General features: G+C 38.5%; 3 protein-coding genes across 3 annotated transcripts in view; 1 reads left to right on the top strand and 2 right to left on the bottom strand.

The window, feature by feature from the left end:
• The window catches only part of mats (MOB kinase activator-like 1), an 18,000-nt gene extending 10,691 nt beyond the window's left edge, over nt 1-7,309 (bottom strand). Inside the window, exon 1 of the mRNA XM_065236049.1 lies at nt 7,002-7,309. Coding sequence (XP_065092121.1) covers nt 7,002-7,015 — 14 coding nt within the window. The 5' untranslated portion in view covers nt 7,016-7,309. The remainder of the gene's footprint in view (nt 1-7,001) is intronic.
• A 6,222-nt stretch (nt 7,310-13,531) lies between these two features.
• Nucleotides 13,532-18,278, top strand: LOC135712946 (FAST kinase domain-containing protein 4). Its single transcript, XM_065236046.1, has 6 exons — nt 13,532-13,694; nt 13,842-14,040; nt 14,102-14,277; nt 14,340-15,393; nt 17,882-17,951; nt 18,015-18,278. The coding sequence occupies exons 2-6, from the start codon at nt 13,842-13,844 to the stop codon at nt 18,226-18,228; spliced, it is 1,713 nt and encodes a 570-aa protein (XP_065092118.1). The 5' UTR covers nt 13,532-13,694; the 3' UTR covers nt 18,229-18,278.
• On the bottom strand, nt 18,273-35,205 carry LOC135712950 (IQ motif and ubiquitin-like domain-containing protein). The gene is made up of 8 exons (XM_065236050.1): nt 34,842-35,205; nt 34,623-34,768; nt 34,383-34,445; nt 30,026-30,293; nt 29,440-29,786; nt 29,197-29,360; nt 18,939-19,080; nt 18,273-18,879 (listed from the first exon to the last, which is right to left on the bottom strand). The coding sequence occupies exons 1-8, from the start codon at nt 34,907-34,909 to the stop codon at nt 18,335-18,337; spliced, it is 1,743 nt and encodes a 580-aa protein (XP_065092122.1). The 5' UTR covers nt 34,910-35,205; the 3' UTR covers nt 18,273-18,334.
• Between the last annotated feature and the right edge of the window lie 36,884 nt (nt 35,206-72,089).

Below are 72,089 nucleotides of genomic sequence, written 5' to 3'. Positions count from 1 at the left end.
ATAAAATTCTTTCTTCATTTGAAACCAAAGTTTTTGAAACTTAGGGAGTTTCTGTTGAAACAAAATTTGGACAATTTACGTTTATAGCTGCCCATTTGTCATTACAATGCGTAGGCCAGCAAAATAATTTTCTCAAGGGTGATCCGCAAAAACTTACCCGTCTTAGGTCTAAATTCTTCATTATTGGTGATTTGAGTGCAAAACACCGCTCATGGAATAATGCTCCAAGCAATTCCAATGGTAATATCAACCGATGGAAACTAACGATTTTAAATTGGCTCACTACTTGACTAGCCTATTGGTCCCAAGCAAATCGATTGACGTTCCCCATTCTAGTCAAAATTCTAGTACTACACAATGTTTGTTTAGATTCGCTATGAAAGTTTGACAGATAAAATGAGGGGTTCGTGGATTTTCCCATGTTTCGAGGGGTGCATCGATTAGCTTGGGACCGAAGATAGTACCAGAGCTGAGCCAAAAAGTTGAGCACGTTTCTTCGGGACCTACTAGCACAAACGAAGTGACAGACGGAGCGGCTCGAAAACTTTGGTGACTAACCTTCTATTGCAATTTTTCAGTGTACCACATAGCAACACTACTACTACTGGATTGTACCACATGGCAACACTACTATTGGATTGAACTAGCATTTTCACCAAATGTACTAGAATATTTTGGTTCTATCTCTTTCACTCTACTCAAAACTGAAATGCATAAAAAAATGACAAAATCATACGCACTCTTTGCACCCTGTCAAAGAATCATTGTACACAAAATCAACTTTGTACAAATCAAACCAAAAAAAACTAACCCATCTGGTGGATGATGGCACAAGCTTCCAAGAAAATTCTATTACAGTGAACCACATTATTTTAATGGATTTCTTCGCCAGTAAGTCGTCTGTCACTTCGTTTGTGCTACTAGTCTTAGAGTTACCTCTATGGTAATAACATAGAGGTCTTAGAGTTACCTCTATGGTAATAACATAGAGGTAACTCTAAGACTAGTAGGTCCCGAAGAAACGTGCTCAACTTTTTGGCTCAGCTCTGGTACCATAGAGGTAACTCTAAGACTACTGGGTCCCGAAGAAAATCATTATTATTTTTGGCTCACTCAGTACCAGAACAACGGTCCCAAGCAGTCCCAAGCTATTTCACTCACCCCTGCATGTTCTGCATGAATCCACACACCCCTGATGTTATCTGTCAAACTTTCATAGCGAATCAAAACAAACATAGTGTAGTAATAGAATTTCAACTAGAATAGGGTACGTTAATCGTTTGCTTGGGACCAATAGGCTACTAATAAAGTGGTGAGCTAATTTAAAATCGTTAGTTTCGTATTGATTGTTGCTGGTACTATCTTCGGTCCCAAGCTAATCGATGCACCCCTCGAAATATGGGAAAATCCACGAACCCCTCATTTTATCTGTCAAACTTTCATAGCGAAACAAAACAAACATTGTGTAGTACTAGAATTTTGACTAGAATGGGGAACGTCAATCGATTTGCTTGGGACCAATAGGCTAGTCAAGTAGTGAGCCAATTTAAAATCGTTAGTTTCCATCGGTTGGTAATATTCTGTTTGATGATTGTTCTGCAGGTTATTACACTATTCAATATCCAAACAGCTCGACATGCTTTTCTTCAGCAAGGAATCCCTCAACTATTGATTTGGTCTTAACTGATTCATGTCAACTTTGTAGCCAATTGGTTACCAATGCTGACTTCGGTTCTGATCCTAGGGGAAGGACAGCTCCAAGTATCGGCATCAATACCGATGGTGGAAATATTAAATATTTTAATATGTGTGATATTTGCGAATCTTATACTTAGTCTGACAGTTGTTTGATTGTGTTTGACTATGTTTGGTTTTAAGTGTACATTTGACATTCGTTTAATCAAAAATGGATTTCACACGAAAGGGAAGTAATTCCTTGATGATCTTGCTGGCCACCGCCACCGAGATCCACTCCTTGTTCTAATAAATTCGGTCGCACTTCCGTTCCCAGGAAATAGCCATTAATTTCCACGTCTGCGAATCAATGTACTGTCCTCCGATGAAACGGGAATCGACTGACTACGCCGTCCCTGTAAACGGAGTCCCAGAGTGATGGTTCCGTGGTCGTATTACTCTCGATTCGCCATGAGCCTGTAACCTGGAGAAATTTGCTGCTGGGGGAACGTCCAGTGTCGTTTTTATCATTAAAATCCGAAGCCGAAAACGATCAGAGCTATCAAAAACGAAAATCTAGGCAAAAATGATGACAAACAGAAAGCTGCAGTAAACATAAACAACAACGGTGAAACGTAATTGAATGTATGCGTTAAAGTTACACTGTTAATTTTTTTTTTGCTTTGTAGCTTTCCGCTTGACAGTTAATATCATTAATATTTATACTAAAATCTATAATAATTACCTTTTTGTGCAATTTTTACACCAAATATTACTTCAGATCAAGTTGTACTTCCCCTAGTTCTGATCACCTTCCAGTAACTTTTGAAATATCCCAAGAAATAATGTTTAATCCCAACAGCCAAGCATGGGAAAATTCATTCATTCGCGCGAGTGCCACAGAATCAAAATAGCCATCCTCACCTACAAACAGATTGCCGAACGAGTGTAAATTCTTCCAACCAAGTGACTCTGCAGGTCGACTCAGAACTGACAGCAGTAGAAGAAAAGAAGGATAAACTGAAAGGCAGCCGAAAAATGTTCTCTACCGAAGGAGAACCAGATTGAATGCGTAAGATCCGAATGCTAACGATTTAAATAGCCGAGTCAGATAGTTTTTGGCTCACTGATTTAAATCAGTTGAATTGGCCACAGCAGTTTTACGGTATTTGCTTGACGCCTATAAACATAGGCGTGTTACAGTATAACCAACAATCAATACGAAACTAACGATTTTAAATTGGCTCACCACTTTAGTAGCCTATTGGTCCCAAGCAAACGATTAACGTACCCTATTCTAGTTGAAATTCTATTACTACACTATGTTTGTTTTGATTCGCTATGAAAGTTTGACAGATAACATCAGGGGTGTGTGGATTCATGCAGAACATGCAGGGGTGAGTGAAATAGCTTGGGACTGCTTGGGACCGTTGTTCTGGTACTGAGTGAGCCAAAAATAATAATGATTTTCTTCGGGACCCAGTGGTCTTAGAGTTACCTCTATGGTATAACCGTTTTCTCCATATTAACAGCAATTTAAATGTGTCAATGTATGTTTAAAGCTAGAAAATAGAAAGTGATTCTTTCTGCAAAATTCTCATTCAGCTCACTCAGCAGAATGCAATCGTAAAAGGCTCAGCATGGCAAAAATAATAAAAGAGAAATCATCCATACTACTACACTCAGAATCATTCATGTTACGCTCAGCTGTCTGTTCTGCTCAATTCTGCGTTCATCGAAGAAAATAGAAGCAATGCGAATACGAACGAAATCAGTGCGGCTCGCACAAACTGCTGTTCGTTTCTGATGTTGTATACGTGTGAGTGAGTAGTGAATGCAAAATGAATCGATTTTTCCCATGATTGCCAACAGCTCTACTTTCAATTACCATAGAGCTGATGGGAAGCAATATCGAACATTTATGGAATATAGCTTTGATCCAAATATACCTTTGCAAACCAAAGATGAAATTAATTATGCTATTGAATCTCTGACTACTTCTATAGTTGAAGCAAGAGTTGCCTCAGTGCCAAAATGCGAGGTTAAATTCGATTCAATTATAATACCTAGACAACGATCTTCAGCTCTTGATCCGTCTTAAAACTGTCCGTAGAAGGCAATATCAAAACGATTACCTGCCCTGAGGAAAAAACTTTTGAAAATAATGTTTCTAAATTAGACCCAAGTTACAAACCCTTTTGGAAACTCACAACATTTTTGAAAAAAAAAAACCTCAAGCCTTTTCCAGCGCTCAGCCAGTAAAATTTTGATCAGCGTCACACTGAGTTTAATGTCAAATTTATTAAATTTTTAGCAAAATGAGCATAGTTTAATTTTTTAGCAGTGTATAGTAGGATCAGTTTACAGTAGACACGCATAGAGTAGTTATATCACAACATTTTAATGCACTCCAATAAGTTTTTCATTGAAAGTCTGAAATCAGCAGCGATTATTTCTCTTTCGGTTTTATGACGCAAATTTGAGAACAAGTTTTCATCTGAATACAAATCGACTGTGTTTCACGTATCTATAAGAAACTCAAAAACTTTTCTATCAGTTGTTTCAAGAAAATCCATGTTTCATCAAGTGAGTGCAGAGGTATTAACAAATATGCAATTTGTGCGAAAAAAAAATGAGTATGCCAACCCTGTCTGTACTAATGTACAATTTTCCCAGCTACAACTATGCTGAAGATGACTTTTGATTGTATTTCATAATAATTCATTACTGAAGATGCTTTTCTAGTAACATGCTCCATCAGCTCAGCAGGGCAACATTAGTGTATTTGGCGCGAAGAATAGGGCAAACAATCCAGGCTACTATGTCATAAGTGCAAGATGCAGTGTTGCCCTGAAAGCAGTCGATTAAGCTCCCGTAACCTCACTTTTTACCTGTGCACCAGCTTTCAAAACCAGATTTAATGCCATATTCAAACGAGAGTCGTTTGCAAAATGCACTTAATCTTAAAGTTACTCGATATGTCTTTGTAATAAGAATTTGCTATAATCAATTTCCCTTTTTTTTTGTTTCGTTTGTTACAACTTTCAATTAATGTTTCAACTTCGTTCTAGTATTGTATTTTGATATACTAAGTACTACCATTCTCAACCCTCTGCAGGGGTTTTTGGGGCTGAGAAAGGTAATAATAAAAAAATGAAACAGAAAAATATAACACGATTTTTTGAATCTGCCCCTAAACTCAAGCTAATATTGAATCCCGAGCAAGGCCGGGCACAATTAGCTAGTATCTTCTAAACATAATACATGGTATAGGTGCACGTTTTCCCTTGCAGGGGAGTATGACAACGGTATAAAAACGATACTTTTTAATTCATTTTGTAAATATTAAGAGGGCTAGAGAGGAGAACTAGGATTATTACATATAAAAATGGTTTTAACCATAGGGTGGTGATCTTGCCCCGTCATAACCTACAATAGCACATAAATTGTACATTATATTGGTTACGAGTAGGCATCTTCTTCTTCATTGGATTTATTACGTCCCCACTTGAACTACGCCGGTTCTCGTAAGCATTTCCACAGTTGATAATGGAAAGCGTCCTAAGCCTGTACAATTTGTGCCTTTTGACACTGATGCAAGTTTTATTTTATCATTATTGAAGAAGCAATAAAAAATTCAGCCCTGTTTAATTTTTTTTTCTTGATTTTTTTCCGTCGATCTTGTTTTCCGTGCTGAGCACCAATGGTACCGACGCCAGGGAGGCAGCTCCAACACCTGGACCCTACCTATCGATCCATCAACTCAAGAACCGGAAACCAACGGCTTTACTTCCCCGTGATCAGAGATGTTATGCCTCAAAACATCCCGGCGGCGCCGACTGGGGGTGAACCCAGGCCTGCTTGGGTGAGACGTAATCACGCGTACCACTTCAACACCGGCGCCGCTGTATTCAAAATCGTCACTCGCTCTGCATTTCCTAATTTTTCCTAAAATTACACAAATTCTTTTTTTTTTAATTATAAATTTATTAATTTATTAAATGAGTTGTTTAGCAGCCATTATTTTTTTGCCCCTTATTATTTATTTTTTAACCCCCCTCCAGCTATTCGAGCGATGTCGGACTACGTTCAGACTACAGAGTTATAACATGTTTTTATAATTGGGTTCTTTAAGGGTATTGAGGTAAAAGCATATTCGTAATCTGCATTAAAAATGGTACCCAAACGCAAAATTTCATCAATTTTGGTACACTGGTACTATTTTAAATAAGTACGATTACATTTGCAAAAAATAACCTTATTAGCGCCCCTCTGTGTCACTTTGTATGAGAGCGAGCTGTCAGTTTGTTAGTTTAGTGTCAAACAGTGAAGTTATTATTTTGCTTTAAATCTTGATTTAAAAATCGAGATAAAAGTGTGTGGGTTCGAAAAAAATATCGCTGTGCTCCGAAAACGAAGCTCTTTCAGATGATGTATAAAAAAGATACATTTTTCAAAATTAAAGAACCCAATTATCGACAAGATTTTTTTTATGTCATCAAGATAGGCTTATAACATGTGATTGCTGCTCAGTTTGGCCAGAATCTTATTGTGTAGCTATTACAATCTTACCCTATGCCAAGGGAAGTCGAGAAATGTTTCAACCCCGAAAAATACCGCACCGGGAATTGAACCCAGCTGCCTCCAACATGGTGGTATTGCTTTATAGCTGTGACATACCGACTGAACTGGCACAAACTTGACCGGTTTACACCAATTGACCACTTTGTCAAGCAGTTTTGGCGTGACTTTCTACCAGCGATTTCACAAAACTGGACCAAATAATTTATATTTTTTTATGAAACGCACAAATTTTCGCAACTTTTCTCGAGGTTCTAGAAGAAAAAATCTCAAAATAATGTTTTTTTCAAAGTTCGAGTGGTAGTAAGCGTCATTTTAAGTGCATTATGAACCATCACAAATGTAAACAGGACATGTAGATTTTGTCTATTTTTTGTTATCTTATTACCATATTTAATGTATTCCAATTTTTAGCGGCTTTACCATTCTACAAAATGTGCCTGCCAATATTTTACTGAATATCAAACACAATATTGGAGGAAACAAAAATACTTGGCAAAAATGCAACTTAATAAATAAAACAACTGTGATAAACAACTTTAGGTCAACTCAACACATTAAGAAAAATCTGGAAGCTGGGTTGCTCTACTTTCCATAAATATATTGGGCTAATTTTAACTGTGTCGTTCCATCCGAAGCCGAAATAATATAACTAGTTTGAACAAGAATTCAACATCTAAAACTATCGGTCTGCAGCCAAGACTAATAACGTTTACACTGTATAACAACTAAACATTAATACTTACAACAAGAAACTCATTTTGTATTCCGCGAATGGCAAATATGATAAGCCTGTTCTTTTTTCTCTCCTTTCTGTGTTCGGAACCACTGGACGACGCAGGAAGAAAGTCGCCGACAGAAAATTTCACTTCTCCCACGTTTAGTCCAGCACAACCGGAAAAGTAACACGCGTAACAGACGGATAACAAACAAATTTAACAAATAGTATACAAACAAGAGGCTTTTAATATAATATTGGATCGGAAAATTAAACAAAAGTTCGCACACAGAATAAAATGTGAAAATTTTAACTTTTCTGTTTGCTCTGTCTCTGGTGTCTTCTTTCCACGGATTCTTCTTTGTCAAATCGATGACATTTCTCCGAAAGGTTATTAGATAAAGGTAGGTCGTTGTGAAAAAACAACAGGCCCGAGAACAGGCCGGTCAATTATTACGCAAAGCAAATGTACACGCTATTTCAAAACCCCCCAAATTTGGGTAGAATCCGCCCAGATATGTCAAAACTGAACCTACCCAAAAATGGGTAAACTGTGTTGGGAGTGACAAGTTGACAAATGAACAACATCGATCAGATTCATGTCAATGTTGTTCATTTGTCAACTTGTCACTCCCAGCACAGTTTACCCATTTTTGGGTAGGTTCAGTTTTGACCGATCTGGGTGGATTCTACCCAAATTTGGGGAGTTTTGAAATAGCGTGTAAGGTGGGATCCGAGGTGGGATCTGGGCGTTTCAAATTCGGTTTCAAATCCAAATCTAGATAGGGCTGGAATTAGGGCTTCTCTCGTTGATTTCTCGGAATTCAAGACACGCCTACACAAATCTTTATGCCCAAAGTCTTGTTCTACTCGATGGTGATGTCGATTTGCCAGAGAGAGCCACGGATTCCGAGAAATCATCAAGAGAAGTCATTATTTACAAAAGCTATTACGCCCTAATTCCAATATATATCTACAGTACCAACATTTCAAAAGGGCAAAACTGACAAATGTAAATAAACTGAGTTTTGACGTAGGACTACGTCTGTGATTTCTATATGGGGGTAATAATTTTACCATCAATCGATCAGAAATATCTCTACGCATCTGTTTAACTAAAGACTTTGTCATTTCTTATAATATCACCATTGAAAATTGCACGAATAAAATTATCACCGATTGCCTTCGAAAAGCGATTTTCCTAACACAGATTTCAAAGTCGAATTCCATGCGGTCTTACTAAACGGTGTTTATTCAATCACTGCGTGGTGAGTGGTGGTGTTCTCCAGTACACAACTAAAGGCTGCCTGCAAGCAGTGAGTTGTAGCCCACATGAGCATCTATGGGAAGAAGAAGCCACATTGATCAGAATCAGTAGCTCTTCGTGATTCGCTATGGGCCATCTATGTCAAGCGCGTCATACTAAAGAGTATTAACAGAGAGAACCTCGCTAAAATTCCTATTCTTACAAAAAACACACGTTCCTGCTGCAGCTAACAAATAAGATATTTTATTTTATAAGACCTACGTCACCATTGCGTACAACCCCATAGGGCTGTCCCTTGTAGTTTTTGTTTTATCACACAAAAAACAAAAATTGTTGCTTTAAGAATAATGCATGATCAAATTAAAAGTTTCCCAAATTTCGTAGTTTCAACTATGAAATTTTACAAATGTAAAATAATTTTTTTGATTTAAAAGTGTTTCTTTCACTTTCGGCTTGTAATTTTAAAAGTCTATTTTTTAGAATAAAAGTTGTAAAATTGTCAAAAAATCTCTTCCTTGCGATGTGTTTGACAGTACTGGACCTGTGTTTCCCGCTTAATTGGACATGCAAAACAAACAAACAAAACAAAAGCAGCTGTGAGAATTAGCATGAGCAGCAGCAGTTTCTTGAACTTTTCCACATTTTCATCCACCGGTGCGCTTGTTTCTCTTCTGTAAGATACAAATAATAAGATGGAGACATTCGTGTTGACGCTATGAAGTGGAAGGATTGGAAGGATCCTCCAGCGGCGGGATTTGGAGGTAAGATGATGAAATTTTCGAAGAGTTTGCTTGGTTCCAATTTTCCTAATTGATGTGTTTTGATTTTCAGCAGCCTCGTCAGAATTGCCGGAAAGGAAGGCTACTCCCACCATCACCATCACCAGCTGTTCAGCCAACTGTATATTTGCGTAATACGCTTCCCATGCTTTGAAGTTCCATAATGCCGTGCCCTTTCAGTCAGCATCATATAATTAAACTAAAATATATTAAATTAAATATTTCTATGCTTTATTTCTATCAATGTAAAAAGCAATTGAATTAAAAAGAATTCATATTTGAAATGAAAAACATAAATCATTGCGATAAAACTGCCCATCTTTTAAATTAAATCCTTTCATAAGTCTTTTTAACAAAATAGGTTTTCATATTGACAGTTCTACAATTCGATTTGAAAATTTCAACTTTTAAAAGTAAAAAACGAGTTACTTTTGAATTAACAGTTAGCTGACTTTTGTTTTGAAAGCTAAAGACTTTCTACCAAAAAGAACCAACGGAAACTTTTAATTCTACCAATGGATTTTTCAATTTTACTAACGATAATTTTTTGTGTGTAGAAATGGACAGCAAATGATGCAACACTATGAACAATTTCACAAAAAAAAAACATGTTTTGTCCGAGGTTTTGTCACCCATTTACAAAAAGGCGTAACTAACTTTTGTAGTTTAAAGGGTGATACGGTCAAAATTTGGTCAAGGGAAAACGCGTGTAAATCGGTGAAATCGTTTATTTAAAAAATCAAATTAAATTTCTTTTTCAAGTTCAATTAGTATAAAATTCAGGAAAAATATTCAGTTAGGCTTCCGCTTTTCCAAATCCGAATTGCCGGGCCTTACGCTTGACCCCTGCCATCAGATTTTGTACAGCCACCTTGTCCACCTTCTTCGCCGCAGAAAGCCAGTTTGCCTTGAACTGCTGCTCGCCCTTAGCAGTTTTTTTGGTCTTCTTTAGGTTCCGCTTGACAATAGCCCAGTATTTCTCAATTGGGCGGAGCTCTGGCGTGTTGGGAGGGTTCTTGTCCTTGGGAACCACCTGCACGTTGTTGGCGGCGTACCACTCCATGGCCTTTTTACCGTAATGGCAAGATGCCAAATCCGGCCAAAACAGTACGGAACAACCGTGTTTCTTCAGGAAAGGCAGCAGACGTTTATTCAAACACTCTTTCACGTAAATTTCTTGGTTGACAGTCCCGGAAGCTATGAAAATGCTGCTTTACAAGCCACAGGTACAGATGGCTTGCCAAACCAGATATTTCTTTGCGAACTTTGACAGTTTCATGTGCTTGAAAACATCTGCTACCTTTCCCCTTCCTTTTGCCGTATAAGACTCCTGTCCCGGAAGCTGCTTGTAGTCGGCTTTGACGTAGGTTTCGTCGTCCATTACCACGCAGTAAAACTTCGTCAGCATCGTCGTGTACAGCCTCCGGGATCGCGCTTTGGCCGTCGTATTTTGTTTATCATCGCGATTTGGAGTCACTACCTTCTTGTAAGTCGATAGTCCGGCTCGTTTTTTGGCTCGATGCACGGTTGTAGACGATACACCCAGCTTATTTGCGGCATCTCGGAGAGAGAGGTTAGGGTTTCGCTTGAAACTACCGGCAACTCTCTTTGTCGTCTCAGCGGCTTCCGGTTTTCGATTTCCCCCCGATCCAGACTTCCTGGCTGTCGACAAACGTTCCCCAAACACTTTAATTACATTTGTAACGGTTGATTTGGCAACTTTTAGCGATTTTGCCAACTTTGCGTGCGAGTAGCTCGGATTTTCGCGATGCGCGAGCAAAATTTTGATACGCTGCTCTTCTTGCTTGGACGGCATTTTGACAACTGAAGAGTGAATTCCAAAATCAAAATAGGAGCAACATTCTACACACACACACCTTCAAAATGAGGGGTGTTCAGGTTTTTTAAATGCAAAATTGAAAGAAATACGTCAAGTTGATATTGACCAAATTTTGACCGTATCACCCTTTAGTATAGTGAAGTTAATTTCACCCCTCGGTTTGTTCACCATCAGTGAGGACGAAACTGCATCCAGGTTTGAATTGTTGCCTAATTTTTGATTTCCGTATTTTTGATGGTTTTCATGCGAATATTGCAGTATTTTTTATGTATAACATAGTCTCGTAGCCATAGCGTTTACAACGGTGAAAAATATCTCCCAGGGTACTCCACCTACATATTTCTAGTTGTAGTTGCTAAAATGCATTATTCTCAAATGAATATTACAAGATTGCCCACAACTCAAATTACCTTAAGATTAGAAACCCCAGAACCCGATTCGGATATGTTGTTTTCACGGTTCCAAATTAAAGATCATGAATCATGTCCATGAATCGTCACAAATGGAAAACCAGCTGCAGGGTCAATTCGCTGCTATCGACGTACAATAGATCCCGCTGATTTCTGATGGATGAAACAAACATAAAACCAACGCAATCAGCATCATTTCCTTGATCCTTTGTATGGCACCACTTAAGGCCCACGCACATTAGATCCGGTTTGGACGCGTTGCGGCAAAGTGACAGCTAAATCTATTGTCTGACTATCAAATTTACGTCAACGTAACGCAAACGGATCTAATGTGGGTGGCCCTTTAGGAGCAATTTCTTACTGAAAAGTACCCGCACACAAGTGGCCTCCGTTTGATCTAGCATGTTCAGTTTCTATGGTTTTTGCGAGGGGCAATTCACTGCTCTCGAGAATAAATCGAAAATACGCAAAAAAAAATGCAAAAAATACAAAATTCGGAAAAAAAATACCAAAATATTCGACGAATAATAAAAATACACGATCATTCGTCATTTGGACGAAAAAATCGAAAATATGTAAAATCAAAATGCTGAATTCGAACAAAATGCGTAAATTTATTATTTTGTATTTTAATTCGAGCTCGAATCACAAAACAATGCATTAATGAGTAGAGTTTCGCCCATTTTTAAGAAAAGTGTCTTAAATCATTTATTAAATAAAAAAAAAACATTTTGAGTAGTTGTGAGCCACAAATAAGTAACGTTTATTCATTAATGCGTAACAGATGCTTATTAATGCGTAATGAGCGAGGTAAGGGGCTGTTCATAAACTACGTAGACAATGATTACCGGTGCACGCAGAAAAAAACTATGGTCGAAACAAAAATATTTGAGGTAAATTTAAACGTAAACTCAGTTTGTTCTGGCCACAAACATAAATTAGGTTGATTTTAAACGTATTCCATGTTTGAAGTCATGTGAAATCAATGTTTAAAACAAAAATAATGTTACGTTTATTTCAAAAATATTCGTGTTGAAAATAAACGTATTTATTTTTGGTTGGTTTGACAGCTATGCGAGCAATAATAAATATGTTTATTTTAAACATGCTTCTCATGTTTAAAATAAACATACATATTTTGAAATTATTTTAGTAGTTGAGTGCAGGGTAAAGCAAAATAAAACGGTTTGCAAAGAAATTAAAAAAAAGATATCTTAATTCCTGCTCTTTTTCGGGTGCGATTAAGGGTGAGCTGTGGGTATTGGGGTCCTGGTCCGGGATGCGATGACCCGTCAAGGTGGGTGTCCGTGGGTTCCAGATCAGTGGAACCGGCACAAATGTGTGTTAATAACGTCGTTTTGCCGTTTCTGCCTCGATTTCTGCCACTGGTCCTCATACCGATTTCTTTCTATGTTCGATATCGGAGGAGAATCCGGAATGGATTCGGAATGGATGGCCGTTTTCTGTTGAGGTTGAGGCTGGGGCAACTTTTTACGAATGTAACAAGAAGGAAATAAAAAGGCATGACACGCTAAAAACTGTTTACCCAAGTCTTAAATTGTTGAAATAAACATGCTTTTGAATTTTATTCAAACATAAATATTTTAGTTTTAAACATGCTTTCAATTTACTTTGAATAATTCATATGTTTAGAGTACAAACATTTATATTTTTGTTTTAAATGAACAAAATTCGTATCCGTGTGGGAATCTTGGAAGAAGTTATAATGACGAGCACGTTTCAGGATGTGCTGGATGAAATTCAACCAGTCGCGCTGTTTAATGATAATCGGTGTTTAACTTTCCGTACAGGGCCGTCATGATGATCAAGTCTGCTCGTCGTCCCGGAAGAGTTCATACAGCAGTAACCTCGGCAGTAGAGGCGTCAAGGTGGCATACATACCTCAAATATTTTTGTTTAACGATAAATTTTTCTGCGTGCACAGTAGGAGGAATTTATGGTTGATTGTCAAATTTACTTTGACATGAGATTTTGACATCCAGATGCTTTTTAATTGGGTCATGGCCCAACTAACGAGCCCCCAACGAGCGAATCTCCACTGTAATTTTGTTGTAATGCTTTATTACCGATCACCTTACAAGCTTGGTAGAAACCCCTCGAAAAAACCCCTCGGTATTAATAGATCGGTAAAACATATTATATTCGAACCCGTTGAACCGTTCGGTAAATCAAAAGTCCTCGTTCCAAACAAATCAAAATAAAAGCAAGTGAAACACGCCCATCGTGTTTGACGTTTGTCAGCCTTTCTTCATCACATTTTAAGGCAATGAAGAGTAGTGAAAAATACATTTAAATTTGCTAAATCTTAGGAAATCGGCTAATTAATTTCTTTTACTTATCACGTAAATAAAGCTATTTACGTCCTTTGTAGTGGAAGCTGTTGTTTTATTAATTAATATAAATAGTGAGTATAAAATTTACATGGGTTTGACCATCAACTCAATATCCGTCCGGTTTGTCCGGGGTTATGTTACATAAATTCTGTAACTCTTCTACAGCCGGAATGTATTGGTATGTGTTGATAAATAAGGCATGAAATTCCCTTTTTCAGATGTTAAGCCTGCACAGATTCGGTCGAAACTTTGGATTTTGTATATTCAAACGAAATTTCAGCGCCCCAGTGGCTCCATTTGCCTCACACGTTACTCCGGACGAAGGAAAGATCGATGATACCCGAACGGCTGATACTTTGATTGTGGGTCGCGGCAAGAAGTTTGCAAAGGTGGCAAATACAGCTCAGGCTGCTAAAAGTTAGTGCTTCAAGGTGCGGTGTTGTATAAATGGAATAGTTAAGCAATACTTCATTTTTAGATCCAATAGTTGCAGCGGCTTTTGCATCCTTGCTTCAAGAAGATCGCAGCCAGGATGACTCAAAAGGTGGTGCTGTTTTCAATGAAATCAATGACAAAATTATCAATGCTGATTCCGTGAATGATTTACTTGCAATTCCCGGTCAGACAAAAGTTACGCGGAAGCAGGCTTTGAAGGTAGTTCGTATATAGTTAATTCATTGACTAAGTTGATTGAGTTTCTTGATTTTCTGTAATAGATTGTTTCAATTTTGGCGGAGTGGAGCTCAATACAGAAAGTGAAACTATCGGACTTTGAAAATGATAGCCGCTTTGTTCAACTGTGCAATGTTCTGGGCAGAACAAATAATCGAAACAGTGCGTCCAAGTCTCAATCCTCTGTGTCCCGTTCCGCCGTCAGTTTGTTACAAGTGGACGATTTACAAACCGTGCTGGGTGTGACGGCAAATGATGAAGCCGCAAAGCTGATAACGGGACTGACGATGCCGCAAATGATCAAGGTGATGTCGTCTTTGGCACAGAAGAAAAAACGAAGTACCCCATTGCTGCGGTCGCTTGCTTTCAACATAAGCAGTAATACAAATAAACTCAACCTCAAGGAATGTGGAGATTTATTGTACGCAATGGCAAGTCTCAATTTTCGTGATACGGTGCTTACGGCGCGAATTTGCGTTGATGTGGAATCGGAACTATCAGAAAACAAAGACAAACCAGCCCCTATTGGATCTATTCTGACTAGCTTGAGTTTGCTGAGGTACCGAGATACAACTATACTAGATTTACTTTCCGAATGGATAGTTGCTAATAGTGAAATCTGTAAACCATCGCATGTCAGTGCGTTGCTACTGTCTCTAGCAACGTTAAGCCACGATCCATCTAATATGGAATCCGTTAAAGCGAAACTAGTCAGCAGTCTATCAGAAAGTGATTTCATCAAGCCCACCGATTGGTTGAATACGGTTTGGTCACTAGCAGTATTGAACTGTGCTTCAAGCCAACATTTAGCATCGGTGATGAACACAAATTTCATCAGTAGTTTGGAAAATGAACGGAATGGCGAACTGTCTCCTGCGATCAAAATGAAACTTTTAAATCTGAATGCTTTCGCTACGCTTGTGGAACCAAAGGTGACGAGTGAATTGAACATGAATGACCCAAAGTTCTTTGTTCCAATCGACGCTTCGAAGGAAAAGCGGGTACTTATTGCGGGCATGCTGGACGCGCTCAAAAGTTTGCTGCCGTCGGAGAACCACGTCAAGATTAACCAGCGTACATCAATGGGTTTCGCCATTGGTATGTATTTCTTTAACTTTATCCTTGCCATGAACACAGTAACTCAATCAGTTGACATCTTTTTTGAACTTTATGCTGTTTATCCTGCATATGTTCATTGTCCTTAGGAAACTATTGTGTAGCGCTCAAAACAGCAGTTTTAACGAGTCTGGTACATTTGGCGTAAGGATATTTAGCATAACGGACACACTTGACATAATCGTTACGAATAGAAGATTCTTGAAACTAAAAGTTAATTAATAACCAAAGACTACTCCTTCTTTTAATTGCTGCTCATTCTTTCGCATAGAATTGTTATTTTTTTTAACCCGAATATGTAATAAAGAAGGCAGCATTATTTTCTTTGAATATTTCATATGGAAGAGTAGTACTAAATGCTTCCTTCTTTAAATATTCATGCATTGTGCGTGAGCGCTTAGAATATTATTACGTATGAGCGGTATGAGCTATGTCTAATATTGCTGCAGTAGAGTTTTCCTTCTTTCAAACATGATCAGTTATTCCGAGGTCTTTAATTACCATGGAAGAACGAGGATATTGTTAAAGAACAAGCAGCAATTAAAAGAAGGAATAATCATGGATTGTAAATGTCAATTATGTTAAAAGTTTCATAAATAATATTATGTCGAATCATAGCAATTATGCCAAGCGTCCATTATGCCAAATGTACCAGACGCGTTTTAAGGACACGATGGACGGAATTCTTTTCTCATACAAGTTTGTTTTGCCACTTCGTATTTTCTCGAACGCACTTTTTGGGATCTGTACATTCAGTCACCTCAGTATTATGTTAGTTAGTCACTATCATGGGTCAGTCAGTTCTGCGTGTTAATCAAAAGGAAGTGGCTCACTATTGTGGGTGATCCATAATACTGGGGTAACTATTATAAGTATAGTACTTATTGTATGAAATTTTCAATTAGAATGTAGGTAGCTCAGTGTTTGTTTGCTGCATAGAAGAGAGACAAGCACCGAGTTTACCGCTCACTTTAGAGCAAAATTATGAATACAAAGTTAGTATAATAATTTCTACAGGTGTACACACAGAGAAATGATTTTTATATTCAAATGGATATATTTTTGGCTCAGGGCCTAATATATTTTTGGTATTGATTCAAATATATTATTCGATTAGTTCAAAGAAAAATATTTTTGAATCAACAAACCGGTTGTAGAGTCAATAATCTGTTTGTTGATTCCAAAAACCATTTTGTTGATTCAAAAATATGTTTCGTTGAAATAGTGATACAATATGTTTGAATCAATAACAAAATACATTAGGCCATGAAACAAAAATCCATTTTTCTGCGTGTATATAGAATATGTTTACATAGGAATACAGGAAAAACATAAAACTTAAATAATAATGCTATCAATAATGATTTTGAGACTAATTAGGAAATGTAAACAAGGGGTCACCGCTCATTCCATAGTGGAAATATTTCCTTTTATAATAATTTTTAACATGATATATAATTTGTTATTTGTGGAGGCTTAAAATGTTGATTGCAAAGTCGCGTTTATTATGAAATTTTGGTCGTAATGACTTTTCATGTTTATGTTTAGAGTGAGCGGTAAACGAAACCCTCGATTGAGGTTGGGTCTCCATTCACCACACATATGGATGTAAACAAAAGTTACTTTTTTCGACAATAATTAGTGCAATAATGTGTAGAACGCTACTTATTTTGTAAACTTTTTCAGTAAATTTTGAAAAAAAGAGCTGGTAATGAAGGTCGAGCGATTGAAGGTACTTCTAGATGATAAGATTAGAGCCTCTGAAAACGCTAAGGACCTTGTCCTTAAATGATAATATTCAACAACCATCAAACTGTCCAACATTAGGTCAGCTGTTCAATATACTGTTTACATAGTAATTGGGTATTATCGGAGACAACAAATCAAGTAGACTGGCAACTTTGCCAGAATCCAAGCGACAGATACAGTAGCGCTACACTTGAGTGAAGGTGGAAGCAACGCATAGAAGAATGAGCAAATACACAAACCCTTCTTCTGAGGATTTAATCTTTGCTATCAAATTCGTTCGATGCATTTATCTTTGAGCGGCAGATGACGCGATTGTACCTGTCTCATAGCAATTGTATGAGAAAGTGGAAGAGTTGCCAGTCTTGTTGATTTGTTGTCTTCGGTATTATGGTCTCGTTTAACAAACCAGTATTAATAAAATTGATGCTTTTTTGCGTATTTCCAAAACTGGTTCGATTTACTTTGATATTTATTTCATCTTATTACTTACTTTTGTTAATTTTAATTGACGTAACAAAGGAAACCATCCTAGGAGGGGGGTGGGGTCAAATTTTATTTTCTTACTTTTAAATTAGGCAATTAGCAAACAGTTTTGATGTGTAAGGAAAATAAGTAATTGTAGTAGTAGAGGGGCCTATATTAATCCTCGGGGGCGCTGTATCCCTCCGCCGTAGTTACGCTGATGATAAATTATTGTTTTTTTTTTTTACATTTTCCACAGATGCCGAATGCGTTTTGGATTCAAAATGTTTACCATTAGCTATTGACAAGGAGCATCCTGGGGCAAAGAGGTAGGGTATATAATTACATTTTGGTGTTGAATATTACGTTTAATGATCTTTGGATTGTTTCAGGATTGCGCTACTTGTACATGATTACCACGACATGTGCCAAGGACCTCACCCATCCCTGAACGGCGTACACACACTGGCTTGTCGTCTGTTGGAAAAAAGTGGCTACTCCGTGCTATCGATCCCTTACAATGAGTTCAATACGAGCGATAAGTTACTAAAGCGAGTCGAGTATTTGCAAAGAATGTTCAAAGTCATTGTTAGTGGAAAACCTTAGTTGTACATAAAATTGGTTTCATAAGATCCAATTATATAGAATTCCATGAACAGAAAGGAAAATAAATCACACCCACAAACAATACGATTTGTTTTCAATTGCTTGTTTAAACATTGCTTCCGTTTAGTCCAACTTGCCACCAGTTTCCTGACTCGACAAATACTTGATCAATCTCTCGTAACTGTTTGAACGCCGATTTGGATAGCGCATGCTTATTCTTGATGTCCTTTATGATACTCTTTTCGTAGTAAAGTTCGAGGTTTACTATCTTCAAGTGGGCTCTAGCTTCACCTTCGGTTAGACATATGCAATTCCACGGTGCCCAATCTTTCGCAATATTCCACCGAGGAAGTCGCAGTTCAGCTCGATTAGTTTCATTAGAGATTGCCGAGTGACCGTGCCAGATGTTATTCACGATATGCTTGATGTCGTTGTCTTGAATAATGAATGCGAATGAAGACAGGGCTCCACGCTTTTTCTCATCTCGTCGGATAGAACGCAAGATTGAACGATAGATAGCTATGTCGACGGCTGGTCCTTGAAGGTCGGTACATCTTTCACATATACTGGCTGATGTTAAACGTGTATCCAATGGAAATTTTGATATCGGTCGCACTCGGCTACATTTTTTGCAGAGCCGTGAATTAGATTCTAAAAAATAATCAACATTTATATGGGCTAAAGTCAGGGTATTTAAAACATTAGAATACTCTTGCTATCTGTGTCTTCCGTTTTATCTGTTGAAATAATGTCCATCAAAAGGGTTAACTGACGTTTTCTTAGTAAATCCAATCCTGTTTCCTTCACATTACATATGAGCAATTGCCTTTCACGTTGTAGCAAAGTTTCCAGCTGCGAAGAAAGGATAAATATTAAAAATCTTTATTTATTCATGCCGACATGAAATCAATTCATCTTAAATTAGGTGCTCCAGTTAGTACTGTAGGCGCCAGGGCTACGGATTCGGTTAAAAACATTCCCCCTCCAACTCCGACTTTTCAAAAATATGTCTGTCGACTCCGACTCCGATTCGAATGAATGTGTTATGATGGAAAATGTTGGGTGATTTTCAGTAATTCAAGCATGAATTAAAATAGATGCATACAGTTATACGTTAGCAAGTAATGCTGGATAAACATTACTTTTAAGGTGATTCCTTGTAGAGTCCACAAATGGCCACCACGTAGGCTATACATGCACTTCCACTTCGAATTTTCAATTACACACATCTCGGAAATTGATGCCCCATTTTACCTGAAATTGCTACTTCATGTATGCTGCAGAACAGCAAACGTTGAGTAACAGTTCCATTGTAGTTCGTATCGTAGAAGCTCATAATTGTGCACTTAAAGTTTCGAAGTGGTTACGAGAATAAGGATCTCACAGCGAAACACCTTAAATGGATACACCGTGTGGTGCCCGTTTACCACGTAATGGAACAACATTAATTTTACAACGTACTAATCATTTTTCATAGGTATACAGTCTACACTGGCTTGACGAAATGGAAATGGAAATGGAAATAAAGTAAGGGACCGATTTTGACAACATACGATTTTTTGTTTAAAAGCTACTTTTTTATGGTGGATGTCGCGAACACCGCGAACAGAACAATACACAATTCACCAGCTTGAGCTTGAGCTTGAGCTTGATTGACCGTCCACGGTTGCTACTCTGTTACTGCCAGATCAGCTGTATTTACACAGAGAACCAATAGACGATGCTTGGGACTAGCAATCATCCTCAATGTGTAAAAACTGGTGATCTTAAATTAGGCAATACCAGCGCCGGCCGCGCCCGAACACAGGTCAAGAAAGGAATGGGAAGGATTGTGTTGACATGACACTCGCTTTGATGGAAGCCGAGAACACCTCTGCACTTCCACGAGTAATCACTGGGATGTTGGATAAGAGGGTTGGGTTTACAGCAGGGTTCGTTTTGGTAAACGATAAGCTGAATTGATGTCCTAACGATCATATAACGCGAAGGAGCTTGGGACTAAACCCACGGTCTTCTGCTCAATAAGCAAAAACGTTTGCCACTAGGCAGACGAGCACCTTTTTAATCACCGAGTTGCTGTTATTACCATGTAGTCATATTAACAAATAAAACGATTGACGAATCTTGAATGTGGATGGGCCTGAGATTAGACTCATGATGTTCTGCTCAGTAAGCAAAAACGGTTGCTCTAAGGCCACCGAGCCCCTCATATCACATAATACCGTTGCTCAAATTTGTGTATCCATTCAAACCCGGAACCAACGACAACAACGAGTTTCGCAAAATACACGATACACAAGCGATTTTACCATAGATCTCTTTGATATGTAAGGACCTGGGACCACGTTTTTCTGCTCAGTAAGCAGGTCACTGTAACCGACGATCTTGCAAATCCGAAAACTAAAAACTACGAAATAGTACTTAGGCCTTCATTAAGTTCCACTTTCACGCGACGTTCAATGACAGGGTCCTATCCAGGATTACATCTGAAAAATTCAAATCTGGCCAACGCCCACCCTAAACCTAAACCTGTTCTAATCCACCTGAAATGACTAACGAATAGAAGACTTTGACTACCCAGCCATGCAATAGTCTCATTCCGTGCCTTATGGCAACTTGGCAACCACCCAGGGGAGACTTGGTCCTGTACCCAATGCTTAACTTATCTCCATTCCGCTCAGCTACTCGCAATTTCTTGTGATATAGTGGGCGGAATATTATTATATGAGACAATTCAATGCAGACGTCTTTCCAAATTTGGCAGATCGATAGGTAATCGGTGAGTTACCACGATAGTTGCTATTCAACAACTCGACAACGTCCCATCGTCAACGTCTGCTATGAGAATTTCCCATTGCAAACGCCAACGAAATGACGTCATCGAGCTATCGATCAACTACCCTGGTTATCGCCTGGTACCTTATAGCACGATGCTAGGAGGCGTACCGGAAGAATCGATGAGCTACCTCTCCCCCAGAACAATACACAATTCACCAGACGAAAAACCCACACAAATTATATTGTACCACACATCACACAACCAACAGATATAAATACGACCAGCATCCCGGCCAAGTAATCAGTTCAAACCAAACTATTGTATCATCTACACGTGACATACACAACCGGCCAAAGTAGCAAAGCAATTTCATTTTCTCCCTCCGATCGAAGCCACCCTAACAGCCTTTGTCAAGGCTAGAGTTTAGAACTTTCTCACCGTAAACCAGAACCAGTGACCTACCCCAGATCATTCCATTCTACCGTTGCCAGGTGTGAGAGCTATCGAAGAGGATTCCGTGGCGCGGACATATTTTTGGTCTTTCGAACCGGATCGTTGAGATCATTCGAAGCGGAACCAGTGCAGTGGCACTAACGTTGCGCATTGTCATCCATTTGCCGTCGCTTTGTTGCGACCCCACAGCTACTGCTGTAGATTCAACACATTGTAGTTTCATTTTTATACCTGTGATCTTGACTTTTTTACCTAGGGGATGAGTACTTAAGGGGGTTAGATTTTGATAAGTTCTTTAGTGGGAATGACACTGATGAAGACTGCACATTGTAGTCGAAATACGTATCTGTCATGGATACCAAAATTAATTAAGTGGAATTAAATGGAAGATACCCTTTTTTCCTGTTTTATTTAAGTATTCCGCTAACAACCCAATTTCATTACTTCATAGTGTAAGCAACTTTTAAGGAGTGGTGGAGTGAATCATCATCGATATTGATCATTTCGCTTGGGTTGTGGTGGTGATCGGTGGCCTGCTTTTGTTACGTGGCGTTCCTAGTAGGCGAAATGACTTCGCTTCGGGAGCGGTCTAAGATATTGAGCGTCACGGTGGACGCTATCAAGACCATCGAAAGCTTCGTTAAAAACTATGATGCCGAGATCGATCAAAGCAAGTTCGGCTCAAGATTAATTAGACTTGATACCCTATATGACCGATTCATTGATGCATCTATTGTGGTGCAGTTAATGCAGAAACAAAAGCCTCTGTTCTGAGGAGTCGCAACGAAATGGAAGATACCTACTACACACTGCATGATTTTCTCACTGCACACAAATTAGACTGTCATGTTTCAGTATCCGCTACCCCCTCACCCATGTCTAATTCTGTAGTGCGCTTACCGAAGATCGATCTGCCGACCTTTGATGGTGAGATCGATGGCTGGATCCCTTTCTATGACACATATCGCAGTCTGATCCAAAACAATAAGGGTTTGGCTGCTGTGGATAAGTTCCATTATCTGATGGCTGCGTTGAAGGATCCAGTCAAGAAATTGCTCGACACGACTAGCGTCACGGGGGATAACTACAAGATCGCTTGGGATCTGTTTGTTAGTCGGTACGTCAATAAATGTCTGCTGATTAAAAATCACATCAGTTTGTTGTTCGCTATTGAACCTGTGAGGAAGGAATCTTCTGCCGCGATATTAGCCTGGGTTGACCAATTCGAACGTCACGTAAAGATTTTAACTCCCTGCTGGTACACATGTTGTGTAGTCGTTTGAATAAAAGCATCTAGAGGGAATGGGAGAGGTCAACAGGCAGCGATAAGGAGAAGCTTCCAACATACAGCAAACTGATTGTCTTCTTGAAAGATCAAGCTTGGATCTTATTGTCCCTGAACAGTGGTAGCTTGATACCCTCCCCTCCAAAAGACAAACCACGTCTCTCTGTTGCTCATACTGCAAAATAATCTCCATCAAAATCTTTCAGATGCATCGTGTGTAATCAACCACATCGGATTTACGACTGCGAGGTGTTCAAACGGATGCCAATCGAGCAAAAGCAAGACACCGTCCGCAAGAAGAAGCTCTGCTGGAATTTGTGTCGTCGAGTCATCTCAGCCGTGACTGCTCTTCCGAACCCTGTCGGAAATGCAACGAGAAACACCACACACTGTTGCATTCTTCCTCCCCCAACGATTGTTCCATCCAACCCCAAGTAAAACCACCACCTGGAAACCAACAACCCACCACCATCAACGGAAGCGAAGCCATGGTTTCGGTATCGTTGTCCACTCCAATTCCACCATCACCAACCACCTCGTCCGCCACCCACCAACCTCTCACCAACGCATTAGCTGCAGCAAGCTCTTCCACCACCACCTACTCGACTGTTCTGTTATCCACCGCCGTGGTAAAGGACCACGGTCCGTCGGGGAGATCTACATTTGTTCGGACCCTGCTGGACTCCTGTTCCGAGTCAAGCTTCATCACCGAAAGAATCGTTCAGCTTTTGGGATTGAACCGACGAAAGCAAGCTGCAATTATCGCTGGAATGGGTGGTTCTATCATAGAGGTAACTCTAAGACTAGAAGGTCCCGAAATAACGTGCTCAACCTTTTGGCTCAGCTCTGGTACTCTCTACGGTCCCAAGCTAATCGATTCACCCCTCGAAACATAGGAAAAACCACTAGCCCCTCATTTTATCTGTCAAACTTTCATAGCGAATCAAAACAAACATTGCGTAGTACTAGAATTTCAACTTGAATGGGGTACGTTAATCGTTTAATTGGGACCAATAGGCTAGTCAAGTAGTGAGCCAGTTTAAAATCGTTAGTTTCGTATTGATTGTTGGTTCTACTGTCAACAGTACCTACTGCACCGTGGCAGATTTCAGTTCTGTTAATTCTTCTACTCTAACACATTGACGTTCAGCATCCTCTCCAAGATCACCAAAGATCTGCCTTCTCGGGCAATCGACATTTCGCAATGGAACCTCCCTCCTGAGTTAGTCTTGGCAGATCCAGATTTCGCTTCGCCGCAAAGGATCGATAAGCCTGTTCTCCAACGTACCGTGCTCGGATGGGTAGTAAGTGGACCGGTCGCCATCGATATCGCTACCCAAGACTCTGCACCACCGATGACTTAGATCAACAACTGACTCGATTCTGGGAAGTCGAGAGTTGCCCCCGTAGGCTGTCTAAGGAGGAATTAGCTTGCAAGATGTACTTTTCCGAAACAACCACCCGCGACGAATCAGACCGATTCGTTGTACGCCTGCCGAAGAAAGAGCACGTTTTGAGTCAACTTGGTGACTCCGAGATCGGTGCCTTTCGCAGATATCAATGGATGCAACGTCGACTCAGCAAGAACCCCAATTTGAAAGCCCAGTATGTTGATTTCATGGCAGAATACATCGTACTTGGCCATATGATTTCCATAGCTCCGTTACAAGACAACACCCGCTCATTTTATCTTCCTCACTACGCCGTGTTCAAGCCGAGTAGCACCATCACTAAGTGCAGAGTCAAACGATGGCGATCACTCCTAATAATAGTGATACGGCATCTTGATATAGCTAAAGAAAAAAAAAATGGGGAATATATCACAATAGATCAGAAAAATGGTCGCAGTGATGAAAATACCCGACAAGGAAAAAAAAGTGCAGAGTGGTTTTCGATGGGTCCAGCAAGACTTCCACGGGAATCTCTCTCAATGACTGCCTCATGGTGGGGCCAACTGTGGACTTTGGAAGTGGAAACTGAGCTGGGAAGAGGCGCTGCCCAATTCACTATGCACCGTATGGAAATACTACAGACTTGGTCTGGCTGCTCAAGGGTTATTTTCCATCCCTCGTTTGGTCAAAGCTCCAGGCGCCGGAGACAACGTGCAACGTCATGAGTTTTGCGATGCATCCCAAAATGATTACGGAGCATGCATCTACTTGGGAAGTGTTGGAAGAAGTGGTGTCGTCACAACCCGTCTCCTAATCGCCAAATCCCGAGTAACTCCTATCCAAACCTTATCAATTCCCCGCCTAGAGCTCTGCTCTGCTGTCCTCCTCAGCCAACTGTTCCAAACCGTTATGTTGAGCCTCAACATCAATGCTAATGCTTATTTTTGGTCTGACTCTTCAATCACTCTCTACTGGCTGTACAACCCACCGTGCAACTACAACACTTTCGTGGCAAACCGTGTCGCGGAGGTGCAGCGACTCACTGAAGGAGGCACTTGGAATTACGTCGCCGGTCTGGAGAACCCGGCCGATCTCATCTCGAGGGGTGTCGATCCCTGCGAACTCGTCAACAACGCCCTATGGTGGAAGGGTCCATCATGGTTAACATCCAATCCACCGGAGTGGCCAAGTAAGTTTTCAGTCTAAGACGCCTGTGAATTTCCTCCCGGGGTCTCGAGGTGATGCTTCGTACGCTTGCAGCCGTCTCCCGACCGCACACTGTTCATCCACTACTCTTCACTAACGAGACTCACCCCAAATAAATCAAATAAATCATCTTGATCTTGACTTTTTTACCTAGGGATGAGTACTTAAGGGGGTTAGATTTTGATAAGTTCTTTAGTGGGAATGACACTGATAAAGACTGAACGTTGTAGTCGAAATACGTATCTGTCATGGATACCAAAATTAATTAAGTGGAATTAAATGGAAGATAACCTTTTTTGCTGTTTTATTTAAGCATTCCGCTAACAACCCAATTTCATTACTTCATATAAATCAATAAATCAATAAATCAATAAATCAATAAATCAATACATCAAAAAATCAAAAAATCAATAAATAAATAAATAAATAAATCAATAAATCAATAACTCAATAAATCAATAAATCAATAAATCAATAAATCAATAAATCAAATAAATCAAATAAATCAATAAATCAATGAATCAATAAATCAAACATTACAAGAAAGTGATTTTTGAGGCATTTTGCAAAGCAGATGGAATCTCTCTCCAGACCTATTCTTTCAATGTTTTCAAAAGATAACTGCCCAATCAATCTATGAGTACAGTTTTTGGTATAGTTTTAATGAAAAAATATTGTAAGCGAAACCAGTTTCATTTAAAAGTGTGTCGTTCGTCCATATCATAAATTTTGAATGAATTTCGAAGGACTTATGATTTGCAAAAAAAGAAAGTTAAACCATCTTCAGATTTCCATCTAGCATCTCGATGCTCTCAACTTAATTAACCCTAATCAAATGGCTTAAAACTTTCGATGAGGAAATTTATTAAAATAAATCTATATATTCTCCACGCTTATTGTGTGCTGCCTTGATTCAATCATCATTTGATTATTCGCTCTAGCATCTTGTTTTTGCAGCTTTAGCAAGGTTATAAATTCTAAAATTTTGGAAAAAACCCCGGGAATTTCACAAAAAAAAAACCAGGAATCGGGAATTTTCTGATCCCGAGAAATCCCAGGATTTCCCGGGCAAGACCCCCTAGCTAAGACTGACAGATGCATATAGGAATAAGATACACCGGGCAAGTTGAAACACGGGAGGAGGTTGAAACAGTAGGTGTATCTCTTAACGGAAGTGAATGATCACTGATATTATTTCTAATCTCAGTGGTACTACACAATGTCACTCAAAAATAATTACAGTGAATATTCACTTCCGCTAAGAGATACACTTACTGTTTGTATTTTCAATTCAAACTAGGCCTTAGGGCCAAAAACTGGAGCACTAGTGCCATAAGTGGATAAAAATTAACTATACATTTACAATCAAATACAATACATTTTATTGTTGGCAATTAACCATATTGTAATTATATTATATTGGTCAAATGATCAAATTGTCACCACAATAGGTTTACAATAAATTCTGTGTTTTAAAATTTTTGAACATTAAAAAAAAAACCAATAAAATTTACTGTAATGAGATCAAAAATGTTCGAGAAAAATATAATATATAATAGTTACGGTAACTAACAGCCAGCTCCCTCTTCCATTGTAAAGTCTCATTAACAAAAGATTTTATTGTACGTAGCAATAAGTTATACTGTATTTTTATTGTTTTATCAATAAAATTTGTGGTTACTCCCGGAAAAAAATAACCATACAATTACCATAAAATAAAATACAGTTACAAGTAAATCTATTGCCAACAATCGATCTTATTGTGTGTATATAGTACACGAAGTTTTAACATATTGTTATTACAATAGATGTACAATACGTCCCATATAGTAAGAGTTTTCAACAATAGAACAACAATACAATTAATGGTAAATGATTCAAGTTTGTTCGGGAAAAAAGTGATTTTTCGTATGGTTAAGATACATAACGACCCCCTTAATCTATTGTATATTCCCCCATTTACCATAGATTCTATTGTAGAAACAATACATTCTATTGTTATTTTATCGTTGTGGAGAATACGATTTATTGTAAATACCATAAACTCTATTGTATGGTTACAATACATTTAATTGTACCTCTACGGTTCTTTTTTTACGGGCTACTACATATTTTATTGCATTGTGACAATAGATTCTATTGTTTTTGTATGGTATTTTTTTTATTCGAATTACCCTACTTATCATATTTTGCTTTTATTTTATTTTTATTATTTGAAATAATTTGCAATTAATGCAGCTGCAATTTAAGATCGTACGATCAAAAATACGATTAAAAAACAGAATTAAGTGTATGTGAAAAGAAAAAAAAATCGTAATTTGGTTGACTTTCGTCGTCAATATAAAGCAAATATGGAATTGGAAGATGCATAAATGACGTAGCATTTTAGGATGATTAGCCATGTAGAAAAATACGCTACAACGGGGAGGGGGGACCAATGTGGGTGCTTCGTGCTGAAACGTAACAAACGTTAAGCGTTTGATGAAGCACAATCGTTGGACCGCCTCCCCCTTGTATCGCTTGTATTGAATTTGTCTACATGGTTGGATACCCATGCTACGTCATTTATGCATCTTCCCAATAAAGTGAACTTTAAATTTAGTCATCTTCAATAATAAAATAAATGTACTACAAAATGTGATACCCCTCAAGTAACCACCAGGTCCGTTAATAACCCGATAACTACCCTTTTTGCAATATACGGCTTAAATTTTTTTTATCAGCCCAAGTAACCCAAGTAACCATCAAGCCCACTAATGCGTAATCCGTAAATTATCTGTATATTGGCATTATATAAGATAACATAATTAAACATTTAAAGATATGTTAGCATATGAATGAACTCAATGATGGCGGGTCGGTTTTTATGTGATTCATATCCCCGCAGTGTAAAGATTAAAACGTTGGCACAAAGACAGTGCATTTGGTCCATCCAGCTTCGTTGGTTCATCATCGGTTTCGCTGGGCTTCTTCGGCATTTTTGGGGTTTGTTCTTCAAAATAGGTAGTTCTTGAAAAATATAAGCAAAATCGCCACCCAGCCAAACAACTTCAAAACGAGTGTAGAATCTGTGTGGTGCTGCTGTCCAAAAGTGTGCTGACGCGTTAGATTACTTCAACGCAATTAAATGCAACATTCTAGCTGTTTACAAATATTGAACAAATAATCGAATAAAAAGTCAGCTACCAACAAATAGAATATTCATGTTGTTCTGATTAATTTGTCCGCGGCTTACGGCAGTTTATAAAATTTATTGAAAAATTCGTTGATTGGAATGTAATAGAACCGTGCATATTAAAACTTCTTATATATTATTTTGACTACCCAGCAACTCAACATTCCGTCAGGTTGGGATCAGAAGTTGTGTCTCTTTGCTCTTTTTAAAACATAAGATTTTGAAAAGCTTTATTACGCATTCCGATAGTAGATACCAACCATAATTATTGGGACCACTTTTCAGCAATAGATGGCTGCCTCAACTACAGCTAATTGGTTTACTTTCAAAATATGTATTATTAATAATATGGGCAATCCCTGGAATGATTGATAATAATCTAGTTTTAAAAAGCCTACATTCTTTGCAATCACTGAGTGCAATCTTATCATCTGAGAGCTCATAATTGTGTAGGATGAATAAAAAAGAAAAAAAAATCAAAAGTTTAGCGCTATGGGTATTTTTTGAAATTGCTTTGCCCAATGACCTATGCGCAAGCATAGCCGGCAGGGACGTGCTGCTGTAGGAGTCGGTGTTTTGAAAGCAAAATGAAAGGAAAATGATAGAAGCTGCTGTGTTACGCATGTGCGTACAGCCAAATCAAGGCATCATCAGTGATTTAGACAATGGCTCGACCTACCTCATCTACTGCTGGATGCACCTCTTTGGCGATGACATCCGAAAGGCGATTAAGTAGTGTGATTCGCTCGTGGGCCCCTTGGGTCTCGTCTGCCAGTTTTCGGTAATAGTTAGTCAAATAGCGCGCTCGCTGATTGCTCAACGTATCCATTTGAATAATCAAGCCTGCAAAAGAACAAAGGAAAATGTATAATATCGAAGCGATTTTTCTCTCCCGAGTGGCGCTGTGTTCGAGCCCAATTACTGTTATAGCCGACCCATTTCACAGGGTCGCCCAATTTTTTCAAAATTTGTTCATTGCGAACTTTCTTCGCTTGCTGCTGCAGTATCTGTCGTTGTCTCTCGATGCCATTTAGTAGCTGAACTTCCTTGTCGAGCAGCATGTTCATCTCGGCGATTTTAGGGGCACCCGAGTATTTCTCACAAATCTGCTTTAATTCGTTTTCCTTCCACATCTGCACCTGAGCGTACAGTGCGTCAAAGTCTTGCTTTGTTTTTGGAAAGGTTTTTACTATGCATTCCTTTCGGTACTCGTCTTGGCGAACTTTCGTCCGCTTACTCTCCCGTCGTTTCTGTTCTTTTTGGAGGCGTCTGCAAAGATACAGTGTGGCAAACGTTAGTATTCCTGTTAAATGGAAAGTGGTGTGCAGCATGGTTTCGGTGGGTTCAGAGAATTATTAGAAATTAAATATGAAAAGTTGTACCTCCAAGATGTATGCATGGGAAAATAATGAGGATGTGACTGATTTGCTTGCACTTGGCATTGAGATTAGACCGGTAAACCATCGTTAAATGCCGTTGAATAGCTAAGCGCTACAAACAACACTCACCTCCATTCTGCAGCGCTTTCTTTTATTAGTCTCTGCCACATGTAACGCCGAAAATTGCGCTGGATAAGTGTTACCTTCCCTATTAGATCTATGCGCTTTGTCATCTCGTCGTAGCTTTCGTACTTTCCCGGTTCGATGACGCGGTCAGTGTATTTGGACACGTAGGAATGCTCGGTAGCATCACCGAAATTCACCGTAGCGCAATCACGCGGTGTGTCAATTTCGATGGCCTTCTCTTCTACGGTTTGTGTGTCGCGGCTCAGTATTCCTTGGTGGTAGGAAATGATGCAAAACAGAAGTATAATTTGTAGCTAATTGGTGTTGCACATGTTTTGACTGAAACAGTTAGAAATTCACGGTGGATTAAATACTCAATTGGTGTTGATGTGTTACTTTTTGCATTTTTTGTGAGATTTCTAAAGTAAAGTCTGCATTGTCATGAGAGCTAGCTTGCTACACACAAAAAGAAAAAAAAATCGATTTATTTTGCACATCTGCAAGACAATTCTTTAATTTTCAGAATAGACACATTTAAAATAAATTGATTGATTTATTTAGATATTTTGAGTATTTCCTCTGACCACTCTGTCTTAACCCTCCGGCGCTCATTGTCACCAAGAGCTGATACCTGTTTTGTTTTGGTGGTAAAATTTTCAATTGTTATTCGATTTTGATAAACTGGTTTCAAATGAAAGCTATATTTATCTACTTTCATTTGATTTAGCGGCGTCGGTGGTGTAGTACTAAGCGTGATTACCTCTCACTCCAGTAGGCCTGGGTTCAATCTCAGTCGGCGCCACCGGGATGTTCTGAGGCATAACATCTCTGATGACGAAGTAAAGGGAAGTAAAGCCGTTGGTCCCCGGTTCATGAGTTGATCGGTCGATAGGTAGGGTCCAGGTGTGGGAGCTACCTCCCTGGCGTCGGTTGCATTGGTGCTCAGCACGGAAAACAAGATCGACGGAAAACAAATCAAGGAAAAAAATACTTTCATTTAATTTGGTGTGGACCAGATTGGACCTGAGCGGCAACCTTGAGTCGGTTTAAATAAAAAAAAGCCAATTTCTACACGCAAACCAAAAATCTATTACAATGAATGTTAGTTCCGTTTCCTATCATCCTCTGTTCATGAACATCGCAATGAATGTTAGAAATTGACCATGCAGGCGATGTAATGGTTTTTTGCCTTTTTTATTTTGTGTTCTATCTACGCTTTCGACTATACCAGTAAGCTTGTAGAACGACGCACATTGTAGAACATTGTAGAACCACGCACACACTTGCCTCGAATCTCTCCAGCAGAAAAAGCATACGAAGTCGAGTATGCGAGACAATGAGTGCTTCATGTTTGCTTTTAGGCTATCCACATTCAGAAGCATGGAGAGAGCAGTGGAGAAAGCACAAGTCTGATAATCGAAACGTTCGTGGTTCGAGTCCAGTCGGCAGTCTGTTTCCTATTTTTTTCGACATAACTAATTTACCTCACTAATACACTCTACATGTTTCGATCTCCAATTTTCTTGCATTGGACCGCAGCTAGGTATATCGCATCCTCGGTTCATGCGGTCTCCACTAACACCCTCTGATGGTGAATCCCACATAATTGTAAGAGAATCTTACATCCCTTACAACATCTTAATGTTGGGTGTATCTATGATTTTTTAAACATGTTTTAGTGGTCCTAATAAACATCCTAAATAATATTAATAAAAATGAGTATACTTTAACTATTCCCTTATGGGCGCTAGAGGGTTAATAAACTCTATTAAATAAAGGGACAGGGAAAAGTCAGTTTGCAATAGTTTGCTTAAGCACTCCGTTGCTCAAACTGGCCTAATAAACCTATGATAAGTGAGTCAGAGTTTGACCGTAGCGGTTTTCTAATGGGCCCTGTCTTAAATGTCACAGGCGTAGAGTAAATTGTAAACAAACGCATTGGAGACTCCATACAAAAATCAAACATGGCTGAATCTCGAATTTGAAACCACCTTTTTAAACTCACCTCGGGTTTTAAATCCGACCAATTTGTAAATCCAACCTCTTAAAATGTTCGTTTTGGTTTGAAAACAAACATATAGGGGGAATGGATGTAATGTCGGCCTAAATGTCCCTAATTTGGGCCCATACATAGTGATCAAAAACACCCATTAGTACCACCCAAATGACGGGTTCATCTAGATAAAAATTAATAAATAGCAGATTTTTAGCGATGGGCCCAGTCTTAGATCCATAGGCCCACATTAGAGCCATTTCCCCTACAAATTTGAAGTTCGTACGTTAACGTTTAGAGATTGCTCATCGGCCCTAAAAGAATGGTAGTGTAAGCAACCACCCATGCCATGGCGAGCTCGCAGCCTTGGTGTACGCTCCATAGGTATCACCATGGTATAAACCATGAAAAGATACACATATGCTGAACGTCAACATATAACAGTATGTTACATAGACACTCTTCCAAGAAATTGTAAGCGTATAAATGAAGGCTCTCTTCAAAAATAGGTTGAAATTAGCGTAAAACGTTAAAACATTGAAAGTAGGCGTTCCGGAAGTAGCAATCTGATCCGAAATCTTCTTTGTTTGTTAGGAGAAATTCCATGGCAACTAAAAGTGCTTTGGAAACAAGTGAAAATATAGCTACATATAAATATAGCTTACCTATATGAATTCATTCTTGTAACGAACTTTGAAGCAGATGGACTAGCAGCAATAACAGCAGTAGCAGCAACAGTAGCAGTGGCAACAATATAGGTAGCGATAAACCAGCTGGCAACTACTAATACTGTGGAATTTTTTAGAGCCTTGGGGATTGATATCAGCTTCTTGGATGAACCAGTATGTTAATGGAGTAATAAATAGGAATACCAAAAAGGAGAAGAAATTGTTACTCGGCTTCGAGTGGTAAACGACCACGAAGAGAGAGCAATTAAATTGATGCAGAATTATAACATAAATGTGGCAAAAAAGAAAATGTCTTTCAAAACCTGCTGTTAAATGTGCAAGATTTGCGGAAGAAACTTCCAAATTAACAAAAGACAACACTACATAACTTTATTAATAAGCAAATTAAATGAATTGGATTGCCTTCATTACTTTGCTTTAATCCACTTTTGAAATAACGACCAATTACAATATTCGTGCATTTTGTGGTCGAATTGTTTATGTACACCGATGAATATAATTTGTACCAACAAACTGAACGCAACTGAACAACTGGGGTTGCCTAACCTTGGTCTGCACAGTATGAAATGGGATGCAACCGTTACCCCTGATATTTCCCGGCGCCAAATAAGTTTTCAACTGGTTTATTAGGTTCTATAATGTATTTTGGGGAGAATCGGGCAAAACGGACCATTTTGTATAGGTTCACTGTTAGAGTAACTATTGAACCTCATTAATTTAGTTTTTAGTAAACCACTAACCAGTGGTCAAACTTAACTTGCTCTCCGAATACACAATAGGTCCAGGTTAAAATAGACCATTTGGTGTAGTTTAATTTTTTCACTGCTGTCGGTGTGGATGTTTAAACGTCATCTGGAACAAGCAGGGGTGTTCCAAAGTCGTGCTTAGACATTCTGGGACACCCTATATTAGACAGTTTTATAGCTCTATCTAGAAATCAATGGTAATGGTGCATGGTCGTTCCTAGTTTGTGGAATGATTTGTCTGGTTAATTCGGATAACGAACGGTACTCAGTCAATTAGATAGAACGCAGAGCGGCAAAATTGTTCTGACGACGTAAAACATATGTTCAGACTGTTTTTTTCTTGATTTGTTTTCCGTGCTGAGCACCAATGCTATCGACGCCAAGGAGGCAGCTCCCACACGTGGACCCTACCTATCGAGGCATCAGCTTATGAACTGGATACCAACGGTTTTACTTCCCGAAGGAAGGCGTGATCAGAGATGTTATGCCTCAGAATATCCCGGCGGTGTCGACTGGGATTGAACCCAGGCCTGCTGGGGTGAGAGGTAATCACGCTTACCGGCGCTGCTATGTTCAGACTGTATTTTAATTTATTTGGATTGTAATATACTGCTTTGCTAGGGAATATGTACTATCGATTTTTTTTTCATTGAATACAATTGGCGCAGAAGAGTTTACTGACCCTTCAGCTGAAAATTGCTTAAGTAAAGTCTTAAAAAAAACACAATTGGCATATAATCCAGAATGCCTGTATTAATATTAATTTAAACTGAAACTGATGTTTTAATGAAAGACGACATTATAATAGTTTCTAGTTCACCAGAACCATAAAAAATAAATAAATTGTTTCTAGGAGAATTGCAAATTTTTGTAACGAATTTTGGATTATGTCACCTACAGTATGCATTACTATACTAAATTAGTGGCATTACCTTCAAATTTGATTCTCTCCAAAGGCGGACCAGTTTGGGTGAAGGCGTCATGATATTCGGTTTCTGAAATGAAAGTAAAGTGATTACTTTTTCCCACAATAGCTCTCAGTCGCAAAACTATCACCACAGAATGGGGCATATGGGCAACAACCAAAGTGTTCCAAAATGAAAGAAAATTGTGGGAAGCAAAATGCGAGAGACCAGACGTAGAAGCGAAGCAAATAGACAAAGAAATTTTACTTGTGATTTTATCTACATAACCACCGATGAAAGGCTTGATGATGGCTTGATTTTCGATTTCAACCACAAGGTCACGGCTCACCTTTCCCTCCGTGGTTCCATCAGCCGGTATGCAAACCGTAATTATATCCGGTAGACTGAAATTGCTGAAATACAGGGACAATAGTAATTAATAAATCTTGCACGTTATTAGCGTTGATTATTGAGGCGGGTGCATACTTGTAGTAGACCTGAGGTTCCAGGCGGATATTTTCCTCTCTTGCACTTTCGGCTAGCTCAAGATCCATGTTTACGATGCCGTAGTTGTTGTCACAGACATCGAACAAGCGTTGAACGTCTTCCAAGATTCTCTCACCACTGCTTTGCTTGAGTATCAGAAATTTTGGTTGAATTTGAAACTTTTTCGAAATGTCTTTCTTGACTTCTTCGATCGTGTAAATGTTTGGATATGCATGGGTTACTATTTGAGATTTGAGTATGCGAAATTTGACGGTAACGTCTTTCAGCACAAGCAGGTCATCATCATCGACTTCTTCTCCGTCCAGCTCAGTGGACGTAGTATCCGCCAATTTTGCTTTGGGCGGTCTGGACATCTCTGCTGTTAATGAATTAAAATGAGAGTGTTACTTATTGTAATTATTCAAACCAATTAGCGAATTCGCACTCGAGCGCTTGCCGCCGCAATCGCATTTGATACCGCAAAACTTGTTCTAATATCGATTCTCGGGCTTTGATTACCATCGTACGGCATACATAGCAACAGTTGCGCTGACGGATAGACATGGCATGGCAACTTGATATGAGGTACGTATTTCAATGCGCACCTCCTCTGCGGCGGCAACAGGTGTTTTGACCGACTATACTCCGGACAACCTAGTATTGGCGGAAAGGAGTGTTTCCGATGCAGATGCAGAAAGTTGTTCTACACTTCTTTTATTTATTTTTTATTGATAAAAGGGTCAACGCACTTTGGGCCATTTTTCTAGAATGGAAATCAAGGATTTGGCGCGTCATCTATGATATTATTGCTTTAAATTGAGGTGTACTTTCAACAAAGCTTTAAAAATTTGTTTGAAATTATTTGAGTAATATCAAACAGAACATTTCTATTAAAATGTTTTACTTACAGTAGCATTTATTATTAGTGACAATATTCATAGCCGTTTACTGAAAAAAAAGTAAATAATATCTACTTTCTATTGGTGCTCTCAACAGGTCAATTCGAGAAAATGGCCGAAACATGAACATTATAGTGGCCATTTTCAGGTCAATCCTGGGATTCCAAACGCTTAAGCATTGATAGCTGTTTATGGTGTCATACACGCTTATTCTGGTCAACTCAAAATTGAGTCGAATGTACACATCTCAGCGGCAAGTAGGGCTACTCAAATTTGAGTAGCCTTATGTTGACTCACTTTTGAGTAAACGACGTTCTCACGTAGACTGATTCAAATCCACTCAGCGATATTTTCAGTTGCGGGGGGATTTTTGTGTTGATTTTATTCAAGGAAATGAAAATTGTCTTCTCGGGATCCATTCTACCGGAGCAGAAAATGGTTCAACACCATTGACCTAAGCAATTCCTTCTTGCCGGAAGGAATTTCTGCTGGTTTTGAGTGAAACATTCACCCGTTTTCTAGGCCGTTTCCTCCCACATGGTTGACATTTTTCCAATTCCAGGATTTTGCTGACTGAGTGGCTTTTACTCAGTTTGACATTTCTCGTTTACTCAGTTTTTGACAACTCGATACATCGGACGAAAGTGAGTACGATCGACTCACACGGTGAGTAAGCTGAATTTAGCGTGTAAGCAATGAATGCCGCAAGGACTTGGTAAATCGCCAAAACATAAAGGGGAACGAGACACGGCAATGAAGATGAAGATATAGATATATGCGATTTGTTTGCAGATTTCTTTCAAGAAATTTATACAACATATTCGGAAGCAGATCGTGATCGCGCGTATTTTGAGTTCTACCAAGCGACATAAGCGTCAGTCAAGTCAATGCACATGACATTTTGAATGCTTTAAAACATCTAGATGCATCCAAAGGCTCTGGACCTGATGAAGTTCCTCCTTTGTTTATGAAAACTTTAGCAACTGAGCTTACCGCGCCATTATTTTGGCTTTATAATATGTCACTGGAATCCGGAAACTTTCCAATAATATAGAAAAGCTCATTTCTTCTTGTTTCCTTTATTTAACGTCAGTCTCTGTTCCGCAATCTAGTGCCAATCACCGACGGACATCGATTGCCATCCATTGACGGCAATCGAATGTGCAGGAAGGCAGCTTCCATACCTGCGTAGGATATCGCACCCATTCACAACACACATGGGCCGGGACCAATGGCTTTAATTCCTTTCCGAAGGAAGACGTGACCAGAGATTTTTATGCCTCAGAAAAATCCCACCGACCTCGGCTGGGATTGAACCCAGACCCATTGGGGTGAGAAAGCAGTCACGCTTACCACTACACCACCGGCGTGGCAAAAGCTCATTTCTAGTGCCTATTTTTAAGTCTGGTAAAAAATGTGACGTACGTAATTATCGTGGTATAGAGTCGGTGTATAATGAGTCACGCCAAGAGAAAAACAGTTGAACTCGCAACACGGTTTTTGAAAGATTCCCTTTATTTTAACTTGGCAACAGAGGACTTCTGCATCAACTTCAAATGACTTTTAGCTAGGAAAAAAATTAACGGCTGTAGTAAATCATTATATCAGGGATTTTGACGAGTTATCTTACAGAAAAATAGTAGAAATTGTCATTACTGATCATTACAAAACGTATCGCATGACAAATGTAATGCTCACTGCGTGTAAATATATGGTCATTTCTTCGATTATATTTTATATTTATTTGCAATACCTTTCGTGGACTTTTCATAGCATCGTAATGCTTGTTTACTTTGCACGATAGGTAGCCGGTTTGACAGTTCAATAGGTAGACTTGGCTTCACTCTTGGCGTGACTCATTATACACCGACTCTATCGTGGTATAGCCATTATCTCTTGCATCCAGAAGCATTTTGAGGCGATTATAATTGAAAAATTGTTTGCCCAAATCAAAAAAAAATTACAACTGTGCAGCACGGCTTTTTAAAGGTCGTTCGACAACCAATAATTTACTCGGATTTATTAATTATTCTCTGGAAGCAATGGATAACGGAAATCATGTTGAAGTTTTGTACACAGACTTCAGCAAAACCGTGTTGACATACCCATGCTTCTTTTTAAACTTCTAAAGATGGGAATGCTGCCTAAACTCCTCAAATGGCTTGAATCATATCTAACCAACCGCGATCAACTAGTAAGATTCAAGAAAAAAAAAATCAATCACTATTCAAGCCACATCAGGAGTTCCACAAGGTTCTCATTAAGGACCCCCTTTTTATTCATTCTATTTGTAAACGACATATCCTACATTCTTAAAAAACTAAAAGTTTTAATTTACGTTGACGATGTGAAACTTTTTCTATAAATTAAAAATACTGAAGACATCAACACATTCAAAAATGAAATACAGATGATTCACACTTGGTACAACAAAAGCCTGCTACAAATTAATATAAAACAATGTAACTCGATTACCTTTAGTAGAAAACGAAACATATTAGGTATTACTACAATTTCTTTAGGAACCCAAAATGTTCGAAAGTGTGATAGAGTTAGGTACTTAGGACTCTTACATTCATTGATCATTATAACAAAATTATAAACAGAGCCAACAATATGCTTTCAAAACAACTTTCATGACCCGTATACGATAAAAACTTTGTACATCGCTTATGTCAGGTCAATACTAGAATATTGCAGCATAGTTTGGTCTCCTTTTTCAACCACACATTAAGAAAGAAACTTTTATATACCATCACGTCATTTACGACATCGACATCTATTTGCTACAAGCTATCATCGTATGAACTATGCCAAATTTGGGCCAATCAACCAAATTATGTCTTGCGATTCTATTGACTTTACCATGTTTAAAACTAAATTAAAGCAATATTTCTGCACATATTTACTAAGACAAAACTGAGTGAGTTTATGTGAATTAGCGTTTAAGATAATCTATGTAACAAAAACGGTCTACGAACAAACGCCTTGCTTGGAGACCATTCAGAAATGATGTACCATATTTTGATCAATTTTAGAACCCCCTCCCCACTTGTAGCGTGTTTAGCTATACCTAATACATGGCCGGTCACAACTTATGAAACCTCGCCCTCCCTCCCTGAAATGCTATGTTTATGCTATGTTGCATTTATGCATATTCCCTTAGAGAGGACCTAACGTGATATATTTATGAAGAGCTTTTGAGTGTGTTGATTTATTTCCTTTTACTTCCGTTATAATTGCTTACCTTTTGACAGATACGCGTATTTCATCAACTACTTGCAAACTTCATCAGTGCCAAGTAGTCAACACCACTGGATCCTTCGTCAATGTATACCACTTTTGCAAAAGCTCATATTTTGGGGTTGTGAATCAAACTGCAGGGCATGTGCAATGGTGGAAACGTACATCAAACTTAAGACTGGATCCATCTGGATCCATTTCTCTCCAGGTACGGGTCAATGTTTGTCTGACGCTTGCTGTACTCGGGTGGCGTTTAGAACAGGCCTTGGCCTTCATGACGCGCCATATTGAGTAATCCAGCGGATTAAGATCGGGGCTGGATGGCGGCCACATATCCTTCGCCCAGAACGGAAGATGTTCCTGCAACCACTTCTGAGTGTGGTTCGAAGTGTGGCATGGAGCTCCATCTTGTTGAAATACAACAATTGGCTTCGGGCCGTACTGTTCTTCGATCCACGGAAGAACATACTTACTTAAAATCCCGATGTAGACCTCCGTGTTGACCTTGTCGCCTTCTGGAATGAACGCCGGGTCCTTTTTTTTTGCCATCGGAAGCCACCAATCCAAACACCATAACGCTAGCAGGATGCTTGGTCAGATACACGTTCTTGCGCTCGTCGGCCACGTCTTTTACCGGAAGAGAACTAATATACCGGTAGGTTTTGGAATTTGATGCGGGATCGACGGTAAATATGCTCTCGTCGGTGAACAGGATTATCGGATTTTTTCGCTTAAGGAAGTTCAAGATTTTCTTGCATCGTTCGACTCGTAGCTCCCGAATGCGGTTGGTAATCATGTGAGTTTTTTTCCGTGCCCTTGACTTCACCCCGCAATCTTCCTTTCCGATCTTCCGTGCCGTAAAGTCACTGATCCCGTGTTCCTTTGCCATTTTCCTTATTGAACGCACTGGATTCACCCGAATCTTCCTTTTGATAGCAGTGATAACCCTCGGAACCCGAGCTGACCTCGGACGACCTGTGGCCACCTTCGCGCATAGTTGCCCTTTCTTTTCTCGGTCTAAAACCCTTTTGACGGTCCACCGGGACACTCCCACGGCCATTGAAATGTCTTTTTGCGACATTTGCGCGTGGGACAAATCACGAATACGCTGCCACTTCGTCATGGTGCAACTGTCAAACTAAGTAAATCATTTTCTTTTAAGGGCCACGCACATGAGAGCCGTTTGCGTTGCGTTGACGTAAATTTGACAGTTAGACAATAGATTAGGCTGTCACTTTGCCGCAACGCGTCCAATCCGTATCTAATGTGCGTGGGCCTTTGTACACAGCCTACTACGGTATGAGCTATAGGTTACGTGCATGCAAAGAAAACCAAGACATTGTATGCACAGGTGAAACGGGAACCTTATTTGTACGATGGTGCAAACATTATCACGAAAACGGTAAGCACGATTCCCTGCCATAATGCGCCTTTGAATTTCTCTGCTGGTGTGCTTAATTTGGACTAAATAAATAAAATTCGCAACAACACGAAGTTGACTATCTACAAAACGCTGATTAGACCGGTAGTTCTCTACGACACCTAGACATTGAGTAAGCTCGTGGAGGACCAACGTGTCCTTGGTGTTTTTGAATGGAATGTGTTGCGTAGCATCTACGGTTCAGTGCAGATGGAAGACGGAAAGAAGACGAGACGAATAAACCGCGAATTGCATCATATTGCACGTCATAAGAATGTCACACGACAGCTCAGTGAAAATGGCTCTCTTGCGGAACCTTCATAGGCTGTGAGGCTGGCGATTTGCCGCCATAGTCGATTGGAGACGGCGGACAATACATAAAACCTGGGCGGAGTGATTTTTTTAAATGTTGGCAGCGCTAAAATAATCGATTCATCGTCATCAGTTGGCAGCAAACGCTGACAAACGGCATTTTGGGTAAAGCCCAATCCACAGTGGGCCAGGAATGATATCTAGCAGGAAAAAAATAACCGTCTGGGATTGCATCCAATTGAGTTGAAGTCTTGAGCAAAGTTTCTTGGAAATATAATAAATATTTATGGGAAACTAACTCTTTTAATTCACTCGCTAGAGAATTGCTGTTTTGGGCAAAGTTGTAGAACGTAAAATTTCATGAAAAAAATGCAGAAAACAAGAAAGCTGTACATCTTTAAACAACTGAGATATGCGATGTTTTGTTAAATTTGTCAGAAATTCACGTTTTTAGTAATAAGTGTAATAAATTCGTTCAAGTTAGTTTTATCAATTTACGTCGATCGGTTCTGGTCAACCTATTTTTTTTTACAAAGCAATACTTTTATTTTTAGAGTACTTAATATAAATATCATACAAAATAAAAAAAATATCTGAAAATTAATCTCCGCTTTCTTGTTCTTCTTCTACGTTTTCTTTAATCTCCGGGATAATCTCGTCGATTGCCATTACTTCTTCGTCGAGTACCTCAATCGCATCAATTGAGGTAGCTCCGGCCACCACACGAACTTGTTTCCAAACTGCTATCACTTCGTGCTTCTCTTCGTCCTTTCGTTCTTCGACCAATTGTTGCTTCTCAGACTGCTTTCGAGGTTTCCGCTTTGGGTAGGAATTCATCCGGTACTTCTCCGTCTTGTAAACAAAACACACGGTCTTATTGCCTTGATAGAAAATGTTCCCCTTCCGATTGAGGAAATACAGTGACAGATGGGTTTTCTTTTTCATATCCATGTAAATACCACGTACTTCAGTGTTAATATCAATGTCCAGTTCTGCTGGAAATTGTTCACGGACGACACGCTTTACTTTACCGTATTTCCCCAGCACCAATGCTAGATCTTTGTCGCTTCAGGTGGTAGATCTTAAACTCGCACATATTGGACGTATTCCTCCGCATTTGACATGCGTATGTACGTCGACTGCCTTTCCATCATCATAATGGAAAGTTAATTGCTCTTGGTTATGCAGCAATGTATGGAGCATCGATTCTTCGGTCTTCAATTTTATAAACAGGGATGCCTTCTCAGCTTTTATGTTTAAAGCTTCCATGTGGACAGGATCCGCGTCCAGCGCTTTAGCGAAATTAAAATTTTCGCCCAACGACGGTCTTCCAGGACCATTTCCAAAGCTAATGTTGATGGTATTTTTATAAAAAAAAAATCTGAATTTTACTGATGATATAGACCCCTTTTACCAATGTCACTTCACGGTGAAGTGACAACTTTTACTCACGGTGAAGTTATTCCCATTTGATTTACACGGCAATCACTACACCGTGAGTGACAAGTCACTTCACTTCGTTTTCACCGTGAAGTGATACTCGTAATAATGGTCATAAAATCCATACATGCAAACGTTCATGCATGTAAAATTCCTTTTTACGTAAACTAGCAACTTGTACGAAATGTTGCTTACAAAGATGGATGGTTGCATACAATATTTGGAATATTTCATGAAATGTCTCATAACTTTACACGATCTTAAATGTAATGTTGTATGATATATGATGCTCCATTTATGTGCATCATAGTAAGGGGCCGTCCATAAACTACGTAGACAGTTTAGGGGAGGCAATTATCCACGGTCCATACAAATTTTAAAATTTTTGTATGGTCGATTCTCTACGCAGGGGGAGGGAGAGGGTCAAGAATCCCAAAAAACTGTCTACGTAGTTTATGAACAGGCCCTAACATAAATTAACCGAACTGAGACATAATTTTCTGAATGAATTTTCTCAAAAAAGTGCAAGGGTACACAAAACGTCTTCAAAATGTTCGAAATATCTTACAGATACATTGAGGTATATCTGAGATATTTTAATTTAAATCAAACAATATATTTTATTTAAACAATCATATTATGTACATTAATGTGAGTCAAGTTTATATGGTGGATAATAACGCTTTGATCCCCGCTGTTCTTTTGATGTGTATTGAGGACAACCAAATTTGAACGAATTTGACGAATTTGCAACTGTGGCTGAACTTGGGAAACGGGTCAAAACTATTCATTTGCATGTCAAAAAAATGCACAATGTTTTTCTAAATCTGGATCTGAGATTAAGAGAGCAATGCAAAACAACTTTGTCAAAGATTGTAAATCGATTCAGTCTCTGTGCCAAAAGTTATTATTGTTATACATTAGTAAGTACTAGTACACCTCGCATACATACAAGCTTATATTCACGGCTGTAGGTACACAGCAAAAAATAAATTTTAAAATTACATCCAAGAGGATGCACTTCCATCATGTCAAAAATTTCATGTAATTTTTATGGCCACAAAAATAAACAAATGCAGTAAAAGCAGCGTAATGTCAGTTCATGCACTGTATCAATGATAATTTTGTCCTTTTTGGCAAGTTATATTACACCATTTTTTTTGCACGATTGAAGTGCAACCACTTTGATGTGATATCAAAAGTAATTTTTGCTGTGTATTCGTGGAGCATTTGGCATTAAGTAAAATGTTAGTAACTTTTTGCACGGAAGTCGTTCTGCATAGTTTTTTTTCCGATCATAGTACCAGTTTTTAAAGGTTTTAATTGTTGACAAGCAAATAAATAGTTTTGTTCCGTTTCCCATACATTTTTCTATACAATATATGCAGTTCTCCGGCCGTTCCATATCCAGATTCCAGATTCGTTCAAATTTTTCACAATCTTGCTATAAAGCTATTCTAGGATTAATTAAGTCAATCTCTAAAATATATACTATTATATACGCTTTGAACAACATTTGCAAATTTATTTATCTTTATTTATACATAACTGTAACTGAAGAAGAAGTTTTAAATTTGCAGATTCTTCAATTCTTAATCTAGTTATACGTTGTGCAAAAAATCATGAATATCGTGAAATGACAATATTATTCTTTAAAAGTATAAAACCACTTACTTATAAACAACGAACTTCATGTTCTTCGCCCAGCAGTTTTGCATCCGTAAATTATACGTGCCATTTAGTGATGTTGCATTCAAGCGTGAAAGGTGACGATTAGATCGTTAATCTTCGCGTGTTAGCTGTTTTTATTGAAGCATAAAACGGAACTTACAAATTACATACCTTGTAGTGTAATGCTCATACTCACACTTGCTGTTCCATCTTTCGCCGCACTGTCTTCCATTGTGGGCATAATGTAATTAAAACTTGTTATAAATAAAATCGTCGCTCACTACCATGTATTAAGTTTCGCACGCTATTTTTTGCTTAATTTATCTATTACTATCATGCACCTGTTGGCAAGTGGGTATAATATTATATAGCGAAAGTTTTTTGCCCCTCTCGTGTTTCCGAGAATGCCATGGATTTCGCAACAGGTAAGTAACCCTTTCTGATCACCACATGGCGGCAAATGGACCAACCAACAAAAAATGTGATCGAACATGGAAACCATTGACCGAAGCATCATTATCCGGAGATAGTCGTAAGAATTTGCAGCCCGTGATAAATGATTTTTAATTTTTAATTATTTAACGGCGTTTAAAAATATTCTTGTATAAACGTGTTCAACCTACTACTTACAAATTGCACGGGTAACGGGGTGTTTCAAGACTGGCGAGGCAGTGCTTATGCGGATAAATCGAGTAATAACGAATTGTGCTCTAGTTTCTCGGTTTCTTTGTGGGTGCGTGGGATTTGTACAAGTGGTATAATGCGCCCAGTGGATAAAAAAGAATCATTTTGCCTTAGTTTTACATTTGAGCCGCCCATGTTTTCACGATAATGGTAGCTAGGAATAACACGTATATTTTAAAGTGGAAGGATCATTAAATGTGTAAATGCTCTATATGTCAATGATATATACACAGCAAATGAATCGAACTCATATTTGAGTTCAGTTCACTCAAGTTCGCAAAAGCGTAGATCTACTCATATATGAGTGACATTTACTCATATTTGAGTAAAAAATCACTCATTCTATGAGTAGCCTACGTTTTTGTGAGTTTGAGTAAACGTGACTCAAATATGAGTCAGATTCATTTGCCGTATATGCTGCTTAGCGCTTGTTAATCATTTCGGTCAACTATTATGTACCGAGTGATCTGTAACTCCTGAAGATGATGAAGTGTAAAATTTTACCGGATGCTTGGTAATTGTTATCGAACACTTTTATGTAGCTCGGTTGCTCGAATTTGGCTTGCTATTTGGAAGTAAAATATTTCAAGATACGCTTCATACGGAAAAAATATCAAGTTTTTCTTTTGCGAACCCCCTTTCAAAAGTTTGAAATTTCACAAAGAGGGATATTAAAAAAAACTTTCCATATTTATTGTTCGAGTATCACTAATTCATTTGGGTATGGATACTCGCTTTTCTAGATTTTATTATATTGTAGAATATCACTTTGTTCTTTTACAGAATTTTTACATAAATTGGTACTAGACCGGTACGGCATAACAGGTCCTTGAAATTGGATCAGCCGGTTTCAGTTGTTGAAAACGGATTTTATCGAACCCATTCCTAATCTTGTTTGGCAACTCACTAGGTAAGCCGCCTTCAATCTGATCGATCCCCCTTGTTCGCTGCGCAAATCTTCGTCTTGTTCCAGTCGGGTCGCTACCAAGAACCATTTTCATTGGGTCGTTATCCATCATTGTTACGATGTGCCCAGCCCACCGTAGTTACCCGATTTTTGCATTCGATCTAAATTTCTTAACTAATAAACCTGCTGCAATGCTACTTAATGATTCAATACTTTTTTACAGTGATTCAACAATTTCCGAGCTAAAAATAATTTCTAATTCCAACAACTCTACTTTCAATTACCATAGAGCTTATTGGGAGCAATATCGAACATTTATTGAATATAGCTTTGATCCAAACATGATGTTAATTATGCTCTTGAATCTCTGACTTCTTCTATAGTTGAAGCAAGAGCTGCCTCAGTACCAAAATGCAAGGTTAAATTCGATTCAATTATAATAGACGACGATCTTCAGCGCTTGATCCATCTTAAAAATGTCCGTAGGAGGCATTATAAAAGAACAAGCGATCCTGCTTTGAAAGTTATCTGGCGGGATTTTCAAAAACAAATTAAAAACGATTCTCTGTCCTTAGGAATAACATTTTTGAAAATAGTGTTTCGAAATTAGACTAGAGTTCTAAACCCTTTTGGAAACTCACAAAATTTTAAAAAAAAACCTCAAAAGCCTATTCCAGCGCTTTTGATCGCAAATTCGGAAAAAAGCTCAGAAACTGGCTAAGCAATCCGAGAGTTCCCATAATTTCAGTTTGGGTCTTACTATTGAGAATCCGGTTGCTCGGGATTATCTGAATATTTTCTCTCGTGAAAATATTTTTATTATTCCTGGGGGACTGATTTGAACGAAGTAAGATCTATAACTAAAAAGTTTCATAATATGAAAGCTCCAGGTGATGATGGAATTTTCTATATCCTCATCAAAAAACTTCCCTCCCTTGTCTTTTTTGGTAAAATTATTTAACAAATGTTTCCATTTGGCATACTTTCCTGATAAATGGAAAAATTCAAAAGTTATTCCAGTTTTGAAGCCGGATAAAAATCCAGCTGAAGCTTCTAGCCTACCGTCCAATAAGTTTGTTTTCTTCAATAAGTAAACTTTTTGAAAAGATAATTTTAAATCAGTACGAACTCAATTTTTGCAGATGAGCAGTTTGGATTTCGCCACAAAAAAATCTTGCCGAATTCTCTTAATAGAAGGGGCTTAAAATTTGCATCAAAAAGCATGATATCGTCTGGTAGGCTCAGATTATGTGATTGATTTGTTTTTCCTAATACATACACAGCAAAAAAATAATTTTGATATCACGTCAAAGTGGATGCACTACAATCATGTCGAAAATATGGTGTAATATTACTTGCTAAAAAGGACAAAATTATCATTAATACAATGCATGAACTGACATTACGCTGCTTTTACTGCATTTGTTTATTTATGTGGTCATAAAAATTACATGAAATTTTCGACATGATTGTAGTGCATCCACTTTGATGTGATATCAAAATTATTTTTTTGCTGTGTATTTCATTTCCGCACCGGTATCATCTCCAAGAACATCGAGCTTAAATTTCCACAGAATTGTTCTAAACTGGCTTCCAAGCTTCCAACCCATCGGACCTTTTAAGGACCACAAATGACTGATAAAAAGTTAACTAAAGAGTTAGAGCTTGTCCAAGATTGGCTTGTACTACATGGACATCGACAGAGCACCTCACAAACAGAACTCTCAAATTGCTTCCGAATTTCAACCTATCGAACTTTTTCACTGACAGTGTTCGGAAAATCATTCTCAAATCTCATTAATTGAGCCTCCTTGCAAGAGTAAACTCGCGTTCGAATGTGGCAAACAAAATTCACGCTTGAGATTCTCATGCATATTCACTCACTCACACTCACAACGCCGAAAAATCATTCTAGCTTTAAACTCATAAAATCCTCTCAAAAGTCAATTGATAGCATGCTTATGCATGTTGTGTTAGTTTTTCAACACATGATGCACAAACAATAGTAGTAACAATTAATAGCGGCAAAATATACAGAAATGAATTTTTGAACCTGAAAACTCATCGATGATTTTTGCGACGTTGATTTTTGGAAGGCAAAACTCATAGGCGCATAAACTCATGCATGAGATTTGAGTTTTTGAGTTTTTCCGAACACTGACTGATAACGAGTTAAGAATTGAATTTAATAATTACTATTCTTTTGCTGTGACATCAAAACTACATTTCGTAATCCTACGTCAAATCGATGGTCGTGTCTTGGATACAACCTTTTACTTTTTTCTCATTTCTATCTTTCTTGAATTGTTGTCGTAACAACAACAGATTGGTATGCATTGTCTTAGCAACCACATATTATTTTTGTTCAGCATTGTTCAAAATTGTTTTAAATTTCTCGTCAATTCTATAATTTGAAACTGTCAAAATAAAACTGCAACACAATCAGCGCAACGCACATTTCTAAACGATGTTTGTAATCATCAAGTTCCATAAACTTTACTGTTCTCTATGAAGTTCTCCGTTTTTTGTTTGTGAAGCTCTTCAAAACATCTTTAATACATCCAAAGAAATTAGAAACAGAGTTCCATTCGTGTTTCAAACTCGCTCAGAAATAAAACAGAATAGTCGAGCAGTTGCAAATCTGGTGCAAAATAGTGCTCGAATAATGAAACTGCAACTCAGCATTGCGAGAGGTGCGTTTCTGTTCTAGTTTCAAATTGAAACAGTCCTTATAAAATACAACAGCATTGCAATCGGCCTAAGTGAAGTTTTATAATCTTCCATTGTGATTCCCAATCAAATTTAAAAAAACTTGCGGGACCTTTAAACCTTCATAAATCCTTACCATTTTTTACAAAGACTCATATTTTGGGATTAACAATCAAACTGGAGTGTGGCCTACAAGAAATCAAATTTTTGTTTTCAAAATTAAGCGCCCCATTAACCTTTTCTCGACATAAACTGCTTTCAATTCGACAGAGTCAAGCTATGAAACTTACATTTCCGATGAACTGTTTTTAAATTGAGTCAAAGAGAATCACACCAGCTCACAAAACGTTTGGCTTTAGGCGGTGTTCTTTCGGTTAGACGTCAGAACAATTTGGTTGAACTTCAGAATCAGAATCGTTTCAGTTTGGTCATTGCTTCCGAAGTAGATATTTCACCTTGCTGTCTAAGAGGCTACGTTCGTTCCTTCAGACCAATAGTAAAAGTCATAATTTGGCGTAAGAAAATGCTCAATTTTATTGATGAATCAATCCTTTTTATGCTAAACCTAACATCATTTACTAATTAATTTTACATAATTCTGTTCGTTATTTTTCCCTCTCTTTTGTTTTATTCAAAGCGAATCGGTTCTATCTTGACGGAAGTCAATATATTTATATATGTCGCAGTTTTCCTCCAAGCGTCACCGACGTACATATTCTAAAAATTACAGTACACTGTAAAAAAATCTTAGAATGTAAGTCGTACATGGTCTCCCCACTTCTGGGCTTATGAAATATAAAGTTTGTCATTCGTTACGTTTTTTATAAGTCTGATCGGGGAAATGCAGGTAATGTCGGCCTAAGGGTCCCTAAGTTGGGCCCATACATACATTCAGCAAACGACTAAATTTTCAATAGCAACCAAAAATATCCATTAGTAACGTCCCAATAACGAGTTCATCTAGATAAAATTGATAAATAGCAGATTTTTAGCGATGGGCCCAATCTTAGATCCATAGGCCAACATTAGAGACATTTCCCCTATATGATAATGTTTCTCTTTCTAGATAGGCATAGTATCTGTGTAATGTATTGAATGTTAGCTTTGCATGTGCCGGATTTTACCAATTCAACCTTACTCTCTCGCTATACAATGTTCTCTTCTAGAGCCACCTACTCTTCTATAATTTACGCATCATATCGATTATCGATCATACTATTCAATTTTGTCAATCGTTAAACATATCTTAACGTGTTGGTGGATTCGTGATTGCGGTGCAGTTATATGCATGCAATATGACCCCTACAATTGAACGACACACCCCGCGGTAGGTACGGTTTTTGTTTGTTTACATGATGCGAAAGAACGCGCGAAAGGCACTTATGTGGTGTTTATATATACGCTGGTTCACTAGCACTAGTGTAGTAGAACTGTACTAAAAAGTAACCAGCATTATTTGTGTCAGCATCTACCACCATGAGATATCAGGAACAACTGAAATTCGTGCTAGTTGGTTGAGCTGGTGGAGCTGACCTAAGTGTGAACAGCCCATTAGCACCTTCAAGAAGTGCAATGCATCGGGCATAGTGGATTTTCTCTGGTTATGAACATTTGGTTAACTGCGCTACATTGGATATGAGTTGAGTAATTAATTTTCCTGTGGCACTTTGAAATGATATTGATTTACTGTACGGAATCATTATGGTTAATTTCCTATTTCGGATCGATGCTGGAATTTGGGGTCGTTGCGATATCGGGAGGAACTCGGCACGGCTCTGCAATGATTGTGACGTCGCACTTTGTTTCCATTGTCGATTGCCACAACAGTTGCTGTACAGTGTCGCAATGATTGAGAATTATTTGGGTTACATCTATTACTGTTGGCCTGCCATCGTCTTTTTGTATACTGGGCAATTGAAGCCTCCCGTCATATGAGCGTTTCCGTCCTCTTTTTTTGCAGAGCTGCTTCGTGCATACGCTTGTGATGTGACCCTTCTCACGACATTTTCTGCACAGCTCAGCCCATATACTTACAGCATCTCTCCAGCTGCTTGGTAACCCGAGAGGCAGCCTTCCGCGAACATATTGACCATCAAACTATGATTAGGGCTCCAACAGTTTGTTAGTTGCGGGCGTCGAAAGTCGTATCTACACTATTTGCGTGCAATCGAAGGCTTCTTCATCCGGATTGTCATTGGTACATCTCCCAGGACGCATTGTACCTATAGCGCACTCCTTCTTAGCTCGTCTTCTTTTGTGAACTCATCGAGATTTCTGCACATGATCACTGTCTCCTGGGATGGAGCTCTTACGTTCGCCTCCTCGTCTAGTGGTTTTTCGACAAGTTCATTTAAGGCCTCCTTCTGACTGAAGGATGTTTTCTATGGTCGAAGGGCATGTTGCCTTTCTGGGTGCGACTGGTTTTCACTAGGGTTGTCATTACCGAGTACACCGCTAAAAAACTGGTAATGGACAATGGACAATGGAACACATAATCAGAAAATATGCAATAATGGTTGAACCCTCGGTAATCAGTGATTGGTTCAAAAAAGCATAAAAATCAGTGAACATTTAAAAATTAGAAAGTTTTTTTTCCGGATTTGTACAGACTTTGTTAGGAATTTATGTTTTAAAAGTTATGCAAAAAAAAAAAAAAAACGATTCCTGATCGATTTTAAGTTGAAAGTTTTAAAGTTAAAATCGATCAATGACGAAATGGGAGCAAATTTCTGTGAATATAACAAATTGCCATGAAAAATGTGTTTTTTTTAGAAAGAAATATATTCTAATAATACTAAAGAAAAACTAATTTACTTAAAATGGGATTTCATCAAACGTTTTCATTCATCATACTATTATCACCGAAGAGCTGATGTGATAGCTCATACAAGCTACATTTAAATTTTTGCCAAGGCACCATATTTAGTACGTTAAACACCACCGGTACCTACTCAATCCAATCGCGTCCGAGCAAGGACATGAATATACAAAGAATTTATATTGCGTTGGTTTGGGTCTTACCTCGTTTGACAGATCTGATCGCCCGTTTGACAATTCGAATTGCTCGTTTGAAAAATCGAATTGTGGACAAACGAAATGCTACTGTGGCATGTCGGTTCGTCGGTGCTATTATGTTCATGGCTAGAACTATGCTGGTCATGGTTGGACTAAACAATCATCATGGTTGTACCCATTTTATGAAGTACAAGTGAACGTGTACATTCTTGAACTGAACATTGCAATTTTCCATTGTTTTATGATAACTGCGACATTTCACACTTAATTAAAGTTTTCAACAAAACATTAGTGTTTACGTGTCGAAAACTAACATGTCAATATTTTTTTTAAAAAGCTTGCTCGATGTTTAAGATTATATCCTGCAATCAGCGAATCCAAACACATAAAGCAACCAACGATACAGACAAAACTGTTGCTACGACTACCATGACATACTCGCCCTGTAACATAGCTTTGTTGCAATATACATGGATGAGGACATAGCTTGATCTGAATCGAGAAAAGACATAGTCGGCGTCGGTGGTGTAGGGGTATGCGTGACTGCTTTCTCACCCCAATAGGTCTGGGTTCAATCCCAGCCGAGGTCGGTGGGATTTTTCTGAGGCATTAAAAATCTCTGGTCACGTCTTCCTTCGGAAGGGAAGTAAAGCCGTTGTTTCCTACGCATGTGTGTTTGAATGGGTGCGATATCCTATGCAGGTGTGGTAGCTGCCTTCCTGCACATTCGGTTGCCGTCAATGGATGGCAATCGATGTTCGTCGGTGATTGGCACTAGATTGCGGAACAGAGATCGACGTTAAATTAAGGAATGAAGATAAGATAAGATAAGAGAAAATACAAAAAACAAATTCTGATTATCACACGTGTATCATCTTCGGCTTTACTTCGTGAAGCAGCTTACCAACAATTTGCTCGTTTCTTTCTACCTCCCCGAGTGAGCTGTGTCGCACAGGCTACGTGTCATGAAAAGAAGGAAGAAGATTATATCATTATTGCTTTCCACTTCTGACATAGCTTATTATTCGTTTCGTTTATCGCTTGTCATTTTGTCATTTGGAGATATTTTTGATTTCTCGCCTACAATACAAGCTCGACTTAGAAAATAATCAGAAAGATCATGCCGTTTTTTTTTAAATTGCTAACCTAACTGAATGTTACGACCGATACGTGATTGTATTTTCTTTTTATATTATTTTTATGTTATAAGCTACTGCCTAGTCCTTGACATAATCGTCATGGTAATAAAAAAAATAGAAAATTTAATTTTCTTTATGGATTTAGTAGGATGAATAGGTGTTGGTGCTGTAAGGATTTCGGTACACTTTGAGTAATGTATTCCTCACTTATGATATAGCCTACTGCCTTGCAGCCAACATAGGAAACAACTAGGTCCAACCATGATCATGCATGGGTTCAATCATAATAATACTTAGTTAATCGAATTTTGTTAACTACGGTAAGTGTGCCAGTTTTTGGCCCTAGTGGTCCTCTAATTGGCTCTATCTTAAATTTCACAATATTCATTCTTTTCAAAATTTATTTCGGTACACAGTTAGAACATGATTTTTTCCATATATCTATGGAAATAAAACCATGAAACAAATATCATAATCAAACTTTTTTATTTTTTTTTGCATACATGCTCTACTTACTTGATGTTTACAAATTTAAGTAAGTGATGAATTAGACTACGGCTAAAAATCACGATAATAAAGAAAAAAACTTAAAGCAGTATAATACCAACAATCAATACGAAACTAACGATTTTAAATTGGCTCACCACTTTAGTAGCCTATTGATCCCAAGCAAACGATTAACGTACCCTATTCTAGTTGAAATTCTATTACTACACTATGTTTGTTTTAATTCGCTATGAAAGTTTAACAGATAACATCAGAGGTGTGTGGATTCATGCAGAACATGCAGGGGTGAGTGAAATAGCTTGGGACTGCTTGGGACCGTTGTTCTGGTACTGAGTGAGCCAAAAATAATAATGATTTTCTTCGGGACCCAGTGGTCTTAGAGTTACCTCTATGATAATACTGCACGAAAGTTTGAAAAATGAGCCATGATGGAGAGCTAATGTTTTGAAAGTGAACTTTTTTGTTGAAAACTGCCCATGTCGTGGAAACGATACTCGTCAGCTTTACGTCGTTCTGTAAGGAAAAAAAAACTTCAAGTGGATGCCATCTACACTGATCTTAAAGCTACGTTTGATAGAGTTGTGCACAACGTTCAGCTAGCAAAGCTTGAAAAAATCGGATGTTATGATTCCTTCTGCAGCTGGCTTAGATTGTTCCTCGTGCAACGTGAAGTTACTGCATAGGAAACTACTCATTGTACTGTTTCTCAAACAGATCAGGAGTTCCGTAGGGTAGCACTTAGGGACCACTGCTCTCCTCTTTATTTGTGAACGATGTACGTTTATTCTACTACGTGGAGGTAAATTGTTTTTCGCCGATGACTTGAAGATTTATCTAGTCGTAGCCCCGCTGATTGTTTAGAACTACAAAACCTTCTGGGAATCTTTAATGATTGGTGTGAACGTAATGTTATGGCCCTGTGCGTCTCAAAGTGCTGCGTAAATAGTTTCCGTCGAACTTGGACTGCCGTTTTGTTTGCTTATAACGTTGCTGGGACTGCACTTCAACGTGCCGATCACGTTAAAGATCTCGGTGTCATGTTGAATGAAAAGCTCACGTACACTCGCAACTTCTCAACCACGATCCACAAAGCAAATCGTCAGCTTGGATTCATGTTCAAGATCTCTAAAGTGGACCCTCCGCGATTGCTTTTATTGACCATAATCGTATTGTCAATACATTCAATATTGACGTCAATACATCGGTATTGACAATATTTCTGTATTCACATCATCAATATTATTGTCAATAATTCCCCTTTCGCGTCAATATATTGATACGTGTGGGGTTCGCTTAAGGAATTCCGTGATCCTATGTTTTAAAAGTCCTTTACTGTTCATTGGTACGCTCACTACTGGAAATCGCGTGTGTTGTCTGGAATCCCTACTATAAGCAGTATGTAGTGCACGATTCGAAGCTGTGCAACGAAAATTCGTCAGATACGCACTGCGATATCTTCCTTGGAGTGATCCGATGAATTTACCATCGTATGCTGACCGCTGTCGTTTGCTGGGTTTGGATACTCTTGCTGAGCGACGAAGCGTATTCCGTCCGTCTTCGTTGCTAAAGCCTTGCTCGCAGAATATGATGTTCCTGAGTTACTGACCAAAATTAATCTGTATGCTCCTGCCCGAACACTCCATCCAAGAGCCTTGTTACATGAAGTAGTACATGCAACTAACTATCCTGCAAACAGTTCCTTTGTCGCCATGAGTCATCAATTCAACAAAGTATCTGACATATTTTACTTTGACAGCAATTCCTTATTCTCCTTCTTCTTCTTCTTCTTCTTCTTCTTCTTCTTCTTCTTCTTCTTCTTCTTCTTCTTCTTCTTCTTCTTCTTCTTCTTCTTCTTCTTCTTCATCATCATCATCATCATCATCATCATCATCATCATCATCGTAATTCAAGCTTATTGCTTGATTTTTTTGCTACATTAGCCGATTGCGTGCTCACAACTAGTGTTCTAGATGTACTTCCACAGTTATTAATTGAGAACTTTCGATGCCTGTTCCATTTTTGCATTAGTTTAATTGTGTGGCAAGGATAGTCGAGAAATGTTCCAACCCGAAACATTCTTGAACCGGGAATCGAACCCAGCTACCTCCAGCATGGTTTTTTTTTTTTTTTTTTTTTTTTTTTTTTTTTTTTATTATAGTCACTTTAACACTCTTGGGTCATTCGTGACTTGTCCGGGGGTGAGATTTGAACTCGTGACTTTGGCGTGAGAGGTATGGATGTTAACCACTACGCCGGGGTCGCCCCCCCTCCAGCATGGTCTTGCTTTTTAGCTGCACCTTTGCCCCATTGAGGAAGACCCTCAATGACCTTAATTTGCAATTATTCAAAGCTAATTTGATGAAAGATCTTTTTCCACAACTCAACAATTGGTGACCACCTAGCTCACATATATTGGGAGACCAACGTATTAAATTTTAATCAGAAGATCAGAACTAAACTTTGTGACGTAAAATGAAAATTATCTGCTTTAGTAAAAAAATTTGATAAATTAAAAAATAATACAAATTTTTGCTTAGCCTCCATGGCTGGGGGACCCGGGACAGTATCCCCCGTTTGAAAAATTATTCTTGAGTCGAAATGGTCTTGATATGTGGAAAAAAACATTACCTCCGATACCGAAGTAAACTTTCAACGTGTCAATCAAAGAGGGTCGGGCAATATTTTGACATTTTCCGGCAGATTTTACCTGAAAATGCTCAAATTAATAAAATTAATTGTTTCTTTTACTAAATGTTCCTAAATTCATTAAGAGGTGGCTAAAACTTAAACTAATTGTATAAGTTTCATGAGTTAAAGAGCAACACTGAATTGTCAAACTTTATACAGGGTCCGGCAATTGAAGTGCAACATGTAAAAAATTTTGTGAATGAAAATGATGAAACCATTAATAATTCACCCAGTGCATAAACCACAATATTGTTTAAGTATAGTTAGACAATAAAAAAATAGATTATCTAAGTTAATTTAAGTATGTACCATTTTATTTGAATTTTAACAGATGTACCAAAAAATAGCTGACCTTTTATGAGTCATTCCATCGGATAGCGCACACCACTGTAAACGAGGCACCTAATATATTCTTTAACCCAGAATACTTCGCAATGCTGCACTAACGGATTTTCTAACGATCTTCCCGCCTTCTAACTGTACAGCGTGGGAGTAATGAAGAAAGTCGAAGCAAGCACGAGAACTTTGTCACCAGTAAAGCGGATAAACACTCATCGTACCTTCTGAATTTCGTTTTTTGCACTTAGCACGTAAACCACATAAACGAGAATGGATTCAGAATAGCATACCCTACCGCATCGCATACAAAACGGTCCATTATTATTGTTTTTCTCATTCACACAATACATTTCATTCATTTTAAATACCAGAACTACAAGCCGTGAGTATTGAATTAATTCCGCACTGAAAACAGATTACTACGCGGTGCTCGTAAGGCACTAAACTAGCACGCTTATGTGAAAGCAGTTTTTTGGCAGCCTGTATTTCGCAGAATGTCAATTAATTTGAATCTAAATTCCAACCATTCGATGAGAAAACGGATTCAGATTTGTGTTTTCATGCCGGTAGAATCAACCCGGTCGTTGACTGCCCCACAATATGCCTGGAATTGAAGTAAGTACTTGAAATACATTTCGAATGAATTATTTGAATGACCGGAGGGTAAGGTGATTACAACACCGAATTCAAGCAATTACTCATCTCACGTAAGTTTACAAATAGCAGACCGATCAAAAAGTCAAACCCTTTTGGATTGATTCCGTTCGCCGGACGTATAAAGCATAAGTAGCACGGCCTACGAACTATTAAAGGTGATTATACGCTCGTTACCCTAATTTAGAGATTGACGAATGAATCAATCGATCAGAGAAATGCTTCCAGAGATTGCTCGTTTTCATTGCGTTCTGCATCGCTCGTTTTAAGTAGTCGGTTTCAGCATATGTTTGATCCATCCCGACCGATTATCATTATTTGTTGCCGTGCTCATCGGAAAGAAATACACCACTAATGGTAAGAAAACATTTATATTGCGCTAATAATGGCCTTGTATAATGCTCAATTGATCTATTTTTTAATTTCCCTCGATGATGGAAAGGGAATATTCCTTGCCGGCATAGACACGGGCATTGTTGTAGATCAGTGGCCTGTTTGGCGAATGATTCATATCTTGATATCAAGATTGGGCGGTAATGTTTCAACTAATTCGAAGTCAGATTTTATGAACTTTCGTATATCTAAGAGCTATCAGTTTGTGGACAGTTTTGGAAAGATTTTATACTCCCTTCCTTCATCTCCCAAAGCGTGGATAATGAGTCCTTACAAATTTAGGAATAGACCGTGCACACTCATCAACCCACTCCTCTCAAAACCGTCCACGTGGTATGTGGACAGCACCCTAGCTATTTAAATTGGGTACCGTAAAACGGGGTAACATTAATAGTTTTTTAAAGAATATTCTAAATATTTTTTACAGCAATGAATGTTTTTCAAATTTTATATTTTTAAAACAAGTACTGAGGATCCAAGAGTTAATTCGTAAGTAAGAATTTACACATTGTTTTTAGTTTTGTGACCGAACTTTAGTATTTTGATTTGGGGTTACTTTGATGATGCTCGATGAATGTAGAAAAAAAAATGGATGAAACTCAAACAATTTAGTTCTTAAAATATGAAACTGTGAATGAGTATATACTCAGAAAACCTCATAAGCAATAAGAATACAACATTGAATTTGTTATGACTCTATCAGAAATTCATTTCATAAGTGATGGTTTGAGTGCTTTTTCAAACAGGCGAAAAACACGAAAATAGTTTTTAACTATGTTTGTAAAATATGTTTCACATACTATATAAAAACTATATACAATATCAACGAAAATACCCCAAGCTACAATATGGAACCAATGTTTTTATTTTGGAAAAAGCGTAGTGAGTAAATTTAATCTTTATATTTTACTATCAAAATTACCCGCATTATCAAAGATACCCCGTTTTACGGTACATATTTTACTTTCATCCACCCTAATGTATGCATCTGGCCAAGAATGAAAAAAATGCGGGTATTTTAAAGAATCAAATTTTTGAATTTGTGCGCCTGTGGTTTGCTGAGATCTGACTCTTTTAACTAATTTAAATTCTGACGAAATGGTGAATCTAATTGCTTTCCTGTGGCACCCGGAACATGTCCGCTTGTGCGCTTGTTGCGGTTATTTCGGCGCAGTCAGTGTTTGAAAAAAAAACGATCTTTCACTTTTTTACCACACGCACACACACAACACACAAACAAACACACCAGACTGATGAAAATTTTGACATATTTTCTCCACAGTGTTCAGCGGCTTCTAATTGGGTCCTAACTAGACGCACAAAGTTTGAACTCATGTGCTTAGAAACTGACTTTGCACAAACCATTTTTTTATATTATATGGAATAACTAAGGCAATTTCAAGGGGCCCGTCTTAGAAAGGTAAAGTGCAGTAGAATAGTTATTAATGCAAAATTATTCCTCTGCGTTCCAGGTTTGGTCGGCAGTTCCGCGTTTCGTTATTTTTGTAAGTTTTGTTTTGCTGTTCCGATGGTGAAAGTTATCAGTTTTAACTCTTAGGGAATAAGCGGCGCCGGTGGTGTAGTGGAAAGCGTGATTGCCTCGCACCCCAAAAGGCCTGGGTTCAATCCTAGTTGGCTCCGTCGGAATGTTCTGAGGCGTGTCTGGCGGCGCCAACTAGGATTGAACCCAGGCCTGCAGGGTTGAGAGGTAATCACACTTACCACTACACCACCTACGCCGCTAAATACAATTGTTGCGTTTGAACTTTTTTCGATGGAATATCGTGTGTATATTCCAAATCGTGATGTTGAAACCGAGGTTTTCAAGTACGCCAACCTCCCAAAAATTAAAATACTAGACTGCATTTAAATGCATTCAGTATCCTTAATTGGAACGAAGGAGACCTACACGCTTTCCTACTTATTTTGTGTGACCTTCACCGACACAGTACGTCGCAATTGGTATGATCCAACTACCTGTGCGCTTGTTTGTACCAAATGATCTGCACAAAATGCAAGCGACTAGGGCACAGTGCGGCCAGAATGTCCTTATTGTTTTGAAATTCCGCATGCTCTCACTGATTGTCCAAGATACAAGCAGCAGGGAGAAAAACTCCAGAGGTCATTAAAAGCTCGCTCACCGCAGTCATTTGCGGAAATCCTAAGATCAGCTACTCCATCTTCCCGAATTTCTCCGACCTTCTTCCAGTTGATGACCAGGGCTCTGACCCCAACGTTGGCGAGGGAAGTTTTTTCGTTTTCAAAGCCCTACTTAGGAACCGATCCAAAATTATCACGCAACAACCTCAGGAGGCCTCTCGTATTGAACTTTGAGTCATCTTGAAGAATTCAAGAGGTAGCGGTAGTGTTCTGAAAGTCCCTCCACCGGGTTTCAAATCATTTGATTTAAATAGGGACTCGCCGCAACTTCCAGGTTCATCCAAGGCTTCCGATGTTCACGTTTTCTGGAATTGTGGATGACTTTCTCGAAATATTGGATGTGTCTGATTCCTTGAGGAATATCATTAGTTTGATGATTTCAATGTTGAATCTCCTTTAAAGCAACTAGCGTCTAAGTGGCCATTGCTTTCGTCGATCATCAATTAGCGTTTGAGAATGTTGTGGAGCTGTGTCTGTTCGTTTGTCTGTCTTCTTATTGTTGTCCCATCCCAAGCCCTTCCTTTTGTATTTCGTTGCAGTTGACTTCAACCATCAGTAACCTCGAGCAAAATCCAGAGCACCACGAGTAAGCCGCGAGTATTCGGCCCGCTTTTGTGCTCTAGAAACTTTGTAAAAGTATAATTAATTCCGTCTCCGTAAAGCTTCAGCAATTGAGCCTTGATAAATAAATGAATCGAAAAGTTACTGAAAATGTCGAGTTTTGCAACGAGTTGCATTCAACATTATTTCTATCTGTATTATCACATAGGCAATATATAGTGTTTTAATTATGTGTGGGTTCTAAGATAATCCCTAAATCCCTAAATCTTTCACATTTTTCTACATTTTTTCCTAATGCAATAGAAATGTTTGATGGTGTTATTTTTCTGTTATATGATTTTAAGTTGCATTCTTTTACATTCAGTTCTAATAGACTTTTTGTGTAGAGTATGTGTGTTTCACTCTGGCGTATATTGATGTCTTCATCATTTCTTATTTCCAAAAAGATACATACAGAATAAAAAGAAGAGGTCCCAAATGAGAGCCTTGGGGGACTCCTGAGGTGACTTGAATTGGGGTCGATTAGAGGTTATTCATAAGCTATGTAGACAAAGTAGACCGTTTTTGAGAGGTTTTAGACCGTCCCTTCCTCTGCGTAGACAATCGTCCATACACATTTTTGGAAATTGGTATGGACCGTAGACATTTGCAAACCCCATCCACCCAATCTCTGCTAAATGTCCATGCTGCTGAGATTCATTGCATTTATTTTTCGTTCTGTTGTTGTGTTCTGTTGAGAAAGAAATGTTGCTCTCTCAATAACATCCTCATACATTTGTGCAATTTCCCATGAAGATGTTTGTTTGGCATACAACAACATGGATGTAAAATTGATTTCTTTGGTGAAACCGTTCAATTGGAAAATTTGTTTGGTTGAGGTGCATACAATCGCAGTAATTTAATCAATTTCAATCGAGCAGCAAATCATCTGTGGTGTTACATAATTTGCTTATAATGACCGAACACACAATACTAACCTTGACGTACCTGGAGCGATCAATCTTAATCCTTCTATGGGTAGCAGAAAACAAACAATGCCATTCACAGCGATTGATTGGTGCGCCTAACCGTACCATGAGTGTTTTGATTTGTTTCCTATGTTCTCATAACGTTATGTAAACTGGCTGATGCATATCGCATCTCGTTCGAAGGCATCGATCAATGATTGATTTTCTCTCCAAGCCCCGATGAGGTGTCTCTCTGTGCTACCAGAGTAAAAGTTCGCAACTCAGTTGAATTAATCGAACATAAAACACGGCGATAATATGATTTAACCTATGCCTTTGAGAAGCATTGCTGGTTGCAAACCGTTTCCACGTTAATTTAGCCAGACGCAACGAAATTCCGCTATACAAATATTGGCAGCAGATTCTGGGCCGCTGGAATGATTGTTATATTCTCTGGCAACTTAATGAAAGTTTAACGTTTATCGCGATGAGCAAAGCAGTCGAAATATGCTATGGATGGACGAATTTGCTTGAACAAAATTTATTTGAAAATAAATTACTAACTCAAAATCCATTCTCTTGAGGATCGAGGATACATGATGCTAAAAGAGCAGAATAATTAGCTCAGAAAATAACATTAGGTACTTGAATATAATGAAGATAATAAATATGAAGTTCAAACCATAACCACGCTTCTGTTCACAGTCGGTTAAGTAGAGGTTAGCAAAACGTATCAAATAAATAATAAATCGGCTTGACTTTTCAAAAAGTTTGTAACGGACTTGCGGTAAATGCTATTACACTCCCATGCACTGCAGCTGAGTTGCTCCAATCGTCTGGCACAATATTTTTCGCTTTATGCTCTCACATTTCTCCGCCTGCGATCATTTCTGGAGCACTCAACCATTAAGCATTTGAAGTTCAAATCGAGGAACTTCCACATAGTGCCACCCGAATGTTAAATGTGGTTCCCACAACACAATAACGAACGGTTTGACTTCCACCAGAACACGGCCAAATGCTCGTTACCAATTCCATTTTTGTCCAAGGAATTCAACTGCAAAAAGACTTACGGTAGGTGAAATTCGTTTTCTTTTCCTTCTGTTTTTCTTCCGTTTCGTTTAAGCATCTTTCATAACTTGAGATTTAATTGGCTAATAACATTAGAAAGAGATGCATAGATTCATTTTCATTATCAGTGCATCAATAATGAGAAACATTTAAAATAAGCGGGTAAGTATCGAGAGGGAGAGAGAAAAACGAGCATGTATTGCTGACTGTTTGCCAGTAATAAAAAAAAATAAGTGTTCTGTCCTGGTTTTATGCTTCGCGTTGTTATATGGCCAATAATTTGTTTAAAAGCCCTTTAAAACCATTCCATTACAATTGGGCGAAAATTTCTCTCTCGTTCATCGTCAAATGTTTGTGTATGTAAATATGTTTGGCTAGTTTGCTACACTTTGTTTGTTATTACATAGCAATAGCCAACCGCCGACTTTTGTATACGTATCAATCGACAATCATTCACATAAACAGTTTTTATTTATTGAACCAAATATTTTCGTTACGGACTGCGGACAACACCAGGAAAAGTTATGACGAATGGAAAGATAATACAATAAGCTTCACTTTCTTCCGTAGGCAGCCGAGCGTTTTGATGCTCTATCAAAATTTCACACGTGTTTACAGAAAAAAAAAATTGCTGCTACCTTGAATTTATTGCTGTCCCAAATCGTGGTACGCTTTCCTCTACATGTTCGAGTGCGTGCTTGTCGATTTCGCGTTGGATTTCATCAAAATTATTAATGTTTGTATTGGTACCGACCGTAAATCTTAACTTAACTTGACATGGCACTTAGCACCGTAATTGTACATAAGTTTGCTTTTAAATTTAATTGATTGAAAATTTCCTCAGCATTTATCACGCATTGCCCTAAATGAACAATATATTCCATTTGATGGCATATGTTTGAAGAAAAATGCTCAGTCCATGCAGAGGATGAGCAAAATAAAAGAGACTGGCAAATTTTGACCAATTTTGAAGTGCCACAGTCCCGAGAATATTTATTCGATTGTAATGTACTTGGAAGCATTCCACGAGGAATCATTCTAGTATTACAGTTTATCGTTCCAAATTTTGCAGTAGCTACCGGAGATGTTCCGTGTGGGACCAAAACCGTACACCTAAGAAATAAAATGAAAACCTGTACACCTCATACGAAACGTATACTTTTTGAGGTGTACGGATTTAGGTTCCGCACGATGCTGGATGTTTAAAGGTTATGTCATGTGTGCAAAAATTTTGATTAAATGTTGAAAATCTCAAATATATATTTTTTTTAAAAACTTCTTAAAAACGAATTTGTTTTGGAAAAGTGGTCAGTATTGTTTTTCTTCGAACGCTTTCAATGTGGATATTAAACATTGAAGTTTTTGGAAGGTGGCGTTAAAAAAACCACTTTGAGAGCTGCCATTGACCTTGGCCACTCTTTGGTGAGTTCCGAATGTTCCCAGAACTTGAATAATACCAATACCGATCATGTCAAACATCAAACTGCACCAGCATTAAATGACTCATCCATTTCGTATATTAAGGACACGGTTGATAGAATTCACAAATGGCCATTTTCTGGTTGTCTTGCCATGCTCTTCGGATTTTTTGTTGTTGGTTGGAATCTTAGATAGTACAAATATTTCGTGTACGAAATTATATCAACACTATTCCTGCACTGCAGCATGATAACTAGTAGAAGACACTGAAGAAGTCTATGCTTTGTGGATAAAATACGTGTATCAGATTAAGCAATTAAGGAAATGGGATTAAATGGAAACTACTAATTCTTCTCGCTTTCTTTATACACTTTTCCACTATCCCAACTGATATGATGCCAGCAACGGCAGAAGCATGGAGCTAATCTGGCAACCACGTTTTGACGGTTAAAATAACAAAATTAAGAGCAAAATATTCCTCAGTGATTATCAATTCAAATACTAAACTAGTTCTGCTCTCAATGAAAGCGTAATGAAGACTCTTTTTGCGTGAGTGAAAGCAAACAATCGGGAAATTATCCAAATAATTTTCGAAAATTACAGCAAAATGAAAACAATATTATTTAGCTATCATAAACTGCACAGGATAAATTATCAGTTTTTTCTCTCAAAGTGTACAAACAACGCGGGGAGTAATTACAACGCTCAGTTAAGGAACGTTCCAGGCAGTCTTTTGCAGAAATGCTGAAGACAGCCATGCCATCGACTAACGACAAAAATCCCTTTCTTCTTTTGTCAGATGACGACTGGTAAGATGACCTGTGACTTGGCTGAGGAAGGAACTTTTTTCAGTTTTTCTGCTCGGATACGAAAACGCATCCGTTTGCGGAAAGTTGCAAATCAAGAACCCCAAATCAGCTTGCCCAAATCAAGGAGTGGTTGAAAAAGAAAGAGTTCTACTCCTCCTGGATTCCGCAGAACTGACTATACCCAGGATTTTCCTCCTCTCTCGGGGACATCCAAAACCCCTGATGCCCCAGCTTTAAGAACAGAAGCCCCTTCTTCAGCTGGGTTGTTCTCATTTGATAACATTGTGGACGGCATCCTCAAGTACCTCGATATTTCTGATCCTCTGAAAAGCATATTTCTGGCAATGCTTCCTACTGTGAAGCAATTGACATTGAAGTGGTCCCTCCTTGCAGCAATCATTTCCTTCGATGGATAATTTTCCAAACGAGGTCGGGGATTTGATCACTGCTGTACAGTGGAATTGTCCAAGTCTCAATCCTAAATTGGATTCTTTTAAGTTTTTAGTTCACAATAATGATTGTGCTGCATTTGCTCTTTACGAAATTTGGCTCTCTTCAGATATGGGTCTTCCTTTTTATGATTTTAACATTATTCGACTGGATTGTGCGGATTCGGGTGGAGGAGGGGTACTTTTGGGGATCAAAAAGTGCCATTCCATAGAGTGAATCTTCCACAATTTCCAGGTATTGAAGTTGTCGCATGTTAGGTTATTATTAAAGGTAAAGGCCTTTGTATGCCTCTGTTTATATTCCTCCTAGACCCGTTGTAAACAACTTTCAGATAAATTTTCGGTACTTCCTGCTCCACGGTTGATTATGGGAGATTTTACAGGATGGGGGGAACTGTATGATGACAACCGTTCTACTTTGATATATGACCTCTGAGACAACTTCAATTTGTCAATTCTTAATAATGGAGAAGTAACACGTTTGGCTGGCCCATCCTCGAATGGAAGTAGATTAGACCTCAGCCTTTGCTCTAAAACATTATCGTTGGATTGCACGTGGAATGTGATCCAAGATCCCCACGGTAGTGATCACTTGCCGATCAAAGTTTCAGTAGCTAGTGGGTTCTATCCATCGGAACCTGTTAACGTCGCGTATGATCTTACCCGTAATATCGATTGGGCAACGTTCAAGGCTGTGAAAGATGAAGCACTAACGTCGGTAGAAGGGCTTCCACCATTGGAGGAATATAATTTCCTCAAGCTCAAACTCGGCTGGTTCCAGGAACGTCTTTCCGCAGGAAACCTCCTTCCCCTTGATGGGACCACCAATGTACTGAGGTTTATCGTAAAAAGTCCGACGCGTTTAAGCTTTTCCGGAAACGTGGAAAACCCGTACATTTTTAAGCGTACTCGGCTGTTGAACGCGAGCTCAAGAGCTTAATTAAATCCAAGAAACGTGGATACTGGCGGAAATTCGTGGACGGATTATCGCGCGAAACGTCGATGAATACGCTTTGAAACGCGGCGTGAAGAATGCGTAACCGGTCTTCAAACAACGAGAGCGTGGAGTACTCGCATCGTTGGATTCTCAAGTTCGCGCGAAAAGTGCGTCCTGATTCCGTGCCGGCACGGATGATTCCTCTCAATCACGCTTCTTTCGTGTGGCAATTCAGCTCCGGGGGCTGATAGGATCAAGTTCAACTTGTTGAAGAACCTCCAAGACGTTGCGTCCTGGAGCTCCATATGGTTCTGGATGATTGGTGGCGAGTGAGAGTTATAGCCATTAAAAAGCCTGGAAAACTCGCGTAAGATTACAACTTGTATCGACCCATTGCGATGTTATCGTGCATTCGAAAATTGTTGGAGAAAATGATCCTTTTTCGCTTGGACAAATGGGTTGAGACGAACCACCTACTTTCAGATACTCACTTTGGTTTCCGTATGGGTAAGGGAACGAACGACTGTCTCATGGCGATGCGAGTTGTGAGCGCGTACAGTATGTGTTATCACCGGAATGGTCTCTATTGGTATTACCCTGGCGGAGGACAGCGAGTACTATGAGCGAAGAGAAACCAGAGGAGTACGGAAAATGGTGAGAACGGCATCGCCAAGTGGCAGCAGGAGTGGGACACGGTGGAGAACAGTAGATGGACTCCTCGGCTAATATCTATTATTTCAACCTGGGTGAACAGATAGCATGGAGAGGTAAACTACCACCTGACGCAATTCCTACCTGGTCATTGTTGCTTAAGGCAGTACCTACATCGGTTCGAATAAGCAACGTCACCCCTTTGTCCGAAATGTAAAAATGTGGTGGAAACACCGGAGCCCGTGGTCTTTGACTGTCCTACATTTGAAGCAGTGCGAAGGGAGATGTCTGCCCTTAATGCAGAGAATGTCGTCGATGCCATGTGTTGAGAGGAGGCCATCTGGAATGCAGTCAGCAGAACAGTTACGCACATTCTGTCGGAACTGAAAAGCGAAGCTAGCATAACACCGCACAAAAAAAAAAAAAATCGGCACGGTTTTATTTTTCTAAAAATATTGGAATTTTTTTTCAAAAATCAAAAATCATTTTTCCTAAGATTTCTGGAAAAATGTACATGGAAACATATTTTTTCTATCGCCTCATTTAACAAAAGTGGACCTTCAGCAATACCGAAAGGTTGTCGTTTTGTAGTTTTTTGAGTCCAACTTTATGCCATGATGACATATAAAAAATGTTTTTGCACGTGAATTTTCTTTAAAATTTAGAAAAAATGTGAGTTTTTCAGACTTTTTGTATCTTTTCCAATATTTTTATAAAAATCAAAATATAATTATTTTTTTCGGAACCGTGAACTTCCCCTTAAGGTTCCGATTAGCCATTAATATTATGCGGCTGTTCTGTAAAACATACTATGCTTGGATTTTGGGTAAATTCAAGGTGTGGTCCATGTCTTATCGGTTTTTTTTCCTCATAAGCACTGAGAAATTATCAAAAAATCTTTTCAAGATTCATGACCATACTGTGTTCCTATTGAGCAAAACCTTATATTTAACGAGGCCGTATAATCTTCATTTATCTACTTGACGTGAAAAATCGTGGAACTGCACGAAAGCTGCATATAAAATGAAAATCACCATCCAGTTCCACATTTTAAGGCATGGTACGATCTGTATCCGAAACCGTTATCATCACTTTTGCAGAATAATCAAATTTTGCCATTGTGCAGAGTAGGAAAAAGACAATCTAGATTTTCACACAGTTGAAAGCGGAATTAGCACCTCTCGTGTGGATCTGTTTTTTGTTGTTTTCCTTCTTTATGTTTGGCAGTCAGTCGTCGCCTATTATTTAATGCGTGTTTCCACACTTAAAGCGAAATGGATTGTTTTCCGTTCGTTGGTCGACTAAACGTGACACCAAAGCTCCGGAAGCACAAAACTGCGAGGTGTACTTGTTTTACTGTTTCGAGCGTTGCTATTATCACAAAGAAAATTAAAAGGAGTGCTTATTGTTGACTCGATAACCATCTGTGCGTTTTCCTCTTCCATGTCACGTTTGTAGGATATTGCTATGTTACTAGCAGAAATTTAATTTTTTGCTAAAGCATAATGAAATTGGTACTGACTGGGAAATGGTATGAGTTGGAAATGGCTTTTCAGTCTTGCACAGAAACTAACCTCACGAAAGTTACACGTTCTACAAAACTGCAGAACTGTAACTATTGGTAAAAATTGTATGAATTATCCATAAAAAATAGTTAAATCACTAGAATTATCAATAAATTGAGTCCCTGAAGAAAGTTCCAAACGAACCGAAACGTTGAATAAAAGTAAAATAGCAGTATTTTGATACTGTCAAGACTGAAAAGCTATTTACAACTCAAAACATAATAAAGCAAACCTTGTCATAAGCTTATTATAAATAAGCTGAGAGTTTCGATTCGTAACATGTTTAACACGAGTTCTACGAAATAGAAATATATTTGTTACAAACCTACATCGTACGAATTATGTCATATTTGGTACCTTGAACCAAATGATGGATACGATAACATTGACTTAACAAAAACCAAATAAAGCAAAATTTTATTCCTAGCGTAACATCAGCTAATATTAGTTTTTTTGTTATTTTGTTTTCTAGACATATTTTCAAGACATATTATAATTTATAAGTGGCACCGATGGTGCGTTGATAAGCGTGATTGCTTATCACCAAAGGGCCTGCGTTTGAACCCAGTTGGCGCCACAGGGATTTTCTGAGGCATAAAATCTCTGATCACAGAAAGTAAAGTCGTTGATCCCCGGTCCATGAGTTGATGGGTTGATAGGTAGGGTCCAGGTGTGGGAGTCGGTAGCATTAGTACTCAGTACGCAAAACATGATCGGTGGAAAACAAGTCAAGAAAAAAAATATAATTTATATAAAAAAACAAAATTGTAAAAAAAAAATCATTCAAGACTACTTTTGAAAAACGGTCTACTGACGACAAAAAAATAAATAAAGCACCCTAGTCACATGATTTGCATTTTGTTTTTGGTCTCAGATTCACTTCGGCTCATTTTTTTATACTTATACATTTAAATTTGTTAAGGAATCAATTTATATTTTTCGAATTTTGGTACGTTTTGTGTTTGCTCTTTTGATATATTTGTTGCTGTGTAGTCTATGCATAGCTTTGACTTATTTGAATACAGTACGCGTTCGATTTCGGCACTGTTCGATTTCAGCAACACTAAATTTTCGGGCTTGTTGCCAAAATCGAACGGGTGACTTGAAATAATATCAAATCACATTAAAGTGTTTTCTTTGCGCAGATTTTTTTCCTACAATCATTTATCAAATTATTAGTCCTACTCATATCGATAAAAGTAACACTAGCTCAATTATAGGCCACTGGACTAGATATGCCCATCCAGAAGACAATGGCGCCTAGTCGACGTCTGAGTAAACTGATTTAAATGGAAGCACAAATCAATCGATTGGTTAATCGCTCCCTCAGAGCTGACGCACATCTAGGCTAAGGCATACATCATTAATTGTAGTAGGTATAACGCAGGAAACTAAAAATGTTGAGTTCGATCGAAAATGGTTGTAACCCACGTGAACGTCCCTTATATGTGATGGATGAAAGTGGTATGACTGCATGAGCCAAAAATGAGCTAAACATTTCCATTGGTAGCTACAGGAAGTGCAGCTCGCATAAGCCATGAGAGAGGGCAAAGCACCATAAAAATTTCATTGATCGAACGCAAAAAGCAGTCGATACTCTCGATACCTACCGAAAACTGGGCCAATACATCTTCTCTTAAATGGATCGAGTGTGATGCTTGTTATTATTCGCTTTCCAATGATAGTTTTTAACTATTTCGGAACAAAGAGTTATATAATTTGCTCTATGGAAATTTTTACCTTCTTAACTGAATTACGTTTCCGTTGGGAACAGGAAATCTGGTTACGTAGAGATTAACTAGTTTGATTGATTTAGGTAATACATAGCATTTTCTGGTTGTGTTCCCCCAATAACTATGTAGGTACCGACGTTATGTTGCATGTCAAACTGTGTTTGTGTTTCTTTGATTTGAATTGATGATGATGATGTTTTGAAGTTGGCCAAATTGTTTGACGTGTTTCGTTCTTGCGTTTGTAAAGCTTACGGGAGCTCAGCGAAAGAATTATACGATACAACCGTCAATGTAATCGAATAACAGTTTTGCTTAAAGCAAAGGTGCAAAAGAAACAATGGGATACAGCGCATGTTGAATAATTTATAGAATTATCGGTCAACAACTGGATACACATAAGACAAAAGTGAATAAAACTCAAATTTAGCGCACCGTAAAGTGGAGTAATTATAAATTGATCACGTGGTACAAGCTATAAATGTGTCAATAATTTGTATGGAATTGAGAATTAGTTGATTGTTGTAATTCTACACACTTATAAATACCTAATCTTACAGGTAAAGGAATCCGTCTTTGACATAAAGGATGAGACGTTAACAAACATGTCATGTAAAATTAAGTGGTCCGAGACTGAAAAGTTCCAAAGTAGATTTGATTGAGCTAAATTTTGCGTCTATTATGACTCAATTTAATGCCAAAATTGCCGCTCGTATATGTCAGTCTCAGAGCACCTAAATTTACATCATTTTTCTGAGTGCGTAACCATTATGTGTTCGACGGGGTACCCAGCTCTCATTTGAATAACACATAAGGGTAAACATTATAAGGGACCCAAGTAACACAAATTTATATAATTATGTTGAGTAAACTGCTATACAACCAATACAAGTCATATAAAGGTTATATAAGCTGTTATAGAACATGTGTGTTGCTTGGGGAACAAGAAAATTTCAAGAGACCTGCAATTTTTGAATAAGGTAAATATCAAAGGTGAATTCTCAAATAGACTTAATGAACAGTATTTGTTAAAAAAAAGTTCAGATGCATATTTGTATTATTTTCGTTTGCTGCGTTATTAAATTCGTATTTTGATTCATTCAAACGTTTGCACTGTTGAAATATAATTTGCTGTGTTATTCAAACAAGATATGACTATAATTATACAATTGTCAATATACCCTATTTTCCAATTTTCACATTTATATCTTTCTGGAATTGTTACCGAGCAGACTGTCACAACTGTTATCAGTGATGGCATAATCATTAGCAAAACTATATTTTTCCACTCTCATACGCTCTCAATTTTGACGTAGAACTACGTCTTTGTCGACTATACTGGGGTGCAAATAGAAAAATATGTGTGGTGAAATAATGTTAGGTTTTGAACGATTGTAACTTTGTCATTTATAAATGAAAATAAAATCTAAATACGCCAATCGATAGGATATTACATAACAAATCTGTTGAAATAAATATTTTTTTCAATTTTCCACAAAAAACATTTGAAAAATGTACAAATGATAATTTTATCTCTGTTTTCATGAAATAAACGATTTTCCCTAGCCCAGTTGTCATAATCGAGTACCATTTGGTTGTACATCGTTCTGCTTGAACCTGAAAAGATATAAAACAGCGCTGTTGTCATGCCTCTGCTCATTATCGCTTCGGATGGCGTGACACTTGGTCCTGCAGCAAGCAGGAGCATGTCAGCGGATTAAGGTGGATCATGGCTTGACCACCTATCACAATGAGGAAATGAGGATCTTGGAAAAGTTATACACGCAAAAATCCTCTACCTGATAACGCTGTTGGTTTGCAAGGGTGGCCTTCGATTTGTGAGTAAAAGGCTTTAGAACGGTTTGTTAACAAATGCTGATGGGCCCTTTTCTATTGTTGCTCCAGAAGTGTGGTTTACATCTCACTGCAGTCTGAAAAAATAATCGAGAAAATTTAATCAAAGAAAAATCGACTACGTCCACCGGAAGAGGTGTCACTATCTGCGTTGTTTGTTTTTTTTTTTTCTCCCGGACCAGAAATTTGTGGCATCGCGAGTGATAATTCTTAATTTCCGTTTATTTATGCGCTGTAAGGTGCGTGAAAGAGCTCGGCACGGTCGGTGTTGATGTAGGTTCGCTCGCAACTATTTTTACAAAAAATTAAGTGTTTTCGACCAAATTGATACCGAAAGTGCACCAAAAGTGCTTCTGAACGTGTTTCGCAGTTGGGTGTGTTGAAATTCGTGCATTCGCTGATGATTTTCAGTGGAAATTGCGTATCACAAAATTGCTCACCGAGTTCTTTTTTTTGCCGTTTGACGGGTTTGCTTTCGCGAGAGTGACGTTTATTTGGATCGTTTCTTTGCACGGGTGTATTTTTTGTAACCAGTGATGTGTAAGTGTGCTAGTGATTTTCATTGCTTCCCGGGAGGCCGGTTCACCGTGTTCGGATGTCACGCTTTCGGCGTGTAGTTCTATCGAGAGTCTCGTCACCGCGTGCGAGTTTGAACACGATCCGGTTGGTAAATTAACGGGGGAAAGTGCTGATAATGTGTCCGTTGCCTGTTTTGGCGGTGATTCTATGGCCGACGTTGCCGTGAATCAACAAGATTATAGCTTGCAAAAGTGCTCGTCTGCTGGTCTCTCACCAGTGTCGGAGATTGTGAGCAAACTGAAGGATGCTTCGCTGGATACGCCCAAGACTGGACGGGTGGTAGCTGGTGGCCTTGAACGGTTCCTGGGGAAAGCACTAGACGCAAACCTCCTCCCAGATGACCATGGCAATGCAAGAAAATTTGGTTTTCGTTGAAGGAAGTATTACAACAAAGTTAATTGCTATTAAATATTTTTGCAACAGTGACAGATAGCAGGCATGAAGCTCAAGTGGAGGTACCGGGCAAAATTGTTATATCCTAGAGAAATGGTAAGTT

Source organism: Ochlerotatus camptorhynchus, unplaced genomic scaffold, assembly GCF_037179485.1.
Source record: "Ochlerotatus camptorhynchus isolate MF236.1 unplaced genomic scaffold, CSIRO-AGI_Acam_v1.1 ptg000521l, whole genome shotgun sequence".
NCBI classification, from domain to species: Eukaryota; Metazoa; Arthropoda; class Insecta; order Diptera; family Culicidae; genus Ochlerotatus; species Ochlerotatus camptorhynchus.
The sequence above is the reverse complement of the archived record's forward strand: the minus strand, read 5'-3'. Positions and strand labels throughout refer to the sequence as shown.

What these genes read in the sequence shown, in the direction of transcription:
- LOC135712950 (XM_065236050.1), bottom strand. Translation starts at nt 34,909, where the DNA reads ATGGATCTTGAGCTAGCCGAAAGTGCAAGAGAGGAAAATATCCGCCTG. An exon ending in GAACCTCAGGTCTACTACAA is followed by an intron (nt 34,769 to 34,841) that starts GTATGCACCCGC and finishes CCTGTATTTCAG; the next exon opens with CAATTTCAGTCTACCGGATA. An exon ending in TGCATCCAGCAGTAGATGAG is followed by an intron (nt 19,081 to 29,196) that starts GTAGGTCGAGCC and finishes CTTTCTTCGCAG; the next exon opens with CTGGAAACTTTGCTACAACG.
- LOC135712946 (XM_065236046.1), top strand. Translation starts at nt 13,842, where the DNA reads ATGTTAAGCCTGCACAGATTCGGTCGAAACTTTGGATTTTGTATATTC. An exon ending in CGCGGAAGCAGGCTTTGAAG is followed by an intron (nt 14,278 to 14,339) that starts GTAGTTCGTATA and finishes TTTCTGTAATAG; the next exon opens with ATTGTTTCAATTTTGGCGGA. An exon ending in GAGCATCCTGGGGCAAAGAG is followed by an intron (nt 17,952 to 18,014) that starts GTAGGGTATATA and finishes GGATTGTTTCAG; the next exon opens with GATTGCGCTACTTGTACATG.